This window comes from Muscardinus avellanarius (genome assembly GCF_963383645.1).
Source record: "Muscardinus avellanarius genome assembly, chromosome: 12".
Classification (NCBI taxonomy): domain Eukaryota; kingdom Metazoa; phylum Chordata; class Mammalia; order Rodentia; family Gliridae; genus Muscardinus; species Muscardinus avellanarius.
Window position 1 is genome coordinate 12677355 of NC_137798.1, and position 57169 is coordinate 12734523.

Below are 57169 nucleotides of genomic sequence, written 5' to 3' on the forward strand. Positions count from 1 at the left end.
AGGCAGAGCCGCTCCAGTCCCTCCCCAAGAGAGTCTAAGAGTCTCTGGTTAGCCTTGAGTCCCCAACCCAGTCCTCCTGGTTATCACTGGGTCTGTTTATTACTGAAAAAAGAGATACCTGAGCCTCACCCTTCATGGTCCGTCCCACTTAGTGGGGAGGGGGAACGGGGAAGGCCAGATATTCCTAGTTCTAACCAAGGGCCCACAGTCTGTCCCCAACAGCGGCTGGGAAGTGCTACAGCAGAACTAGCCCCCTCTCACTGCTGGAAAAGCCTAAAACTAAACACCCGTTAGTCTCATCTTGCCCATGGCTCTTCAGTAAAAACATGGACACTCTGGGTCAGCGCTTCATCTGGAGCTTCTCGTCTCTGTCACCCTCCCTCGTTTATTCCCAGGCACTAAAGAGACTGCTGCGTGCCAGGCCTGTACCTGGGCTGGGAGCGCAGTGAGGAGGGTCACGCACACCCTGTAGAAATGCAGTGTCCCAACACCCTAGGGCTTCTGTGCAGCCCCTTCCTTAGGTCAGTGGAAACACCCATGTGGTCCAGGTACAGAGTAGAGATAGGGACAGGTGGTACAAAAAGGGTAAAAGGCAGGCAGCTGCCCTGCAGGTGCTAGAGATAAAGCCATTAGAGTCTCCTGGCCATCTTAAACCTCAGGCTACAAACACTTGTCTCCTCTGTGAACCAGTCTTCTGGTGGCTGAGGCAGGTGCAATCTCTAGGAATACAAAGGGTTTCTGGAGAGTGAACTGTTGAGAGGTAAACTTCTTTTCTTAAATCAAGATCTAGTCATCTTCCCAGGCACAGGAACACAAACCTGTAATTCCAGTATCTTGGGAGGCTGAGGCAGGAGGATCACTAGTTCAAGGCCAGCTTGGGTAACTTAGTAAGACCTTGCCTCAAAATAAGAGTAAACGAGGCTATGATCCAGTCATCTCCACTCTCCTCCCCAAGGCCTAGAGTTGGAGACTACAACACCCAAGTTCAGACCCGAAACTCAGAAACTCCCAGACCCAGCCAGGTGTGGTGGCACACACTTGTAAGACAGGAGGACCGCGGTGCACAGGCAGCCTCAGCTACTGCTTAGTGAGGCCCTTTGCAACTCCACTAGACCGTTTCAAAATAAAGAATAAAAAATAGGGCTGGGGGTGTAGCTCGGAAGGTAGAAGGCTTCTGGACTCCATTCCCAGTACCGCAAAAACAAACAACTCCCAGACCCAAATGGGATGTGGCTGCCAATAGCCAAAACTCAAGGGAGGAACAGTTTCTACTTAATTTGGACCCTGATGCCAAGACCCGTGTGTGTGTGTGTGAGGGGGGGGAAATCCCAATTCTTTCTGGCCCATGACTCTGTAAAGTCATGATTTGTGGATGCAGATTTTATTTATTTATTTATTTATTTATTTTTGTGGTACCGGGGATGGAACCCAGGGGCATTCTACTTCTGAGCTACACCCCCAGCTCTACTTTCTTAGTCCTTTTATTTTCTGAAACAGGTTCTCACTGAGTTGCAAAGGGCCTCGCTAAGTAGCTGAGAACGTCAGCGAACCGCGATCCTCAGGTCTCTGCCTCCCCAATGCTGGGATTATACGCCTGCACAGAAACAGTTTGCAGATTTTTTTATTCCCAGAGAAAACTCAGGACAGCCACAAGAGGGGGTAAGAGAGGGACAAACTGCGTCTGGAGCTGGCCACAGAGGACTCCACTCCACTTCCCTCAGGCTTACCAACCCATATCCTGGCACAATCCCTCAGTCATCAGGAGCTGCAAGAGAGGCACTGGGTTCTGCTGCGTGGCCTGTAGGGGAAGGCCATCTCAGCGACCTCGAGCTCTGGGCTGGAGGACTCTGTGTGCCACAAACGTTCCTCTCTGTGCTGTCACCCACCGGCCCCGGGCCTCACTCGCTCTACTAGACGGCACATGGACATGTTCAGAAATGTTATTCTAATATTTTCTCATTTAGTACTTGGCTTCTCCTTTCCTTTTCTTAGCTAATGACTGTCCTAGCTGGGTGTGGTGGTGCGTGCCTGTGACCCCAGGACTTGGGAGGCTTAGATGGGAGGATTTTAAGTTTGAGGACAGCCTCAGCAAGTAACGAGACTCCCATCAACTTAGCAAGACCCTGTTTCAAAATAAAGAATAAAGGGTGCAGCTCGGAAGTAGAATGTCCCTGCGTCCTCCCCCCAGCATCACACACACAGGCACGCACACACACACACGCAGGCACGCACATTATCCTTTTCAAAGTTCAGAAAGGGGGGAAAAAAAGAGACCCACACAGGCCTGGACGCTTGCTTGAGTTTACTATGAGGAGCAGTTACGGATTCTGCATCAGCCACCGCAGAGCTGTCATCCGCAGCCTCCTCCACACTCCCGGGCGAGGAGAAGCCAGGAAGGAGGAATGGAGCTGGGAAGATGGGGCGGCGTAGGGAGAGCCGGTGGGAAGAAAACACTATCCTATTGCTTCCAACAGTCCACGAGATGGAAGACGCAACAGAGCTGGCCAGGGAGGCAGGCTCGCGCGCAGGCAGGCTCTGTGCGGATCTCCGCCGCTGAGGAGGCCACCGGGCGGCGCAGACGGGCTGGACGGCGCTGCGCTGTGGGCGGCCGAGGCCGAGACTTGGCTCTTCTCCTGCGCTGCTCCACGGGGCTCCCTGTGCAGGCCTGAGCGGAGTCTCCCCTGTCTGAACGGTGCCGACAGGTGCACTGGGCCCTTCAGAGCCCCCACAGGGCGCATGCTCACGAGGAGCCCAGTCTACGTACAAGTCACCAGCAGCCCCGAAGAGTACTGTGCTAAGTCACGGACTGGCAGGCCACCGAAAGAGTCAGCACCCTCCAAGACACGGGCAGCAAGACGGCAAGCCCTCACAGTGGACAGGTGCAGGGCCGCTTACACCCATGCAGCCTGCGGTGCTAGAATCCCCACCCCTGCGCCTCCGCAGGGTCCCCCTGTGCTCCACAGAGCTGATGTGATCGTTTAAATCCTGTGCTCCCGTCTCCACCTCCTGCACCTCTCTGCTGTTCCCAAACGCCTCATCAGCTTCAGTTCTGATCTGTTCCCAGCATGTGGCCAGGACCTCCCTCCCCCCCAACACAATCCTCCAATCCCCGCAAAGCAAACAAGGGACGGTGGGCGGGACCTGTCTGGGAGGGAGAAAGGGCTCCACACATGGAGAACTGTTCCAAAGCTAAACCAGCCCACCCCACGAGCAGGCAGGGGCGAGTGGGCAGGAGCGGTGTGTCTGTGGGGACACCTGCCTGGGCATGCAGCCAGAGGACCACGTACAACAGGCCGGAGATGCACTATCAGTGTGCTCCTAGGGGTCCCACAATTCTTCTTGCCCCTCGTTTTACCTCGTTTAAATATTAGCATTCCCAGTGTCCAGAGAGGGAGCTAGCCTGGACGGCACAGTGAGGGGAGAGATAAAGGAGAAAAATAAATAGGAATAAAAGGAGACTGAAAACTAGAGAGAAGAAGGGAGAGGGCCGGGGGCAACAGGGCAGCGCTTCCGTGGAGATCACTGGGTGGCATACACAGCATGTGCGGTCCACGCCGCGTGGCTGTAGTATCTCTCTCCCACGAGACTCCGCAGGCAGCCAGCGTGAAGGGTCCCCGTGAAGCTGCACACTTAACAGCAAAGTTTTCAATAAACAACCCCGTGGGTACAAACACTTGAGATAGGTCTCCTTATCCAGGTGACTGGTATGCCAGGGCAACACAGTGCATCTCCTCCTGTCCAAGCAGGTGTTAAATTCTCTGCAATTGCCCACAACACAGTGGTGTAAGGTATAACTAACCTCTTTTTCTATTAAAAAGCTGGTAACGCCAGACCAGGAGTCTAATTAATTCAGAGATGTTCCAGGGCACAGAATGGCCAGGAGTGTCCAAATGGGGAGACACCAGGTGATTCCCAAGGCCAGCTGCTCCTTGACCTTGTGGGAGAGCCAAGCTGTCCATGCTGCAGCCCTGGGTGCTGGGCTCAGGTGTCGGCCGGGTTTACCTCTTTGGAACAGAAGTAGTGCACGACCACTCCATTGGGGTATCTCGCAAATGCGCTGCAGGAAGAGAATGCTCAGGAGTGAGGGCTGTCTGCAGTATCCGCAAGAGGGACCTTCCCTGGAAGCCACCCCAAAGGCTGCCCACCCCAACGCCAACAGCCTGCCCCGGGGGTCTCTGGATTTCTGTAGCTACCATCGGTGTCCAATAACCAAAGAGGAATGAGTTGCGTGACGTTCAAGTAGATGGGGCCATTTCTCTCTCTTTTTATTTTTTATTTTTGGTACTACTGAGGATCCAACTAGGATCCTCTACCACTGAGCTACATCCCTGGCCTACTCTTAAATTAATTAATTGCTGGGTATGGTGGTACACTCTTGTAATCCCAGTACTTGAGAGGCTGAGACAGGAGGATTGCAGTTTCATGGCCAGCCTCAGCAACTTAGTGAGGCCCTCCACAACTTAGTGAGACCCTGTTTCAAAATAAAGAATAAAAAAATAGGGCTGGGGGCATAGCTCGTAGGTAGTTCGCCCTTGGGGTTCAATCCCCAGTTCTGCAATAAATAAATAAATAAATAAATAAATAAATAAGCTTATTTATTTATTTATTATGGTACTGAGGGGTTGAAACTGGGGGGTTGAACCTAGGGGCATTCTACTTCCGAACTACATCCTAAGCCCTTTTTATTTAAAAAAAATTTTTTTTGTGGCACTGGGAATTGAATCCAAGGACATTCTAGTTCTGAACTACACCCCCAGCCATATTTTATTTTTTATTTGGAAACAAGGTTGTTACTAAGTTGCAGAGGGCCTCACTAAGTTGCTGAGGCTGGCCATGAAACTGCAATCCTCCTGTCTCAGCTTCCCAAGTACTGGGATTACAGGCATGTGTTACCACACTTGGCTCCTATTTTATTTTTTATTTAGAAGATGATCTCACTAGGTTGCTGAGTCTAACTATGTTGCTAAGGCTATCCTTGAATCTTTAATCCTTCTGTTTCAACTTTCCAAGTACTAGGATTACAGGTAGGTGCCTGGCATTTATTTATTTTAATTTTGAGACAAGGTCTCATTAAGTTGCTGAAGCTGGCCTCAAATCTGCAATCCTGCCTTGGCCTCCCAAGTACCTGGGATTACAGGTATGTACCAACTTGTCTAGCTTGAGAGACCTTTTTTTTCCCTTCAAAGGCTCATTCTTAAAAAACAAAGACTTTTTACGCCGGGTGTGGTGGCGCACGCTTGTAATCCCCGCTCTTGGGAGGCTGAGACAGGTGGATCACACGGGTTCGAAGCCAGCCTCAGCTACTGAGTGAGGCTCTCAGCAACTTAGTGAGACCCTGTTTCCAAATAAAATATAAAAAAGGTCTGCGAGTAGAGCCTGGAGGTAGAAAGCTTCTGGGTTCCACCCCCAGTACCACCAAAAAAAAAAAAAAAAAAAAAAAAAAGACTTTTTGCCCAATCTCTCTCTCACACACGTTGCCTGCTCTATTACTTTTAGCTGCCAGGGGGGAAGAACTTTCATGGCAATAGTTCAACAGCCCACGTATTTCCGGTGTTTAAGTTCTCAAAGCCCACCTCAACAGACAGCACAGCCTGCTCTCCCAGTACTAAAGAACTACACGCAGTTAGGACAGCCAGCGCCCAAGGTTTTTTCTAATTTTGGTACTGGGGATTGAACCCAGAGGCCTTCTACCTCTGAGCCACACCCCCAGCCCTTTTATTTTTTTATTTTGAAACAGCCTGGCTAAGTGGCAGAGGGTCTCACTAAGTTACTGAGGCTGGCCTTGAACCTGTGATCCTCCTGTCTCAAGTCCTAGGATTGCAGGTGTTCACCACCATGCCTGGCTTCCTGCTTGTTTAAAGGGCAGAAATCCCTCCTGGGCATCCCCACACCAAGCAGTCCCCGCCTGAGCCCAGAGGCTGCTCGGAGGGGAGGAGCCTTACCTGTTTCCGATTTTTTTCTTACACACCATGCACACCTTCTCCTCTGTGATGATGCACTTCACTTGCTGATGTAAAATCCGCTCTTCCTGGACCTGGAAGAGAGTTTGGGGGAGAAGTTCCACACCCGGCGTGAGGAAACAGAAGGCAGAGGCTGGAAGGGCTTCGTCTCTTAGCTCTCACACATTCTCCTTGTTCAAACACTTGCAACCAAGCGTCCAGTGGCTGCTGGGTCAGCTTGAGTGACCCAGGGTCACAGGCTCTGCTTTGATGGGAACACACCACGGAGAAACTGTTCTCTACTAAAAGCCAAAGCCCTCTGGAGTCTGGGAGGCCCATACCCTCAAGAACTCAGCGTGGAGAAGGTTCTTGAGAACCTGATTGAACCGTTTCTTTTGTGCATTTTCTTCTAAGACCTTTTCCAGAAAGATGCGAATGTCATTGATCAGAGTGTTCGCCGGCAGAAGGTTGATGGCCTGGAGACAGGAGCAGAGGTGGGAGGCGCTGAGACAGCAGGAGTGGGGCTCGGCCAACACCTGAGAGCTCACAGGCCAGTCCTTCCCCAGGCCCTTGCCATCCCCGCTCCTGGAGGGCCTCTGACCTTGGTGGTGTCCAGCTTGCTGTGGTGCTGCTCGAGGACCTGCAGGGCGGCCTGGAGGTTGGCTTGTGGCTCCAGCAGCTCCAGCTTGATTGGCCCCAGGCAGTGAATGCTGGGAGGGGACAGGTACATCCGAAGCAGGGACAGATACACCTGTCTCAAATAGATTCAGGTCATGCACATTAGGCTGGTAGCAACCCTCCCTGAACCCCTCCGCCCCCGGCACTGCGCAGGCCTAGGGATCAGAAGGGCTGGTCTACAGCAACTGTTGCTATGAAGCATTTGGAACTCATCGTTTTCAACTGTTTTACTTATTTATTTTTTTGTGGTACTGGGGATTGAACCCAGGGCCTTGCACACGCTACCAATGAGCTATATCCCTTTTGGAGGCAGGACCTTGCTGGGTTGCCCACGGAACTGGCAATTTTCCTACCTTAGCCTCTAGAGTACATGGAATTACAGGCATGTGCCACCTCATCTGGCCATTGTTTTCACCTTTTAAAATTTAGGCAAAGACAGCCAGGCGTGGTGGCTTTACAGCTGTAATCCAAGCACTTGGGAAGCTGAGGCAGGGGGTTTGCAGGTTTGACACCAGCCTCAGGAGCTTACTGAAGCCCTCAGCAACTTAGCGAGACGGTTTCAAAATACGACAGAGCTGAGGGTGTAGCGTGGAGGCAGAATGCCCCTGGCTTTAATCCCTAGTCCCTCCACCCCACAAACACAAAATGTAGGCCAAGTCAAACAGCGATATGAGAATGCTAAAGAATGTAAAGAATGCTTTTAACCTCAAGAGAAAAAACTCAAATGCCTTGTATTTGTCTAACTTTATACCATTAAAACATGCTAACACTGCAAAATAACTTCCAAAAGTGCTCATCATCTTTGGCTTTGAGAGCTCTGACCCTAGCTGCTTCCTGGCAGACGAGATTAACCTAAGACAGGATGCCACGCTGCCTGCTGGTCCCAGTACTAGAGCCACAGGGCGCCTCCCCCTCCGCACTCTCAGTACTCCGTCAGGGTACTCTTTTGGCTGAGGCTGTCCTATGCATCCTCTAATAGCATCTCTGGCCTCTACCCCTGGATCCCAGCAGCACCCAGCCCGACTCATGACGATCTCAAATGTCTGCAGACACTGACAAGTCCACGTGTATTTTCGATGTTCCTTCTCAACAGGCTGACCACAGAATCTATTACATAAATCAAGAGTCTTCTGGTATGAGGATTGAGCCTAGGGACATCTACCTATACACTACACCCTCACCCCTTTTTATTTTATTTTTTCACTTTGAAAAAGGGTCACGCTAAGTTGCTGTGGGACTCAGCTAGCTTGCTGAGGCTGGCATCAAACCCGATATCCTCTTGTCTCAGCCTCCTAAGTACTGGGTTTACAGGGGTGTGCCACCACACCTGCTCAAATCATGGCTCTCTAAAGGGACAGGGCACTATTAAAATGTTATTATAATAGCCATACGAACAAATAAGCCAAAATTATCCCAAGCAAACTAGGACAAGCAATCACTTTGCCTCTTCCTCAGTACACACATGCAAAAACCATCAGTGCACCGATGCACGCCCCGTGGCACTAGGCAATTCACCCAGGGCACCATGGTCACACCAGACGCTGAGGTCTGCTGCAGGCAGGAGATGCTACTTACATCCTTGTTGCCGTCTTTGCTTTGGTCGTAGTGCTTGTGGCAGTACCTGCAGGGAAAAGTGGGGAAGGGACTGCACTGAGTTGGGGTCCAGCCACAGGACCTGCCTGCACGGCCGGGTGGGTGGGAGGTGATCTGCACTCCCGCAGCAGAGTGGGAGCGGGCCCAGCCTCTGCGCCGCTCCTCTGGGGATGTGCTCGCCAGCTCCCCGGGAGGAGGGACGATGGCGCTGACTTACTCCTCGGCCATCCTTGTCTCCTTCAGCACGTGGACATAGATGAAGAGAGCTTGCTCATGCTTCCCCATGCGCCCCAGCAAGAGGGCTCGTTCTTCTAAGAGACCTACGAGGAAAAGGGACAGAAGGAACTGTGACCGCCATCGCGCAGGCGCAAGGTCAGGGACTAAGCTACTGGATGAATGAGGACTGGCAACCGAAACTGAAGAAAGGTCTGGGCGTGTGGCCCAGTGTACAGCATGCGCTTAGCCGAGCAGGGCCCTGGGCGCAACCCCCAAAATACAAATACAGTAAGTGGAAGAAAATGCTAGTTTATTACTTGGGCTTTTTCCCCCCCAGGAAGAAGTATAAATCTTTTGAAGGTAGAAGGAGCTACTTTAGGAGGCACTGTGTCCCGCCTTTTTATAATCACTTATGAATGGTAACAACACCCGGTTAGCAGCCCAATATTTCTAATATCTGCAGCACGCAGGGCACTTCGGGGAAGGTAAGAAAACCCTTGTTCTCAGTGCTCACAGAGCTCATGGATCAGACAATTGTGCCCTCTTGGATTAAGTCAGATTTACAAACTACTGGAAAATGAGTTGGCTAATAACATGTCCGGAAGCAACCAACAGGTCACCTGTTAAAAGACTAGACTTCTCTCGGGCACAGTACAAAAGTGAATCTTCAGAGGGGACACACAGGAGCACTGGCCCCAGATCAAGTTTCCCCAGACCCACCTTTGTGGAAGGCTGGGGAAAGTAAAAGGAGAGAGGCTGGCTTGCGCGTTATCTTCAGCTGAACTGGCTTCTGGTCCTAAGCCAGACACTCACCATCAAAGGGAAAATCACAGATGAGCTGGCCTGGGTCATAGTAGCTGGAAATCTCCAAGAACATGAGTAACTTTTGCCGGTATTCTCCCAGTTCACCCTCTTCCTCTCCAGCAGGGACTGGGGTTTTGCCTTTAACGGAAACAAGCTTGACATGAAAGGACGCTGCCAGGCAGCGACTTGGGGCCACCAAGGAAAACGAGGGCACGGGCTCAGTGATGTCCCTGCATGATCAGAGAGCACGCCACCGGCAGCATTCTTTTACTTCATGGTCTCTCTGGCCTCGAAACATCAGCTTAGGGTTCAAAACGCAAGCGAGAGAACCGGAAGGTCGACCTGTCGCTCACCAGCACTTACAGACAGAGCTGTCCTGTGCCCTCCTCCAGGGATGACTCCACAGATGCCCAGAGCCAGGCGAGGGCTCCAGAGTCCATGTGTGGGCCTGCGGACTGGCACACCTGGCTCCTCTAAGGGACCTCCCGCCAGCCAGGGCAGAAGACCCTGCTTTCCTGCCCACCACCACACACGGCCCCCAGCTCCGTCTTGCCCCCAAGGCCTGGGCCCGCCAGCTCCCAGGGAGAACTGACCTGCAGGGAAGGACAGGAGGTAGTCCTTCATCAGGGCCTGCACCTTCTCGCAGTACAGCTGGATCAGGCAGTTGTGGAAGCAGGGGCCCGTCTCCTCCCACACGTGGATGACGTGCTCCTGAGGCCAGAGGTCGGTCTGGCTGACTTCAGCCCCGCAGAACAAACCCAGGAAACCCAAACCTTTTCTCCATTTCTAGCCTAAATCCCCTTTAGTGATTTTGCCCCACAAGCCTTCAAATTCTTAGCGCCAGCATGATTAGGGCTAAACGCTTCCGTTCGGGTACTTATTTGTACACCCTTATCACAGCTGAATTTTGTTGTATAAATGTGACTTCTACATTTTTTACTAAAACAACATTCTTTCTTTTGTTTTTCTTTTGTGGTGCTGGGGATGGAATCCAGGGGCATTCTACCTTCAAGCTACACCCCCAGTCCAGGTTTTTATTCTTTATTTTTACTTTTTAAAATTTATTTGTTTTCTTTTTGTGTGTGTGTGGGTTTGGGGATGGAACCCAGGGGCATTTAACCATAGAGCTACACCCCCTGCCCTATTTCTTATTCTTTATTTTGAAAAAGGGTCTCACTAAGTTGCGGAGGGCCTCACTAAGTAGCTGAGGCTGTCCACAAACCATGATCCTCTGGCCTACCGAATGCTGGGATTACAAGTGTGCGCCGCCAGGCCTGGCTTATTCTTTATTTTTAAACAGGGTCTCACTATGTTGAGGAGGGCCCCACTAAATCGCCGAGGCTGGCTGTGAACCCTGATCCTCCTGTCTCAGCCTCCCAAGTACTGGGATTACAAGCCTGCACCACCATGCCCAGCTAACATTATTCTTTTATCCTTCTGTATGTTACCTAGATTTAGAAGGTGTCATAAAGAGAAGTGCTTGTAGCTTGGCCTCCTGGCATCTCTTCAGAGGAAGTTAAAATACCCCCGCCCCCTTTACATTTCCATCAAATCCCAAGTGACACAAACCCCAAACCTAAACTGCCTGGTGAGTAAAAACCACGTAGCCCTGGATCCTGGGCTTCAAGCTTTCCAGTGCAGACTGAAAAATGTCTTACCAGATAAGGAATAGCCAGACTCTTAAAGTTCTCTATTAAGAAGCTGAGCACTCGGTTCCGTGGCAGAGACTCCACCTCTGGGAGATCTTCAGTAAATATCTGTCAGAACAACAAGTTCTAGCAGCAGAACCGTAGCGCGGCAGTTCTGCCACACGCACACAAGCAGAGGAATCACAGTGAGATGTTCAGAGAGCAAGTGTGCGGGAGGCATCTGCAGCTGCTAGCAGGGGCAGACAGGGCGGTGGGGGTCGCTGCCGGGACAGGCTTCCTCCCACGCCCCAGTCTACCCCGAGAGACAGCGTGACCTGGCCCCATGTGTCCACTGCTGTGCTAGGTATGCTCAGGGCCAGCCGCGGCCGTGGTGAATCCCAGGAGCGTCGTTATCTACCTTCAGGCCATCGTCGGGGAAATCTCTCAGCACCCACACCGAGTAGGAAAAAATCAGATGCAGGTTGTCTGTGCCTGGAGGGAAAAGTCAGCCATGTCAGTTGTTGACAGAAGACAGACATGTCTGACTAGACTGGGAGGGCAGATATGCAGGTATACAGAGGGCAGCTCCGGAAATCATTTCACACAAGTTTAAGCTCCAGCCCCTCCTGTGTTGCTGCATGCCAAGGGGCACAGTTGAACTGCCGAGGGACTTTTTTTTTTTTTTTTGTAGTACTAGGGATGGAACCCAGGGGCATTCTACCTCTGAGCTACACCCCCCAGCCCTATTTTTTATTCTTTATTTTGAAACAGGGTCTAATTATGTTGTGGAAAGCTTCACTAAGTAGCTGAGGCTGGCCATAAACTGCGATCCTCCTGTCTCCACCTCCCAAATGCTGGGATTACAAGCATGTGCCACCGTGCCCAGCTGCCCACTGAGGGTCTTTTTCCGCCAAGAGGAGGACTGAAGTTGGGTGAATACAAGAAGGGGGTGACCGACCTCCCAGACTCAGAAATGGAGGGAGACCAGGCCCGTGTGAACAAGAACTATCTCCCAACATCTTAAAAAGCCAACTCACCCAGGTGCTGCAGGTACTGCACTGTCCGCTCGTGACCTTTCAGCGGGGAGTTTGCTTTCTTGGACTGGTCCACCAGCACCTGAAGAGCTGGCCACAAAGCCCAGGAGCACAACCATTAGCCTCTTTCTGTGGGTGGCACTGGGGGTTGAACCCAGGGGCTTTCCACCTCTGCGCTACATGCCCAGCTCTATTTTATTGAAACAGGGTCTCACTGAGTTGCAAAGGGCCTCACTAAGTGGCTGAGGCTGGCCACAGACCCAGATCCTCCTGTCTCAGCCTCCCGAGTACTGGGGTTTTATAAAGGGCGCGCCACCACACCCGGCCCATGAGCCTCTTCGTCATGGAGACGGTCATGCTTGGGTCCCACCGGCACACAGGCCTCCCCAGCCACGCAGCCGCTGTCACCTTTCTCGTGGAGCCCCTTCTTCTCGTAGAGGATTATCAGCTCGCTGTACTTGTGGGCCTTCTTCAGCACATGCTCGCTCTCCTCGATGTGGCAGTGATTGTTCTCCAGGCGCAGCAGAGGGGCCACCAGGGCCACATTCGTCTGCGGGAGAACACGACTTGAACGGACACTGCTTTCTGGGGAGCCCCTCTCGCCTAGCCTCGGCGTGCTCCCGGCTGAAAGGCCTGGGACGCAACATGAGCACAAGAGAGCGAGCGGTCCTTCTCTAGGAAGACAGGTAATGGCTTCTGGGACATTTATGTCCTAGGCATTCATGCACTTTCTGGTCAAAGCCAGGATCAAGTCTTCCACCCCGATGTTGTAGCGGGAGAAAAGGAGACACTTCTTTGAGGAACTATTGTACTTGTGTGTCAAGGCCCATCTTAGAACTCACACTGAGATGATCATCTTGCACCGGCTTAGTCTGAATACATGGCATTTGGCTGGGTGGGACTGTCCACAGGCTGGCAAATCTCAAGGGACCTGTTCCCCCAAGCCTGTCACACGCCTGCCTCGCTGGCCTTCTTTACTGTACTCGTGACAACTGTTGGCTTCTGTGTTTGATTAACTTTTATGACGCCTTGTGTAGTTTCTATAAAAATAAGGCCCTGGCTACAGAAGGCCAGGAGAATTGACATCTACATCCTCCCGACCCATTATTAAATATATTCTCCAAATTATACATCGGGCTTAGGTCACGGTCGTGTGAGCGCAGCGACCCTCCGAGGCAGGGCTAAGGCTGGAGCCCGCTGTAAGCGGTACTCCACTCGTGGGTTCAGCGAGGCTGAAGCCTTGAGTTTCCACGGAAACCTTGGAGTTTGGAGAGTCATGCGCACCCTTTAGCTGCCGAGGCTGACAGGCTTGGAAGGAGGGACGTTTTCCTTAGGTCAAGTAGCATGGGGAAGGATTTATCCCACAGACCACGTCAATGTAAATTGCTTTGCTGTTTGCTTAAGCTGGGGGTGGAGGTGGGGCTTCAGTCTAGCAGAGACTATAAAAAGTTATTAGTCTGGGTTGTACAAGCCTGCCCTGGGTTCCCCAAGGAGGGAATATTAGATCCCAAAGTGTGAGATGAGTAGGTCAAACTTTAAAACAATTATCAGTGCCAAGAACAAAAGGACTGGTAACCGTCTTTCATACTACTTGGAATCTCCTTAAAGCCTGTTCAGAACCTTCAGTGAGACCCGAGCTCCCCCTGTCATTAACAAGGAGTCCCCCCCACCCACCAAGGGAAAATGTGCCACGCTGCCGCCAGCCTTCAGCGCCTCCTGAGCCAGCTGCGGAGAAAAATAAGATTAAGGACAGCAGTATTTGTCTCCGCCGCCAGCTCAGCGGCCTGCCAATGATCCTTTTGTGGATGAGTTGAGCCTCTGCACTCCATTATACGTGGCTCTAGAAAAGGGGTTAAATGTAGGACCAGGTGACCGAGATCCTATTGTCCACAAAACTCATGTTCACCTGTCCTGTTATACAGAGTCCTGGTCCTAAGAATCCCCAGCAATTAGTAAGGGAACACCATCCCTTTGACGTCAAATCATTAAAAGTTCTTAGAGATGGTTGTAGAGAAAAGGGAATTCAAACCCTGTTTCCCTGGGAGTCTTAGATAGCTTTTGAGAAGCTAACTCCTCTGAACTGGCAGATGCTCACTCACTAAGGCTGCTCTTTCCAGAGGAGAGCTCTACAGTGGGAAACAGCCTGGGGTGACTTTTGTCAAGAAACAGCACAACGTAACTGTGAGTTACTCCTCCTGTTCGCACTGGTCTCGCCATGTTAGCTGGAACTGGAGCGTATGAAAGTTTAAAGCCCAAAGTGCTTGTCGCAACGAGCTTATGAACAAACCTCTCTGGCTCCCCGGAGAGCCTGGCGTCCTTGGCTGGGCCAGCTGAGGCACTCGGTCCTTTACTAGACTCACGCAAGGACCTCTGGGACCTTTTACAGACTTTCTAGATTGGCTAACTAGAGTAGCATAGGTTCCCCATGCTCAAGCCACAGACATTTCAAACAAATGGCTTATGAAGTGCAAATCAAGTTGTTTGTTAAGAGTGCCCTTTCCTCAGTGAAAGGCAAATCCTTATCTGAGTATGTAAGAGTACGTCAACCTGTTCCAACAGAGAAGCACAGACAATGTTTTTGTTGCAGCCTTGGGTAAAATATTAGAACCACTTGCTAGGCCTAAAGTTCAGTGTTCTAGATGCAAAAAAAATGAGGACATACACAAAACATTGTTCTCCTGTCGGTCCCGCCTTGACCCTGTCCTCGTGTAAACGGGAAAACACTGGGCCAGGCAGTGCCCTTCTCTGATAATCAAGGCAACCCTCTTTTGGAAGAACGGGGAGCTTTTCCAGGGAGCAAAGGCAGTCACGTCAGTTGCTTAAAGCACAGGATCAGATCTTCTAGTCAGAAGGGACATTACAGGCGGGCGTGGTGGTGCACGCTTCTAATCCCAGCATTTGGGAGGCTGAGACAGGAGGATGGCAGTCTGTGGACAGCCTCAGCTACTTGGTGAGGCCCTGTTTCAGAATAAAGGATAAAGACTTGGGCTGGGGTGTAGCTCGGAGGTAAAATGCCCCTGGGTTCCATTCCTAGTACCACAAAAAAAAAAAAAAAAAAGAAAGAAAGAAAAAGAAAAAAGAAAAGAAAAAAAGAAGAGACATTACTGTCACTCTAGACGTGGTCTTCAATGGTGCCAACTGGAGTGTCTGGCCCCGTCCCTCCAGGGACGAGAGGCCTCAGGATAGAGCAAAGTGGACCGACCACAAAGGGTGTCACTGTCTTCCCCGAGGTCACAGACTCCGATTACACTGGAGATAGCCAAGTTATGTTAAAAGCCAATGGATATGTAATAAAAAAGGGAGAATTTATTGCCCAACTTTTAATAATTCCTTGTATGCCTTCTGAAAAACAATCAGAAATAAAACACCTTCGAAGAGAACAAGGCTTTGAAAGCACCGATCACCAGGTTTTTTGGTCTCTAAGGGTAAAAAAATTTAAAAAAAAATTTTTTTTTTTTTGCTCACACTACTTGTAAATAATAAGACCTTTTCAGGATTAATCAATACAAGATCTGACGTGACAATTAATTCTTTATCTGACTGGCCTAAAAAATGGCCTAAGCAACACAGACATAAACGTACTGGACTTGGCAGTCCAGGCATGCCATATCAGAGCTCACAGGCGCTGCCTGGAGATCGTGAGGGAATGCAGGTCTGTCACGCCTCCTACCACTAAGATGCCTGTTAACATCTGGGGAAGGGATACCCTGACTCTGCTACATCTGCCCATTAGCACTCCATCTACTAAAACCAACTTCCCAAAGATTGGGAGAATCAGAACAAGGTGCTGACGAGGCAATTGATCTTAAAAGCAATGACATGTGCCATGGCTTACGTACCACCCTTTAGGGTCATGGTCACTGTCCGTCACAATCAGGTTAATAATCATGCTGGCCATAAAAAAGGTATCCCTGGAGTATATATGAGGCAAAAAACTTAAAAAACAAGGAAGAAAAAAAAAAACTAGTTCTGTTATCCAGCTTGGTTCTGATGTAAAGTAGAAAAATAAGGCTTATTCCAAAAAATCTAACTATTTGGGGTTTTCTCCTCAAAGAAATAAGCGGCAGTAATGTATGATGTACAGTCTTCCTCAATTCAACAAGTGACCACCTAAACCCCGTGGTTTATGTCACCCCTGACTGGTGGACTCGGCCTCAGACGTCCCCTCTGGAGACATTTTTGTAGTCTGTCGCTCACTGGCACAAAATAAATAGGCTGTGTTTTAATATCTAGAACTTTAAATCTGACATAATACTTACTACCCTGCCAGCAAAATAAACTATCTGAAAAATCAAAGCTAATATGATATTTGTTCTCTGTCTTTATGTGTGTTTTTATGTGTAGGCGTATTGTCTGTTCGTGGTAGCAAAAAATCAGTGTTCAAATAAATGAGTACTCATTAATTAAACATAATAACAACTAAAATAGATCCAAATACCTTCCAGTTCATGTGACTTAAATTCTTAAAAAGAAAGTTATTTTGCCGGGCATGGTGGCACATGCATGTAATCCCAACATTCAGGATGCGGAGACTGGAGAGGGTCGTAGTTCTTGGACTGCCTCAGCTACTTAGTGAGGCCCTTCGGTATTCGGTGAGACCCTGTTTCAAAAAAATAAAAAGACTAAAAAATTGGACCGGGGGTGGGAGGGGGGTGGTAGCTCGAAGGTGTAATGTCCCTGGGTTCCATCCCCAGTACTGCAAAATAAAAGTTATTTTAAATTTGTTGAAGCCGGGCGTGGTGGCACACACTTGTAATCCCCACGCTTGGGAGGCAGAGACAGGAGGATCGCACAGGTTCGAAGCCAGCCTCACTGGCCTAAGAGACCCTGTTTCCAAATTTAAAAATATGTAAAATAGGTCTGGGAGTGTAGCCTGGAGGTAGAAGGGTTTCCAGGAACCCAGTACCACCAAAAAAAAAAAAAAAAAAAAAAAAAATGTTGGTAAAAATAAGAGTAAAAGATATTATTAAAATTACTAACATGATTATTTTTCAGAATACTTGCCAATCAGGATTAGATCTATTTTTTATGTCTAAAGTATAATGACCATTTTTTTTTTAGTTTTTTCCTTTACAGGAAGAAAAGACTTAAAATACTGTTTCATATCTTGGTTTTCACAGATTATCTAAAATAGCTATTAAAACTGGTAAATTAGGTAAATATAAATGATTAAAATTACTAACATGATTATTTTTCAGAATACTTGCCAATCAGGATTAGATCTATTTTTTATGTCTAAAGTATAATGACCTTTTTTTTTTTTTTTAGTTTTTTCCTTTACAGGAAGAAAAGACTTAAAATACTGTTTCATATCTTGGTTTTCACAGATTATCTAAAATAGCTATTAAAACTGGTAAATTAGGTAAATATAAATGATATAAGCTTTCATAAATCTCTTTAAACATCTATATAATATAAACTAAAATGATACACATTAGTTGCTAAATAAAGTCTATCAAATATGTTCATCATATAGGCAAAACAGATTAAAATTGCCTTCTTTTGAACACTAAACAAATTATTGAGTTAAAAAATTTTTTCTGTATATAAAAGGCTAAAAAATTTTTAGGCTGTATTTTGATGAACAACTATTAAAAACAAACATATTATCTTAAAGGTAATTTATCCAAATTAAATGACTTTTATAGGGATTTTTTTTCAGTACTGTGGATGGGACCCAGGGGCATTCTACCTCTAAGCTATACTTCCAGCCCTATTTTTTATTCTTCATTTTAAAATAGGGTCTCACTGAGTTGCAAAGGGCCTCACTAAGTAGCTGAGGCTGTCCGCAAACCGCGATCCTCCTGTCTCAGCCTCCCGAATGCTGAGATTACAAGCATGTGCCACCACGTCCGGCAGGATTATTTTTAATATAAGAAACTCAATAGATAAAAGGCAATATTTATTGATATGAAGAGGTATTTTAGTAAGAGGGCTAAAGGAAAAAAGAGAATGCTTTCAGATGAAAAGGATCCACACGGCAGGATTTTGTTCTAAGTTACTGAGCTACTCCAACGGAGAGAGGAAGATGGGAATGACGTTCAAAAGACAAGCCGGTTGTAAAAGGCTTGAGGAAGCTAGAAACCAAGGCAAAAAATAAGACCTGACATTTGTGCACGTGTAAGAAGACTGGTTAAAACTAAAAAGAATTATTTAAAGGATTTTCTAAAAAAAAATCTCATTTAATGCTTTGATTCTACAGTTAAAACAATTAGGCTTTAAGATGTTGATCTGTTCATGGTAAAATTTTATAAAATACTAGCCTAAAACCAAAAATTTCTTTTTGTGTGTTTTACTAAGGCAGTTTCTTGTGTTTTCTTAGAATAATAGGGTTTCTTCTTATTCTAGGTCGGAATTTACTAAGGCCTAGCTTAAACAAAAATCTTACATCTTTATCAAGATAATCGCTTGGTCAAACCTCTGGTCACTGCATTTTAGTAAAATCGTAGTTTAAAGGTCTGTGTTTTATAGCTTGTTAAAACTTCCTGTTACAGGATGACAGCCTATCTGCTTGGTAAACATAACAAAAACCACAAATAAAATATACAAGAGATTTATAAACTGCCCTTTTCAAACATCTCTTTTAAAACGAGAGGGGGGAATATAGATTTATGCTTTCCCTAAGGATTTTTTATTACTCTTACAATTATTTTTGTTCAAATCGCTAATTCTCTCCCAGCATCTCAGAGACATGCAATGAAAACTCATTCACTGTGCTCCTCAGGTCTTCTAAAAGGACCCCTCGAACAGAAAATGGAAAGGTCTCTCTTGATAACTCTTGGCAGAGGATATGCTTGTGTAAAAAATAATGTGCTTAAATTCCAGGTAAAAATATCAGATCTTATCAAGCTGGAGACTCAGGAGGTGACCCAAGGAATCAAAGGCTAAGGTTTAGCCCTCAGGGAGCGGCGACACCAAGAACGACCTCCACTCACTGCTCACTCTCAGAGGCAGACGAGGCCCACCCAGAGGGCTGAATCAAAACTGAAGAGACGGCATCAATCACGAGCTAAAACTCCAGGAACCATTTACTTAAACAACACTGTGTACTTGCCAAACCCACTTCTTACCACAGGAGATAGTTCTCAAAATGGGTATAACTTCACAGAAAGATCTGGAGGGGTTCCTTTGTGTGTTTCATGGGAAATTATAGAAAGTTTTAGACCTGGAAGACAGACTCGGCTAGCCTGTGTACCTAGAAAGGAAAATCAAAAGGCACAACTAATTTTCTTACTGGTCTCGGTTCTGATGCCTGGCAGCAGGTTAATGCCACACAATTAACTACCTGGCCTTCGTGTGCCCAGAGGGAACTATGGGATCCATCGGACAAACTGTAAAAACGGTCAGAAAGTATAACAGCTCATCCTCGAAGGCTGGCAGAGCAGAGAAAAAGGTTATTAATTTGGGACACCATGGAAGAGCTTTTAGATGGTTTTAATCAAGTTGTAGGTCTAGATTGCTAAATGAAGTCAAAACAGTAATATACTCTATAATAATACGATTTGGGATCATGCAAACAGATTTCACTAATCTGTTACAGCATGAATACCAGTTATGCTTAGAAAACTGACAGGAGCTGCCATCAGCAGAAACTGTGATCACAAGGAAGGAAGAGAACAAAGAGCTTGATTCCTGGGCCGACTCTAGTGGAATGGAGTCCCGGCCTCCCGTGCAGCCGCCGTGGCTCCTCATCTTTCAACTCAAAACGCCAAATATTCACAGGACTTTCAAAAGAACTATACAAAAACTTGGCAGATTCAGATTCACATCAACCAAAAAAATCCTTAAAATAATTATAAGACTTCGAATGGTCACATTGTTTGTAAATGCCATTATACTATTGCTAAATATTGTAACATGTTAATTTACTAAATCCCTCTTATAATGTTCCATTAGATATATTAAAATTTCAGTCTAGCCATGGCTAATATCAAACTTCAATCTTTACAGATGCTAAATTCTGAGAAAGCTTGGCTGATGGTATTTCTGGTCTTAATTCTCTTAAGTAATTTTTTTGCTTATGTAAGAGGCTGCTTAATTTGGTTATATGGGTTGTAATACTGTTTTATTCTTTGTGTAGTCTTCAGAATCGATGAAAGCAATTGATGTTTCAAAAACAGAAAGTCCTAAAGATAATTTCACTGGGCTTTTCTAAAACTAAAGGGAAGAGATGTCGAGGGCTATCTTAGAACGCACACAGAGATTATCATCTTGGACGGCTCAGTCTGAATACGTGGTCTTTGGCTGGGTGGGATTTGTCCACAGGTAGACAAATCCCAAGGGACCTGGTCTTCCTCCAAGCCTGTCACATGCCTGACTCACTGACGTTCTTATCGTAACTCGTGACAACTGTTGGCTTCTGTGTTTGATTAACTTTTATGATACCTTATCTAGTTTCTATAAAAATAAGGCCCTGGCTACAGAAGGCCAGGAGACTTGTCATCTATCTACTCCCCGACCCCCCCGTTATTAAATATATTCTCCAAATTATTATATCAGGCTTCGTGTCATTACTGTACAAGATAAGACTAGTGTCAGGGAGCAGCGACCTTCCATGGGAGGAACCACGGAACAATTTTCAGGAAGCTGCTCCTAACAGCGACCCTCCATGGCAGGACTTCAGAGCAAGCAGCATCCACCAGAGCCCGCCACACCTGCCGACCCTGTAACACTAACTTCAGTCTTAGTAGAAAAGAACGGCCCACTGGAAGATTATGAATCAATTATCTTATCATCTTAATTTTGAGAAACTCACAGGCATCAGGCAGAGACTAAGTGATTCCTGTCATCAACGACTCCGTGCTGACATGTGGCAGGTCCCTGCAGGGTAGAGCTGCCTTCTATACCCAGGGTTCAGGACAGGGGACCCGAGTGCGACTCACATGGAGGTAGCACTTGAGCAAGGTGGTGTCGATGATCTGCAGCAGCTTCTTCTTGGACTTGATGGTGGGAGTGCCTTCCATGAGTGGGGAAGTGCTAGACTGGTGATCAGAGTCATTCAGCTTCTTTACCAACTGACTTCGTTTCTGCAAAGGCCAAAAACGTGGGTCAAGGCCAGGATTAAGCCTTCTTTCCTCATCTGAGTAACTCCAAATACCTAAGATCAGCTCATGCCTACCAACCCTGATCTCACATTAGCCTTTAGTTATATAGGGATTAAAATGGATGAGTGCCAAATTACTACAGATATAATTATTTTTCTTGTTTTTGGTACTGGAGATTAAACTCAGGAAAATTTTACCTGAAAGCTACACCCGTTCTTTTTATTTTTATTCTGAACAGGGTCTTGCTAAGTTGCTGAGGCTGTCCTCAAACCTGCAATCTTCCTGTCTCAGACTCCCAAGTACTGGGATTATGGGCATGCACCACCACACCTGAAAAGTCTATTTGTTTTTTAGATTAGTTTTTGCCTGTTATAAGACTTCCCATAAATGGAATCACTCAGTTTATATTCTTCCGTGTCTAGCAAAGCCCACGGTCTTGTATGCTTTACTATCTGTATGGCTTATTACTGGTGGTTGTTTAATTTCTTGCATTCCCAGTGTCTGTGGAGGGCAGGGAAGGAGACCCTGGCAGCAAAGGGCCTTCTGTAGCACCACAGGCTCTGGGAAACCCCTCTGCACAGAGCTGTGCAGGGCGCACGGGGAGGCGCGTGTGTGCTCCAGGCAGGTGCCCAGCAGCCTGCAGGCGCTCCACTCACCAAGGCCGGGAGCACAAGGCAGCGGGATGATTTTTTCTAGCAATACTTCTCAGTGTTGGGAGACCTCCTTTCAAAGGTCTGCAGAACACTTAAGAGGAAAAAAACATTATAAGGTCTCTACTACTGAATGAGCGCATAGGAAATGAGCAATGGCTTTCTGTGACGAAACTGTTACTAAGAAGCTTTAGTGGAGCTGGGTGTGGTGACGCAGGATGGTAATCCCAGCATTCAGGAGGCTGAGACAGGAGGACTGCGGTTCGAGGACAGCCTCAGCTAATACTTAATGAGGCCCTTTCCAACTTAGTGAGACCCTGTTTCAAAATAAGAAATAAAAAATAAGGCTGGGGGTGTAGCTCAGAGGTAGAATCCCCCTCGGTTTTTTGCCCGGTACTGGGGGGGGAAAAAAAAAGCAGCAGCAGCAGCTTTAGTGGAAATGTTCATTTTAATGCCAACAAAATTTTAATCTAAATATCTCCAAAAAAAAATGTTATAGAAGAATATTTATTGACAAGGACGAATTTTCCCAATATATGGCTAACTTTTTTTTAACTGAGGATTAAACCCAGAGGACTTCTACCTCCAAGCTACATCCCCAGCCCTATTTTATTTCTTATTTGTAAACAGGGTCTCATTAGGTTGCTGAGAGCCTAGCTAAGTTGAAGAGGTTGGCTTTGAACCTGCAACCCTCCTATCTCAGCCTCTCAGTACTGGGATTACAAGCATGTGCCAACATGCCCCACTTTAAATTTTTAAAAGATATAAAACAGATTTGTAATTTATTGATTTGCAATAAATAAAACAATAGAAAAGTAAAAGATAGCCCAGAGCACATATAATAGCCTAACAGTATAGCCAAGCTGTAAGTTACTTATCTCCAGTGGTAGATTTACGGGTGATTTGTATTTCTTCTTTGGACTTTTCTCTATTTCCCGAGTCTCTGCATAGAGCAGGCACTTTCCCCATAATTATGAATGACATGAAAGTTTGTTTTAAAAAGCAATTCTCTCAGCCGGGCGTGGTGGTGCACGCTTGTACTCCCAGTACCTGGGAGGCTGAGAAAGAGGATCGCAGGTTCTTGCCCAGCCTCAGCTACTTAGTGAGGCCCTCTGCAACTTAGTGAGACCCTGTTTCAAAAGAAAGAATAAAAAATAGGGCTGGGGTGTAGGAGGTAGAATGGCCCTGGGTTCAATCACCAGTACTGAAAAAAGAAAAAAAGCAGTTCTCTTTTATCAATTAAAATTTTCCCTTTTTAGTTCTAATAACAGCTTACTGGTATTATTACGAGCTGTATTTCCTGGTATTAGAATTTGGCAAAAAAAAAAAAAAAAAAAAAAAGGAGCAAATGGTATTAAGTTGGGAGAAGCAGCAGAACCAATGGTGTCCCGGGCGGATTTCAGCAGCATTCATCTGTGGAATGCCTATGGCTTGATCAAAGGCCCAAGTCCATGCCATGGAAAAATACGTACTGGAACTTGCAGGTGTAGCTCCCAGACAGCCCGTTACACCTACCTGCGTCAGGTAGTCAATGAGAGCCAAGTGAGCCTTCTCCAGCTCGGCGCCGGAGAGCACCGGCAATGGGTTGGGGTACTGGAGCTGCTTCCGGTAGTCTGTGGGCAGCAGGTCCGGGTACAGGCCCATCACATGGGTGGGATCTACAACAGAGATACACAGGACTTCTCCAGAAGGAAGTCCAACGATTTAAAGATAAACTATAATAAAATTAGTTCTAGACTAATTTGTTAAAAGGAACGACTCTAAGTTCAGAAAAACTCAATGAGCTTTATACTTATGAATTGAGATTTTATATATATATATATATATATATATATATATATATATAATGTATTTTTTACTAAAATTTTACAAAAATGGTATGAATCTGTCACAGAATTAGGACTGAATATTTATCAAAGTCCAGAAAAACTTCATGAACTTAACACTTACAAATTCAGATATCTCGTAAATGTTACAAAAATGGTATGAATCTATCTTCAAGACATAAATACAGAATTAGAATGAAATATTTATCAATTTTCTACAAATAGAGAATAAAAAGCTTTCAAGAAAAAACTGATGTTTAAGTGAAAATAATAAATAAGTAATAAATAAATGATAAAAACTTTATGTGTCAAGAGAAGAGTATTCGTTTAAATAAAATGCCAACACAAAATGCCGGGGAATAGATTTGTAATTTATATGGCAAGAGGCTAGTATGTTGGTTATATAAAATCAATTCACACAAATTGGTAATAAAATGTAAGATTTCATTAGATAAATGCACACGAGAACAGAAAAATAAGTGCGAAAATGTTTTGCTGCAGTAAGACTCTAACCCCAAAGAGGTGACTTTCTTTTTTATTCCTTAGAATTTGCTGTAATCTCACAGATGCTCACATCTGTAACAGTACGATGCTGCGGGCGGCCCATGCGTCCTCTGCTGGCCGCGTGTCTTCCATTGGCTAAATCATTTGTGGTACATCAACACTTCTTTCTATGCTCCTTCCCGCAAACAAATGCTAGACAGCTGAAAACTACTTTTCTCAAACTCCCTTGCAGTTAGGGTTCTGAATGAAAATCTTGTTCGTCAATGAAGCACCGTGTATGCGATTTGGAAACTGGGAGTGGGGTGGGGCCCCCTCCTGCACACTGGGCTGCTGGTGCATTGGTGTTTGCAGCTGGACTTGGCACATTCCACTGCCTGGCTGTCTGCTTTGGCATCAGCCAGATGCACCGGCTCTGTGGGAACAGAGGCATTTGTGGGGCTCGGGCAATGAAAGAAGCAGCTATCAGCTGAGCTCCGGATCATAGGACACGCCCAGGAAAGCAATGTCCACTAGTGCACACCTGTCCTCTGCTTCTTCAACTCATCCAATAATGTGTGTGTCAAAAGATACACAGTAGGTGCAGTGCCGCATGCCTGGAATCCCAGTGTTTGAGAGGCTGAGACAGGAGGATCGCAGATTTGGGACCAGCCTCAAAAACTTAAGACTCTCAGCAACCTAGGGAAACTTCATTTCAAAACAAAAATAAAAGCTGGGCGTGGAGGCACACACCTGTAATTAATCCCCACACTTGGGAGGCTGAGACAGGAGGATCGCGCAGGTTCGAAGCCAGCCTCAGCTACTTAGTGAGGCCCTCCGCAACTTAGTGAGACCCTGTTTCAAAATAAAGAATAAAAACTAGGGCATGGGGTGTAGCTCGGAGGTCAAATGCCTCTGTGTTCCATCCCCAGACCCGCAAAAAAAAAAAAAAAAAAAAAAATACACACACACACACACACACACACACACACACACACACACGTGCAGAAAAAGTTTAGATGAGGAGGGGACAAAATGAGAGTCAAGATTACATCTAACTTTCTTAAAAGTTTTTCCTCCTACTCTTACAAGCTTTTTGCTTGTAAGAAAAGAAAGAAGACTGTGGCAGTGCCAACCCAATGGGGGCGGAAGCAAACCTGGGAACCCGGGCCAGGCCGCCTGCACGGGAGGGAGGGAGGGAGGGAGGGAGGGAGGGAGGGAGGGAGGGAGACGCGCTTGGTAGATCTGCAGCGCGCCGCCCACTGGCGTGGATGAACCGTCTACACGTGAGTTCCTTTTTTCCCAATCTGGTGCTCACGAAGGCGTCACTGATGTGGCATCCCAGACGTCCCCAGCTCTGCTACTCCCCGAGGCTTATAAATGTGAATTCGTTCATATGCAGCTGGTAAGTGGAGGCTGATGTGAGAATCAGCAGCAGTGCACTGGTTGGTGTGCAATCTTCCCCAGGTTATTAGTGTTTTGAAGTGACTAAGGGAGAGTCCTGACGACTAAAGAAGTCCTAACTACATGTGAAGATCTCAAGTGTGGACACGTCCTACAGAGATGCACGACTCTAGTGCAAGTAGTGGCTGTTCAGTAGCTTCAGGAACTGCTACGCTTCCTATTAAGTTAAACACAAATGTCTCCCAGATATTATCCTTTCCTCCCTCCCTCATACGTTTGTTGTTGTTTTTATTTTTTGTGACACTGGGGATTAAACCTAGTACCTCTGAGCTACATCCCCAGCCCCATTTTATTTTTTATTTTGAAACAGGATCTTGCTAAGTTGTGGAGGGCCTTCCTAAGTGGCTGGAGCTAGTCAAATCTGCAATCCTCCTTTCTCAGCCTCCCACTTGGATTTTGTGTGTGTGTGTGTGGGTCTGGGGATGGAACCCAAGGGCATTTGACCTCTGAGCTACACCCCCTGCCCTAGTTTTTATTCTTTATTTTGAAACCGGGTCTCACTGAGTTGCAGAGGGCCTCACTAAGTAACTGAGGCTGTCCGCGAACCGTGATCCTCCAGGTCTCAGCCTCCCGAATGCTGGGATTACAAGCGTGCGCCACCACGCCCGGCTCTCCCACTTGGATTATAAGCTTGTACTATCATGCCCAGCTCCTTATATTAATTTTTTATTTCATTAGGTCTATACTCAGAGTCAGATTTTTTTATTCTGATGAAGCTGGTTTTTATGAAAAGCAATGTCTTTAATATCTCTATGTTAAAGGAGAAAGCACAGGCCTAGAGTTTAAGACTATACAGGACCATCAAGATGGGTATAGACACCGGTGGAATTAAGGTTCGTAGGAACCCTGTTGCTTTACATGTGTTTTACTTACAAAGTCTCACAGGCTTTGAGTGGTCTGCTCCAACCTTATATTTCCCATAAGCCCTGCTTTTTTCATTAGCATTTGTTAAAGAATGTGAGATTTTGAAGAATCACATATGAAGATTATAGCAAAAATGCCTGTACTGTATGTATTATATATAAAAGGGAATATCATGTGCAGATAATCCAGTCACTAGGAAGAGCTCTAGCCTTCCGCCCGGAAACACACAAAAGGATCTTCATGTGATTTTGGTCGGGGCCAGCCTGTCACCAGGGGTTGGATGATGCCAGCATCCTCAGAATGTCCACTTCTGGACCTGCTGACCAGATGTTAACAGCCAGCTGCCCCAGACAGCACTGCGACCAGCACGCACCTCCCGCAGCGGCTGCTGCTGCTGCTGCTGCTGCTGCTGCTGCTGCTGCTGCTGCTGCCGCCGCTGCCAGGGCCCGCTGTGCTTCGCCCTCCCGCTAGACTACTCTCTGAAAGCAGTCTTTGTCCGATTACTGTTGCTTGGGCCCAGCACAGGTCACGCCACTAAATTGCTCAGTATATATGCAGGGACTAAATCAGTTAAAAGGCAGTAGCTTTAACAGCACCCACTTTAAAGCTTTAGGACACTGAGATGCAACTATTATTGGCACATGGAGAAAGGACCAAATGGCTGACGTCCTATCTTTCTACGCTGGTGTTTCCACGCAGGTGGTGGTGCCCCGAAATGAAGCCCTAGTTACGTTCACTCGCAGGAAGCACGGTGGGCATTCCTCAACTTCCGGCCACCCAGCATCCATCGCCCCTCTTAACAGCAACCTACTTCCTTTTAGCAAGCTCCCTTTTCCATACTGTGGAGTCTTGGACAGTCTGAGCCTTCAGAAGCTGAGGGGCCACACCTCCTCCTGCAGCCTGGGGAGTACGGGGGGGACCGTGACTCAGTCCAGACAGTGACCAGGACGGGCAGAACGGCACCGCCAAGGCACATTCCGCCTCCATCGCGAGGGGACCCGTGCTCCCTTGCCTTGAACACAGAAGGACCCTTGTAAATCAACCCAGGGGAAAGAAAGACAGTGACAAAGGCACTGAGGTCCCTCCTGCACCTCTCCCTCTGGGAAGAGCCGGCTGCTGCGCCTGAGGGTGCTCGAGCAGCTCTGGAGAGACCCACTTGGAGAACTGAGGCCCGGCCCCAGCCAGCATCAGCTTGTCTCTGGGAGAGTGGGCCAGCCTAGGTGTGGACCCTCCTTATCTATTAGATAGCTAAAGCATTGATTAAGAACCGATTTTTATTGAGGCTGCATCAACAGGGGAGGTGGTCGTGACAGTAACTAAGGAAGAAGCCATGCCAAAGCAGGACTGTCCACTACAAGACTGAACCCAGGGCCTTCTACCTCCAAGCTATACCTCCAGCCCTATTTTATTTTGAAACAGGCTCTTGCTAGGTTGCGGAGGCTGTCCTCGAACCTGCAATCCTCCTGTCTCAGCCTCCCAAGTACTGGGATTACAGGCATTACAGGCATGTACTGTGTCTAGCTGTTTCTGGCTATTCTTAAGCCTAGTCTCCTGTCAATTTCATGGGCCCCTCCAACTGCCAACCCCTTAATATTCCAATAAATCCTGCTGTTTAATTTATCAGATCCTGCTAAAATCATTCAGACTTGATTTCTACTGTTCAAAACCAAAAATGTGAACTTACACAGGGAGTTACCACAAGGCATTACTGGCTAGGGCTGGGGGATGGGGAATAAAAGATAAAACAAAAGAGAGGGAAAAATATGATACATAAAACATATATATATACACACACACACACACACACACGCACACACATATATACACACACATAAATTAAACAAAAATGGAATATGCAGAAATGAAAAGTTTAATAATAACAGACACATGGCTCAGTTCCACACACTGTTCAATGCGCTTTATATAAGCTTCACAACAACACACCAAGGTAGGCCTTACCATTACCTGTCACTGCAGAGAACACTGAAGCAGAGAGGTCCAGTAGCTCTGCCCGCGCTCAGGCAGGCTGACTCCTAGACACCTGCCCCTCACCACCTAACATCTAGAGGCTTAGCATTAGGGATACTAAGAAAAGAGATGGTTTCATGGCACTGCCCTGTGCTGGCTCTCAAAAATGAACCACTGTAGCCGTGCGTGGTGGCGCACGCTTGTAATCCCCGCGCTTGGGAGGCGGAGACAGGAGGATCGCGCAGATTCGAAGCCAGCCGCTGAACAAGAGACCCTGTTTCCAAAAATAAAAAAATAGGTCTGGGAGTGTAGCCCAGAGGTAGAAGGGCTTCCAGGAACCCCAGTACCACACACACACAAAAAAAAGAACCACTGTAGCTATGCGTAGCAGCACATGCTTGTAATCCCAGCACTTGGGAGGCTGAGACAGGAGGATCACACAGGTTCTTGGCCAGCCTCAGCTACTTAGTGAGGCCCTCTGCAACTTATGGAGACCCTGTTTAAAAATAAACAATAGAAAATTGGGGCTGGGGGTGTAGCTCAGAGGTAGAGGGCCCCTGGGTTCAATCCCAGGAACTCCAATAGAAAAAAACCCTGTTTAATCATTGAATGAACACTAGCATATCAAATACACATTTGTTTAACTGCTTGACTTTTGTCACCTTTCTGTAAAGGTGAGGGCAATCTTCCTGAAAACCTGTTTGTTTGTATTTATAGACGAGACCAGATTCGTGAGATTAAGACTATAGATATGTAACCACTGTGGCCACCTGCAGCATCTTGCTACACGTGGAAATCAATTTCAGTAACTGCACACTTCCCCTCTTATCGGAAGCCTGGCATCATTTCTCCCCATCCCTCCCCGTCTCCCCCAGCGCTACCTGTGCCAAGCTTAGCAAAGACCTGCATGGACTCGTCGAAGCGCTTCTGGCAGAAGAGGTTGAAGGCATACAGGTTCTTGATGTGATGGATTTGTTGCTGCTTTTCACTGTCAGAGTCGTCTTTCATCTCCTAAAAAGAGAGCAGAGAAAGGAAGAGCTACATCACTCAAACATTTATTTTTATCCTAGCAACCACAGAGCCGAAGCACACAGGACAGCAAGTTGGTGACTGCCCTTGTGGACTACCCTGACCATCCAGCTCTAAAAACTACAATTAAAATACATCAGGGTTTCGCCAAAATGCCTGACCAACATTCTAAAAGCTGTCAGGTGGTGAAGAACAAAGAAAGATGAAGAAACGTCATAGGCCAGAGGACACCAAGGGTAAAATATAATTAAATGCTAAGTGATTTTCAGATTTGGTTTTAGAACAGAAAAAAAGACAATAGTAAAAAAAAAAAAAAAAAAAAGGCCATTAGTTAAATAATAAAAAGCAAACAAAATGAGGAGCCATGCATGGTGGTGCATAGTAGGTGTAATCCCAGTACCTGGGAGGCTGAGAGAAGGATCACAGGTTCGAGGTCAGCCTCAGCAACTTAGCAAAGACCTCAAAAACTGAGTTAAGATCCTGTTTAGAAATAAAAATAAAATAGAGCTGGGGTGTAGCTTAGAGGCAGAACTCCCCTGGATTCAATCCTCAATGCCAACAAAGCAAAGCAGGATGGGAAAATAAAACAAAGCAAGGGGCAGAAGCAAGCGGGAGGGCGCTCAGTGCAGTCGGTGTCCACGACGGATTCTGAGAGGGGTCTCAACTGGGAGGGGAGGCTTGAGCGGGAGCTGGACGAGCACAGCTGGCAAGGCGGCAGAGGAGGGCGGGGGAGTGTGTGTCCTGGCAAAGGGAAGAGCCAAGTACAGAGGCCTAAGCTGATGGCGAGAAGGCTGTGTTCAAAGAATGAAAGCCATCTGGTACGCCTGGCACACCCGGGAATGGCCCTACTCACAACAGCAGCGCTACTGGCTCCTGTCAACAAAGACACCTTAGCTGTCATTCTCCTGACAACTCTTTCCCGCATGTCCCTCTAATCCAACCTTTACCAAGTTTCATTTCTTCCTTCAAAGTGTCCCCCAGGTTCTTTTTAACCTCGGTTCCCCTCCTCCTTCCCCACTGCCTCCTGAGTCCACCACTGTCCGTGCGCAGCTGCTCTGGTCCAGGCTTCCTCGCTCCACTCAATACAGGCTCCAGATGGTCTAAAAATGCACCGGCCTTGTTTCACTTTTTTTTTTTTTAACTGTACTGAAAATTGAACCCAGGGGCGCTCCACCTCCTAGTTACACCTCTAGGCCTTTTGATTTTAGTTTTGAAGCAGGGTCTCACTAGGTTACTCAGGCTGGTCCTGAGTCTTGATCCTACTCTCTCCACCTCACCAATACCGCGATCACAGGCCTGCGCCACCACCCGCATTGTGATCCTAATCCTAACTATACTTCAACAGGCATCCAGCTGCAGTGCCTTTCCCCGCCCACAGTGAAGTGCCCCTTTCTAACACTCCACTCCTCACTTTGTCAGTACCAAAGTTTAGCAATGTGATCACCTCTGAAGTTTCAGATGGTCTTTTTATTTGTGTGTGTGTGTGTGTGTGTAGTACTTGGGATGGAGCCCAGAGGCATTCTACTTCTGAAGTAAACTCCCAGCTCTATTTTGTCTTTTTTATTTTGAAACAGGGGCTATGTTGTGGAGGGCCTGGTTAATTGTGGAGCCTGGCTGCAAACCTGCGATTCTGCTGCCTCAGCTTCCCGAGTACTGGGATCACAGACTTGTGCCACCAGGTCTGGTGTCGCCCATTAGTTCTGTAGAATACTACAGTGACTGGCATTCACTCTACATTTGAACATAGAAAGTGAAAAAGTCAAGTCACTTACGACAATATTTTTAGGTAGAGTCAGATTCTGAACTGGAAAGCCCCTTACTTTCAGCTCTGTGCTTATTCTACTAAACTAAACGCGAACATCTACACAGAATCCCCCTCTGTCATAAACAGTGGGGAAGGCAGGCTCACACCCTAACCTCAAGAACGAGACTTACTGCGAGCTGCAGGGCCAATTCAAACTGCTTGTCCTGGAGGAGCTGCTGGATCTGGGTTGCCATGGGAACAGGAATGAGTCTCCACACAAAATGATTGCTGGCCACGTAGATGATGTTCGATCTGGAAGCAGGAGTAGGGATACTGGTAAGAGCGCAGGCTTGGGATGGCACAGGTGGCCTAAAGGCCTTGGGTAACTTGGCAGCCACAGTAAAGTCTTCTTACCCCCCTGAGGTAATGAATCGGGGCCTCTGCAGCTCAATGCTCTGGACCAGAAGCCTCGGCTCAAACGTGCGGATCTCCACATATCGAGGCAACACCGCGATGATGTAGGGAGGCTGATGCTCTGTACGAGAGAGAACATGTTGAGCTGCGGTTCTGGGCTTATAAAGCGTTTCAGTTCCCCTTGCTAAGCTGCTTTTAAATGGCTCTTCAAAACGGTCCACTAAGCCGGGCGTGGTGGCACAAGCTTGTAATCCCAGCATTCGGGAGGCTGAGACAGGAGGATCGCAGTTCACAGCCTCGGCTACTTGGTGAGGCTCTTTGCAACTCAGTGAGACCCTGCTTCAAAATAAAAAATAAAAAATAGGGCTGGGGGTGTCGCTCAGAGGTAGAATGCCCCTATGTTCCATCCCCAGTACCCAAAAAAAAAAAAAAAGTCCACTAGTCAAATATCCAGCCAGGATCCTACGCTGTGATACAGAAAGGCAAAAAACACTGCTTTGCCTGGGTGATGACAAGAGAAATCTCCTGCGTGAAACAGATGCAATCACTTTTGCTGACAGGGACCTGATCCCATTCTTACTATTTCCCCACCAGATTAAAGCTTCAAGTGACCCCTTTCCTTTTCTTTTTTTTTTTTTTTTTTTTGGGGGGGGGGTACTGAGGATGGAACCCAGGGGCATTCTACCTCCAAGCTACACCCCAGCCCTATTTTTTATTCTTTATTTTGAAACCGGGTCTCACTGAGTTGCAGAGGGCCTCACTAAGTAGCTGGGGCTGTCAGCGAACCGCAACCCTCCTGTCTCAGCCTCCCAAATGCTGGGATTACAAGTGTGCACCACCATGCCCAGCTAAGTGGCCCTTTTTCATCAATCACAAAGCTGACCCAGGCGAAAGCTTGGATGCAGCTGCCCAAAATAACGCATCAGTGGGAAAACAATTCTCAGACCACTTTTTTTGCTCTCTTAGGAAGGGCAAGGTAGCACATGCCTTTAATCCTAGTACTTGGAAGGCTGAGACAGGAGGATTGCTGGTTAGAGGGCAGCCTCGGCAACTTAGCAAGACCCTGTCTCAAAATAAAAAGGGCTGAGGGTATAAGTGGAAGGTAGAATGCCCTTGAGTTCAATCCCCAGTACGAATAAATAGAAATAAAAAACTAAAAGTAAAGGTTAGAATGATATATTTTGTTGTCTTGCCATATTTGAAAGTAAAAATTGTTGGGCATGGTGGTACATGCTTGTAATACCGATACTTGGGAGACTAAGACAAGAGGATCGCAGGTTTGTGAACAGCCTTAGCTACTCGGTGAGGCCTTCTGCAATTTAGTAAGACCCTGTTTCAAAATAAAAATAAGAATGGGGGTATAGCTCACAGATAGAATGCCCCTGGGTTCAAGCTCCAGTGCCACCAAAAAAAAAAAAAAAGTTAAAAATTTTAAAGAGTAAGAAACCACGAGATGGCATAATTATACAGAAATTTAACCTGAAAAAAAATACATAATGCTAAAAGTCGTTTCTTGGTGTGAATTTATATTCTATGAATTTATATTGTGTGTGCACGTGCGTAGTACTGGGGATTGAATTCAGGGGCGTAGCTACCTCTGAGCTATACCTTCCAGCCTATTTTCTTTTTCAAAAGGGTCTTGCTAAATTCAAAACCATATTGTATCGCATTTCTTCTTTTCTTTTTATGCTGGCCTCTTTTTGAAAAGTATTAATTTTCTTTAGTGCTGACTTCCATAAGCATATGCAAAATTTCTTTCTCCTTTAAAAATCTGGCCCACCAACATCAGATAGATGAGCAGAGACTCCAGGGGAATGACTGGAATTGAGGGGAATTAGGGAAGGGGGGATGAAGCCATGAAGAATGCTATGAGTGTATACAGAATTATCCACTCAATCTCAAAGACTGGCGGGGCGACCCAGTGGGGAGGGCAACAAGAGTCGCGTGCGTGTCTTTTTCTGACACTCTGTACCCCAATATGATGCAAAATTACAATGCACCCAGTAAAAACTGAAAATAAAAATCTGGCCCACTTGTATAAGGTAATTTATAATCCAACCCCTTCTGGTGGTCCTATCTTACTTGTTCAGTTTCCCCAACTTTTTGACAACAGAGATTATCTGGATCTATTTTTTTTCTTCCAAACTTGCCAGAGTGGCTGTGTGGGGTAGCTAGGTAATGAACGAATCTGCTAACGGTTTACTCATTCGGCGAGCATTTCCTACGAGGCGCTGACATTCAGGCGCTATGCAGTGAGGATTCAGAGGATCGGGACACAAGTCTAGATCTTTCTAGATCTTCCAGAGTCCCTGCGAGAGCAGGAGACAGGCCACTCACTGCAGCCAGCGGACAGGGCACCACGGCTCAGGATTTTAAGGCATGGAAACATCTTTGAGAAACTGTGTGTGGAAGGGAGCGGGCACTAAAAAAGGTTTAAAACAGGAGCTCTGGGGCTGGGGAATCAGAAATGCACTTTAAGAACATTGTGTGACTCTTCACCTCAACTACCAAGCTTCCTCTCCTGCAGGGAGAAGGTTCCATAAAACATCGGGAAGCCTCCTAGCAAGCTTGCAGCCTCCCAAACTTATTAATACAGACATCTTGGGGCTCTAAAACACAGACCTTTTGACTTACCTTCCTTCTGTTATCTGCATCTCTAGTCACCACCAGGATGGCAACATTCTACCACGAGGAATCTGACCTTGCAGGCCTCTACGTGGAAGTCACAACTAGCCCTCCTATTCCTCTACGCTCCAGAGCACCCGTGTCAGGTCAGTTTGTAATGGTTTCTCACAAATCGGCATGTCTTCTACATTTTCACACTAGTCTTCTTTTTTTCTGGTACGAGTGATTGATCCCAGAAATGTTCCACCTCTGAGCTACACCCAAACTCTATTTTATAGTTTGAAACAGTGTCCCACTAAGTTGCAGAAGGCCTTAGGAAATTGCTGAGGCTAGCTTCGAACCTGCGATCCTCCTGTCTCATCCTTCCAAGTGCTGGGATTATGAGAGTGTGCCTCCATGCCTCACTTTACACTATTCTTTCTGCCTGGAATGAAAGGAAATTTTTCTTCAAGCCAGATCCCAAACAGCCTGCTTCGCCGAGCCCACTCTTACCTCTGCAGTGAAACTTCTTCCTGACCAATGGAATAATGAACTTCCCTCTCTGTGAACTACTGATTTTTAATGCACCCAAATTAAGCAATGCCTTGTTTTGTCTCTTTATCCAGGATGTAATCCTTGTCTCTTGGACTGGCGTGCCTAGAGACAGAGCCATGTCTGCACGCCCGGCTCCACGGCAGTGACTAACTCACAGTGCTCGTGCCTCTCACCACAGAGCAACTGCCGTAAGAGTGGCCACTGTGCTTCCAAGCAAGGTCACTGTAAAGAACTGGGAGCCTGAGGCAGGCGGGGCAACAGAAATTGACGCCTAAATGCAATCTGTGCCTCTAAGCTACAAAGAAAAAGGCAACCGTGATCATCCCATCGAAAGCCCTTCCGTGGAGAGTTATAAACTGGGAGTGGTAGCACCTGCCTGTAAATCCCAGTACTTGGGAGGCTGGGATAGGAGGACTACAGGATTAAGGCCAGCCCCAGCAATTTAGCAAGTCTCTCAGCAACTTAGACCTTGTTTCCAAATAAAAAATAAAATGGGCCAGTTGTGGCGGCTTACGTCTGTAATTCCAGTACTTGGGAAGCTTAGACAGGAGGATCTCAGGTTCAGGATCAGCCTCAGCAACTTGGCAAGACACTCAACAAATTTGTGAGACCCTGTTTGAGAAATGAAGAACAAAATGGGGCTGGGATTATAGGTCAGAGGCAGAATGCCTCTGGGTTCAATCCCCAACCACACACACACACACACACACTCCCCTTCCCGTTCAATTCCTAGCACCATAATATAAACAGTTACACATATCATAGGTATATATAAGAAATTTCCAAATGTAGACTATTTAGCAGAAGATCAGAAGAAAAGGAACTAAGAAATAAAAATAGTAGTGGACATGATTTCCTGAAATGTATACTTCTGCTTACAATTTTCCCTTCTAGAATAAAACTCAGGTTCTAGCAAAAACGAGACTCTCATTTTAATGGGCTAAAACACGATTATTATTGATTGGAAACAAAATGTCCTCCGGAATTTTCAGAGGTGAAATAATTAAATGAGGATTCTAATCTCATCAGTGGTTGGATTAACTGGTAGATTAATAATTTGAATGGATTTACTGGGTGGTAACTGCGGGCAGGTGGGGCCTGGCTAGAGGAGGAAGACTCTGGAGTTGTGGCCCCGGGATCAGGTCTATCCCTGAGAACAAAAAAAAGGAAAGAGAGAGAGAGAGAGAGAGAGAGAAGAGAAGAGAAGAGAAGGTGGGCTCTCTTTTCTTTATTTGTTTATTATTTATTTCGGTGGCACTGGGGGATTGAACCCAGGGGCATTCAATCTCTGAGACACACCCCCAGCCTGGTTTTCTTTGGAAGCAGGGTCTCACTAGGTCGCGGAGTCCCACTGCTTGCCGAGGCTGTCCTCCAGCCTGGGATCCCCCCGTCTCAGCCTCCCACGTACTGGGATCTCAAGCCTGAGACACGGCGGCTCCTCCTCGCCCCCCCCCCTCTGCTTCCCAGCTGAGGAGCAGCCCCTGCCGCGCCACCACAGTTCTGCCTCGGAGCCAGATGACCAGGGACTGAAACTCTCGAACTGTGAGAGCAATCTTTCCTTCTTGACGTTGTTCTTCCTGGGCATTTTAGCCACAGCCATGGAAAAGCTAACTAAACAACCTTACTCAGAAAAGGGGAAGTAGGAATAAATGACACAGTGTGAGCCAGTCCACTAAAGCTACAACGGGCCTCCGTTTCACAGGGCGACACATCGCCCCAGCCCGCAGCAGGAAACCACAGCCCCAGCTGCTCTCACCCATGGCCACCGGGATGTCTGTCCAGTTCAGGGCACATTTCTGTGTGCAGATCCCCTCTTCATTGAGCACCACGGTGAGGTCGTCCTGGCCCACGGCCACTTTTCCGTCTGCCAGAGGCGCGACTAAGGGTTCCAGCTGCTTCCCTGTTGGAAAGAGCTCTTTGATGGACCCCTTTCCATCCACCTACAGGAAGACAAAGTCAGTCACCCAACATTGCCCGGCCACAGGCACGAACATGGCCTGGAGAAATCCAGACAAGACCCAAATCGAGAGAAGCCCATAATATTCCTTATTTGACATGAGTATCGTAGTGTTCACTTTGGCCATCTTTACATCACAATGTAAAACTACTTCTGGAACATAGAGAAAAGTAGCTGCCGATGCCAGATGCTCCAAGAATGCAGAGATCTGGAGTTCTCGCCCCTGCTGTGCCAATACAGAAACAGTACAGCCACTCTGTTTGCTGGTTTCTTATGAGTTACCATATGATCCAGCAGCCCTATCCCTAGGCATCTGCCCAAGGGACATGAAGTACATGTTTATACAAACACCCGAATGTAACTGTTTTCATAACTGCTAAAAATTGGAAACAACCTTAGGCTTCTACTGTCAAATGGATAAACTGCAGTACATCCATAACACAGAATACTGCTGGGCCCTAAAATGAACACAACAACATAGATGTATCTCAAATGTATTATATTAAGTGAAAAAAGCCAGATTCAAAAGGCTGTGTGACATTCTGGAAAAGCCAAACCATAAGAGACTAAGAACTGATCGCTGGTGACCAGAGGTCTGGGAGCCAGATGAGGGGCTGACCCCATCAGCCCCTGACCAAATGGGGCAGTTTGAGGAAATTTTTAGGATAATGAAAATTGTTCTGACTTTGGACTGTGGTATTAGTTATACAACTCTAGGAATCTGTCAAAACCCAGAATTATATAGCAAAAACATTAAATTTTACTATGGCAATGAATAAATAACTCTGGAATAGCCTAGGGTCAGCCAGGCGTGGTGGCGCACGCTTGTAATCCCAGCATTTGGGAGACTGAGACAGGAGGATCACAGTTCGTGGACAGCCTCAGCTACTTAGTGAGGCCCTTTGCAACTCGGTGAGACCCTGTTTCAAAATAAAGAATAAAAAATAGGGCTGGGGTGTAGCTCAGAGGTAGAATGTCCCTGGGTTCTATCCCCAGTACTGAAAAAAAAAAAAAAAAAGAAGAAAGAAAGAAAGAAAAAAAGAAAAGAAAAGAAAACTGTATCCTCAAGAATGTAGGGAGGCTGGAGATATAGCTCAGCGGTAGAGCGCTTGCCTAGCATGCCACAGTAATCAGAAAACTGACAGGCCCAATCCAATTTCACTTGTCCTTCCCACTCCCTGCACACTTTTCTCAGCACTTACATGCCCAGTTGTTATTTAGTGAGCTGCAAAGCAGTGATTCCCTAGGAGTTTGCAACCCCGGTGCTGATAAAATTAAAATATTCCAAAACTGAATATATGGCACAAAGATATCAATAAGATATTGGTCAGCTTCAGCTACTTTAGTGAGGCCCTCCGCAACTTAATGAGAACCTGTTTCAAAATAAAGAATAAAAAGTAGAGCTGAGGTGTAGCTCGGAGATAGAATGCCCCTGGGTTCCATCCCCAGTACCGAAAAAAAAAAAAAAAAAAAAAACATTAGTATCTAGTAGCAAGATTGTTTAATGAGAAGCTCACACAGTGAGGCGTAGGGAGAAAGGCTCCTAGAATTGTCAAGTCTGGATTATTAAGAAGGTATGAAACTAAGGGATTTAAATTATTCTATGAAATGAATGGTGTATCATTTACGTACATATTAGAGGGAAAAAAACAATGTTGTGAATATATACCACTCGTATTAATAGAGAAAGTTATAAAACAATGCATATAACATTTTTGTAAACAAGGTGGAAGCTGATATACCAAAAGGTTAACAGTGATTATTTCTTTTTCTTTCTTTCTTTTTTTTTTTTTTTTTTTTTTGTGTGTGTGTGTGTGGGTGTGCAAGGGCCTTCCACATGCTAGGCAAGTGCTCTACCACAGCATTTATTCCCCAGTAATGATTTCTGAATGGAAGAGGAGGATTCTGGATGACTTGCTCTTCCTCTATTTCCTTATCTATATTTTCTTATTTTGTATAATATACACATGTAGCTTTTGAAATTCAAAAACAGTGAAAAAATTTTTTTGATACTAGGGATTGAACCCAGGAGCACTCTATCTCTGAACAACACCTTCATACACATTCTGTTTTTATTTTGAAACATGAAGTGGCTCAGACTCTCGCTAAGCTGCGAAAGCTGGCCTCAAACCTGCAAGCTTCCTGACTCTGCCTCCCAAGTACTGGCATTACCGGAGTGCACCATGGTGTTCAGCCTGAAAGTAATTGTAAAAACAAGTAAACTAAGAGATTTGGGGTGGTGGGAGACGCAAAGTCTTAAAAACACTTGTTAGTACTAAGATTAGTGTATAATTCTTGAGCACTGAAGCCTTAGGATCTTAGGAGAGAAGTCCATGACAACACTGTTGGACAAGCACAGAAAGCCCTAATTTTCATTCCTGACAATTAGATACAAACTGTGGCTAATCATTAGGTAGAGAATTGAGAAGTGACTCTGCTTGGCCTAAGTTACACAGATGTCGTATTTGTGGAAAATGCTGAAGGTATAAAAAATAAACACAGGACCAAACACAAAGCCTGCTATGCCCAAAACCTTCCTGGAGGTGTCCCCTGACCTGCTCTTCAGCACTTCATCCCCTCCCCAAAGTAAACTCGGCATCATCTTGTCAAGATGAACTGATGACACTTGTAAAAGCTCACGGTTTACCCTTATCAGGTAGTAGTCTCTCTTGAAACCCACACAGATAGAGCTTTCACACCACGCCATGGACTTGGGCACATCTGGTACACTGAAGTCCCCCTGAAGAAAGACCAAGAGTTCAATTAAAAAGACGCTACATGAAAAAAACTCACGACCCTCCCGTTACTACACTCCATTCTAAGAAATAACCCTCGCCCTCATCTGAGCTCAGTGCTTCCAGCACAAGACTAGGGAATTACCCTTAAAAAAAAACGGAAGTTAAGAAGGAACTGGACAGTGGGCATTTGGAAAAAGTGAAACTCACTTTGGAATAAGTCAATCTGTAGAAATATTGTAGGATTATATAATAAGTGGGCACAAAGGAGCTCTCAGGTGCTTTATACGGAGTATTCAGCTGGGAAGAACAAGTCTGGGGCCTGATCGCCACGAGCCAGCCGTGGGCCGACGACAGCAGCTCCCCCAGCCTGGGCCCGGTAACCACGAACTTTACCTGCAACTCATGAAACTCTCTGTCCTTCCAGAAGTAGAGCTGCAACTTCTTCTTCACGGCCACACACATGCGCAGCGCCTCCTCCCCGGTCTCTGTGTGCTAGGGAGAGACGCTCAGAGGAAATGAGGCGGCAGCGGTAAGGACTCCACAGTGGAGTGACAAAGTAGTGACAGAGACCTTCTACCTTGAGATGCCTGCTGTCCCAAATCCCCTGTAGCATAAAGTCATGTCATCAGAGGAGCTGGGAAGAACACCACTAAGGTGTACTCAGAAACACGTGACTAAGGAACACTTCCTCGCCAAGGCCCGCCAATCAAGGCCCGGGACCACTCAGGCATTCACCACTCAGAGGGAAATCCCGGCGTAGGCCTTCCCCTACATAACTGCTCTCCCCTCCACCTTTTATTTCCCCTTAAGTTTTTAAAATCATGGCTGTCGTGAGCTGGGTCGGGGATCACCATGTGCCAGTGACAGCAGACCCATGTTCAATTCTTTAAAGAAGCAGGAAAAAAAATCCTAAGCGTAAAAAATGTGGTATCTGCCGGGCGTGGTGGCACACGCTTGTAATCCCCGCGCTTGGGAGGCGGAGACAGGAGGATCGCGCAGGTTGAAAGCTAGCTGCGTTGGCTTAAGACACCCTGTTTCCAAATAAAAAGTATAAAATAGGTCTGGGAGTGTAGCCCTAGCCCAGAGGTAGAAGGGCTTCCAAGAACCCCAGTACCACCAAAAAAAAAAAAAAAAAAGCAGTATCATAGTAGACCATAAACTAAAAAGTGATCAGAGTTGGGTACAGGGGGAAGGCAGATTCTGAAGAATGTAAGGATGATGGATTGGCAAAAATAAGGAGAGATGTCTTTTTTGAACAATGATCTGTTTAGAACAAATCAACTGAACATCATGAATAATTTTGCTTATAATACTGTTACAGTCTTGACTTCTCCCACTCATGATCTGTCCCTGACAAGTGCTGTTATCCTTGGTTAGGTGCCTCTTGACATACAGATGCCTGGCATTCTAATTAGCAGACACAGGGCAAATAAACTAATATAGAAACAAACACAAACCCTGTTATGCTTGAGGTATCTCAACTTTCATATCACATATTATGGGAGAAATTTCTTCAATATAATCCCAAATAAAGTAGTCTCTTTGGAGTTGGGGGATGAACGTCACTCTTCCCACAGAACAGCAGGAAGGTGCGAAAGGCTGGGCTGACTGCAGTACAAAGACGGAGCTCACTAGCACAGCATACCTGGAGGTCACATGTGAACAGCGAGGCTCCCTTTGCCTTCGAAACTGTAGTGATTTGTTGAAATGTCAATAGGTCATGGACATAAATGTTGTTTTCTGCTTGGAAAGAGGTAAAAATTCACTGTTATTACCATTCTTTTTTATGGCGACTTTCAGGATGAAAAGATTAACTGTGTAACATCTAGAAAAACCAAATGGCAGATGTTGACCGGGATGCAGCTTCTCTTTCACAAACAATGACTTGTTCTGGGCCATTACCAGCACAAGTAGTACTGATCTTCTGAACTTCAATATTTTTTTCCTTGAAAATTTACTCTAACTTGAGTAAATAATTGCTTACTCCCAAAGTTCTTACACCTGTTCTTCTCAAATCTGGAAATTTGTCATGTAATATGTGTACAAGAAATGGCTTTCAAAGCTGTTTATATTAGGAGGTTCTAATTAGATCAAGGAAATCTGTGGATTTTATACAAAGCCACAGCAAGGACTTTTGTTCAAACAAAGGTAGAAAAAAATATATTGAGTTGGGCGAGGTGGCACACACACACTTGCGCGCGCGCGCGCGCGCACACACACACACACACACACACACACCTGTAATCCCAGTACTGGGAGGCTGAGACTGGAGGATCGCGAGCTTGCAGCCAGCCTCAGCTACTTACTGAGGCCCTCTGCAACTTAGTGAGACCAGTTTCAAAATATAAAGAATAAAAATTAGGGCTGGGGGTAGAATGCCCTGGGTTCAATCCCTAGTATGCACCCCCCAAAAAAAACATATATACAGTAGTCCCCCCCCTGAGACTTAATTCCAAGACCCCTAGTAGATGCCTTGTTCAAGGGAGTACCAAACCTTACACATACTCTGATTTCCCTATTCATTACACACTTATGTATGATAAAGTATATACATACTTACTAATTTACAAAGTAGATGCAGCAAAAGCTTAAAAACAACAAAATAGAACAATTACAACACACTGCTAACATAAAAACTTCAGTGAATATAGGCTCCCTCAACATACGCTATACTCTATATGCTACACTCTATACGCTATACTCCTATATGCTATACTCCTATACGCTATACTCCTATACACTATACTCCTCTATACTCTATACTCGCTGCTCTTCTTTGGGAAACCACAGGAGGTGAAACAGCAAGGGGAGAATGCCATCCTACCTTGGCTTCGCATCTGTTTGTAGGCATGAAGACTTAGTTGCCTTAAATGTTTATCTGTGGGCCTAGTAGCTAATTTACAATGGTTCTGCTCTTTGGGATCTGGGTTGAACAGTACCAGGCAAGTTTCTGGTACTTGGCTTATCAAAAAAAAGTCCTCACTAGTTGCTTTCCATGAAGCCACAGTCTTTTTTTTTTTTTTTTTTTTGGTGGTACTGGGGCTCCTGAAAACCCTTCTACCTCCAGGCTACACTCCCAGACACCTATTATTTATATTTTTATTTGGAAACAGGATCTCTTAAGCCAGCAAGGCTGGCTTGGCACCTGCGGGATCCTCCTGTCTCAACCTCCCAAGTGCAGGGATTACAAGGGTGCGCCACCCACCACACCCGGCAAGCCACAGCTTTTCAAAGAAGGTCCTTCACGTCTCTCACTGGAAGCTTCTTAATACAAAAAATAAGTCAGAGGGTTAATTAGGTCACAGCTTTAGTTTTTTAAGACATAAAATACAAATGCAACCCCTTTTCTTACCTAACAAGCTGACCAGAATCTTAAACTGGGAAACCACGTGGATCTGGAAAAGAGCAAACCATGAGACCCAATTAAGCACTTCCGGCAGGTTTAGCAGATGTTCACTTAGTGACAACCCTACAGAGGGACTGAGGAGCCTATCCCTATCGGTTAGAGGGATCTGACTCAATTTACCTGCAAACACAGTTTCTGCTTGGAAAGCAGATCTTCCGCACATGACATACAGGCAGATAGCCATCCACAGATGGGAAGGACAGAGAAAAGGACTCAGAGTCAATAAATAACATTATCAAAGTTCTGGCTTTGGTGGGCACTATGGTCCGGATATTGTTTGAGGGTGTCCTCTGAGGGCTCATGTGCTGGAAGCCTGTTCCTGGACATGGTGGTATAAGAGGTGGGGCCTGGCGGGAGGGCTTCGGTCACTGGGGGCATGCCCTCAGAAAGGCTTGGGGCAGTTCTCACGGGATCCTTGCATTAGTTCTCAAGAGACAGCTGCTGTTAAAGAGTAAGTCTCTTCCTGAATCATCCACTGGCATCTTGCTCAGTGATAAGACCTCTTCCTCTGGCATGGGCTCCCACCATGAGGCCAGAGCTGGATGGCCTGGACCTCCAGAACTGTGTGCTAAATGAATCTCCCCTCTACAAGGTAATCTGCATCAGACACATCATTATAATAATGAAAACAGACTAATACAGCAGGTCTTATATAAGTCAAATACTTTTAGAGTGACCGTCATCACTGCCTACCTGCTGAATCTTTTTGGAGAAATTCTTATTGGATTTCTCTAGTGTCACTTCAAACCTGTTGCAACCTATGGGAAAGAGAAACATTCCAAGTTCCAAAACAGGATATATATTTTTAAAACCCCAACACAAATGCTGCTTCATACTGCTCTCCTACACACATCTTCAAAAATTCCTAAAAGGCCGGGCGTGGTGGCGCACGCTTGTAATCCCCACACTTGGGAGGAGGAGACAGGAAGATCGCGCAGGTTCGAAGCCAGCTGTACTGGCTTAAGAGACCCTGTTTCTAAATAAAAATATAAAATAGATCTGGGAGTGTAGCCCGGAAGTAGAAGGGCTTCCAGGAACCCCAGTACCACCAAAAAAAAAATAAAAATCCTAAAAGACTAGATGTCAGAGATCTAAAATAGCCATCAGTCTTTACTGGGCATAGCAAGTTGCTTTTGACTCCAATTTTATTTTATTTTGTGGTACCAGGAATGGAACCCAAGGGCATTCTACCTCTCAGCTACATTCCCAGCCATTTGTTTTTATTGTTGTTGTTTAAATAGAGTCTCATTAAGTTGCGGAGGGCCTCACTAAGTAGCTGAGGCTGGCTGAGAACTTATGATCCTCCTGTTTCAGTCTCCTAAGTACTGGGATTACAAGTGTGTGCCACCATGCCCAGGTTAAGTTCAATTTTAGAATAGAAGGTCCCATGCCCCTTTGGCATCAACAGAAAGGATCACACAAAGTTTGCTCAAGCTGCAAAGTACCTGTGAGTCTGAAGATCTTATACCTCATTATTAAGTATCCTAGCAAAGTGTTTCATGAGAAGGTGTAAAAAGTTAATAGTCAAGTATACGAGCCCAAGCAATGCAACCCAGCCCAAAGCACCTTTATATCTAGACCAACTACATTCCCAGCAGCGTCTTCTGTTCCATATCACGGGAACAGAGCAAACACTCCACACCATTGCCAGAACAATTTAATGTATCTACACTTACTGCCACTTTCAGATGATGCTACATCTGCTGGCACTGTTGCAAAAAAGGGGAAGAAAGTTATGTATCATAAAAATCATGTGAACTTAGTTATGTTGGGGATGACAAAAATACTAAGCCACAAAAGAGTCAAACAGAGAGTAACCATCATAATAGTAACAACATCTAGCATTTAGCAATAACTAGGTACCAAGATCTGAGGTTAAAAATGCATACATATTTCCTGTAACCTCATAATCCCCAAGTAACCCCCAAGAAGTAGGTATTCCAAGTTCAAGTCCATACTTGAGAGGTCTGCTGGGTCAAGTGGTTAGGGAGCAGCAGTGAGAGAGGGCGCCTAGGAACAACTCGGGGCTCACCCCGAGCCTATGCTGGCCACCCGGCGCCGCCTCCGTCTCTCCACGAGGGAATGCACACGTCGCTGGCCCGGCCGCTCCCCGCAGCCCTGTGCTCCTGCCCACAAGCTGCTAGACACCACAGGGGCAGCCATGTGGACCCACGCCACCAATGCCGGCCTACCTTCCTTTACAGCCCTTAGCAGAAGACGAAGATGGGCCCGAAAGTTGCAGGAAGATGGAACCTGGTATTCTGCCACCACATTTCATTAAAAAACAAACAAAAGCCGGCTCGGCCACTTCCTTTTGATAACAAGTCCTGTATTTGGAAGGGGTTACTCCCTAGGACAGAGAGTCTCAAACTTTTCTTTGCCGTATTATTCCTTTGTAATTAATCTTAAAAATTACTGAGGACCCCAAAGAAACTTTCTGTGGGTTTCTATCTTATGAATGCTTGCCGTATTAAAAATTAAAATAGAGCTGGGTGTGGTGGCGCACGCTTGTAATCCCCACGCTTGGGAAGCGGAGACAGGAGGATCGCGCGGGTTTGAAGCCAGCAAACCCTGTTTCCAAATACAATATAAAATAGGTCTGGGAGTATAGCCTGGAGATAGAAGGGTTTCATCCCCAGTACCACAAAAAATAAAATAAAATAAAAGAGAAATATTTAAAATATGTATTTATTAACTCATATTTAAAATATATACTTATTAACTCACTAACTCAAAACAATAGTAACAAATCCATTATATGTCAGCATAAATATTTTAATGAAGGGCAACTATTTTCTATTTTTCCAAAACAAAAAAATGAATTGATACATTGATTTACATTTTTTCTTTTTTTTTCTTTTTTTTTTTCTGTGGTACTGGGGTTCCTGGAAACCTTTCTCCAGGCCACACTCCCAGAGCTATTTTATACTTTATTTGGAAACAGGGTCTAAGTTGCTGAGAGCCTCACTAAGTAGCTGAGGCTGGCTTCGAACCTGTGTGATCCTCCTGTCTCCGCCTCCTAAGCACAGGGATTACAAGTGTGCGCCACCACTTTTTATAAGTATCTCTTTCGCCAGGCGTGGTGGCGCACGCTTGTAATCCCCGCGCTTGGGAGGCGGAGACAGGAGGATCACGCAGGTTCGAAGCCAGCCGCGCGCGCTGGCTTAGGAGACCCTGTTTCTAAATAAAAATATAAAAATAGGTCTGGGAGTGTAGCCCAGAGGTAGAAGGGCTTCCAGGAACCCCAGTACCACCAAAAAAAAAAAAAAAAAGTATCTCTTTCGTTCTTTCCTTCCCTTTTCTTTCCTTTTTTGGCATGGTGCTGGGGATCATTAGCATGTACTCTACCACTGAGCTACCTATATCCTCAGGCTTTTGGTAAACCTTTTTAATGTCTGACTTAATAGAAACAGCTGCATTCTCATATCAGCTTTCTGCATTTAATCTGTTGCTTTTGTTTTACAGTATTGGGGATTGGAGCCAGGAGCCTTCTACTTCTAAGCTACACTTCCAGCTCTTTTAATTTTCTTTTTATTTTGAACAGGGTCTCAGCCTAGTGTGGTGGTGCACGTCTATAATTCCAGTACTTGGTAGGCTTAGACAGGAGGACTGCAGATTCAAGACATCCTCGGCAACCTAGCAAGACTCTGTTTCAAAACAAAAACAAGGGTGTATTCATTTCGAGTCACTCCCTCATGCCATTTTGGCATGGGGCTGTATTTCTATTTTCTGTATTTCTATCTTTCTAATAAACTTCTTTAAATCTTGGTAGGAAAAGGAGAGAGAGGGAGGAAGAAAGGGAAGATAAGATAAAATAAGAAGTGGGGAGGAGAGGGGAGCAGAGGAGAAGAGAAGAGAAGGACTCTAAATTGCAGAAGCTGGCTTTGAACCTGCAATCTTCCTGCCTCAGCCTCCCACATACTGGGATTACATATGTGCACCACCCGGCCTGTCAGTCATTCTTTCCAGCAAAGATGATGCTCTATGAAAACAGTGAACAGATTAGCTTGTAACTCACTCTACTGCACAAGTACTCTTCCCCAAGGCAGCCATCAGCCTGTGTACGGCACTCCCCAGAAGAGTCTTATGCAAACTTCCCATTATATCACAACTGATTAGGAAAAAAACCCAGCCAGGCGTGGTGGTGCACGCCGTAATCCCAGCATTTAGGAGGCTGAGACAGGAGGACTGCGCAGGTTCGAAACCAGCCTTAGCCTACTTAGTGAGGCCCTTTGCAACTCAGTGAGACCGTTTCAAAATAAAGAATTAAAAATAGGGTTGGAGATGTAGCTTAAAGGTAGAATGCCCCTGGGTTCCATCCCCAGCACTACAAAAAAACAAACAAACGAAAAACCCTGTATCACCAAAGGTAAAACTACAACAAAATTAATAATTTTTACAATCACACCAAGAACAGTCTGAAGTGAAACTAACTTAAAAAATAAATAAACTCCCACTCTGAATGAATGCATGGTAGAGAGCAACAGAGTGACCGTGAGTACAGTCTGCCTCAGGAGCCGCAGTCTTATTTGTTTTCTTGGGTGTCACTGAGTTGCTGCAGGTCTCTGGCCTTGACCCTACGCGTTCAGCCCCCAAGGACCAGGACTGCAGGGTGCACCACTGAGCCCAGCTCAGTCAGCAGTCGCACTTACTACCACTTTGGGATCATCGCTGTGAGTGTCAGTGTAGTAAGAACAACACCACTTTGGTGCGACTGAGAACTTAGTTTTGACTTTGTGGGATCTACGAAAGGATCCTAGGAACGCCTGGGGCTTTAGAAACCACATTTTAAGAACTGTTGCTCTAAGGTGACAGCAATACGCAAATGTAGAGTTGGTAAGGCCTTAGATGTGAGCCAATATAACCCCTCTATTCAAGAGCAGAATGAAACTTAGGCATTGTTTTTGCGCTCAAGGGAGATGGCATAATTTAGATCAGAATCCAGGCCCTGTAACTCCAGTCTTTCCCTGACACTCATTCCCCTTCCCTTTCCTTGGAAAGAGTGTCTAGATTTGAATATCTCAAACACAGAAATCAAACTGACCCTAGGACTTATTCAGAGAGGTCCAGGTCTACTTCTGGTCCATACCAGGCCAGAGGGGGGCCAGGACTAAACTGTTCTCTAACAATACAGGAAAAAAGAACTCTTATTTGAGTTTCAAATTAGAGTTTGGTTTCCTAAGGTAGGTCAATACTGCTATTTAAGTTACTTATGAGCCAGGCATGCTGGTGCACGCTTGTAATCCCAGTACTTGGAAAACTGAGACAGGAAAATCATAGGTTCAAGGCCAGGCTCAGCAACTTAGTGAGGCTCTCTGCAACTCAGGGAGACCCTGTTTCAAAATAAAAAATAAAACTGGGCTTGGGGTATAGCTCAGAGGTAGACTGCCCTGGGTTATATCCCCAGTAACACACACACACACACACACACACACACACACACACACACATTTACTTATGGAGAAATTGAGACCTAGGAATATTAACTTGTCAAAGGCCACATGGTGAACTGATTTCAGGGCAAGAAACTCCTTCCTTTAGCCAGGATTCCAAGTCAGAGTGACACCGACATTATCAGTTTTGAGTCTATGTTATGTTGAAAGATTCTTTTTCTTCTTTTGTTTTTAGTTATACAGGGGATTGAACCCAGGGGTAATCTATCTCCCAGCACCCCCTTTTTTTTCTTTTGTTGTGAAACAGGGTCTTGCTAGGCTGCGGAGTCTCGCTGCTTGCTGAGGCTGTCCTTGAGCCTGTGTTCCCTCGTCTCAACTCCCAAGTAACAGGATTGCAGGGTGCACTACAATACTGGCCTCAAAGGTTCATTTTTAGTCTAGCTTTCTACACTTGATCTTACCAAACAGCTGAAGAGCACTCATAACTGAATGTTCAGTTCCATACCACTTATATCAGAGCCCATGGTATGTGATCAAAAATAAACTGTTAAACGCTCAATAAAATCCTAGGCAAGCTTAATTTGTAAATTCCTGACCAGGCCGGGTGTGGTGGGCATGCTTGTGACCCCAGCATTGGGAGGCTGAAACAGGAGGATTGCGGTTCGAGGACAGCCTCAGCTACTTAGTGAGGCCCTTTGCAACTCAGTGAGACCCTGTTTCAATATAAAGAATAAAAAATAGGGCTGGGGGTGTAGCTCTGAGGTAGAATGTCCCTGGGTTCCCTCCCCTGTAGCGAAAAAATAAAAGGAAAAATTACTGATCAGATAGATGTCTCAGACTGCAAATATTCTAGCTCTCAGACCTAGAGTTTTATTGGAACACGGTCCCACCCACTTATTTACATATTATTTAGGGCTGCGTTCTTGCTACAATGGCAGAGTAGAATAGCATAACAGATCTTACGCTCCACAAAACCTAAAATATTTATTATTTAGACCTTTTGAGAACAAGTTTGCTGACACCTCCTCCTCTTCTTCCTCTTCCTCCTCCTCCTCCTCCTCCTCCTCCTCCTTCTTCTTCTGCTTACTCAATAAACTATCTTGGTTTTGGAAAGTTTGTCACTTACCAACATCCTTCCGAATCCTATAGAGAAGAAGATGTCCTTGTTTGGTTCCAACAAGAAGCCATTCCTCTGCAAAAAGAAAAGAGCCATCAAGAAGGTCAATTCATTTTAGTAAAACCCTATTTCATTAGCTGGAGCTTGTAATGAATAATCAAAAGGTCAAGTAAAGGAGTTGCTTTTAACAGCAGGTGTTTTGCAAAGCTAAGGAATTTTCTATTGAAGAAACATCTGAGAGGGTTGGGAGTGTAGCTCAGTGGTAGAGCACCTGCCTCGTATGCAAAGCTCTGGGCTTGATCCCCAGAACTGGGGAAGGAAGGGCCTGAGAGAAGGAACCATTAACAAATATTTACTGAACAATTACTAGGCTAGGAATATTAGAGGATAAAAAACATCCGTGGCTTCACTGTTTCAAAATTAAATTGATCAAAAAATATAAGGACTGTTTATTTTAATTAAAAAGATTTTTTAGTGTGTGTGTGTGTGTGTGTGTGTGTATCCCCCCCCCAGGTCTGGGAATGGAACCCAGGGGAATTCGACTTCTGAACTACACCCCCAGTCCTGTTTTTTATTCTTTATTTTGAAACCAGGTCTCACTGAGTTGCAGAAGGCCAGCTGAGGCTGGCCACGAACCGTGATCCTCCTGTCTCAGCCTCCTGAGTGCTGGGATTACAAACATGCATCACCACGACCAGCTTGTATATTTCTTATTGATTTTTATTTTAGTAAAATATATATATACATACACACACACACACACACACACACACACACACACACACACATACACACATATGTCTTTTAGTTCTGATAAAAAATGTAATGAAATGGTCAGTATAAACATAAAATTTGGTATCCAACTTCAGAAATAACAGCCAAAAGGCTCCTCTGGAGGTTTAATGACTTCATTTCAGGGAAAATAAGAGTTGTAGTATAATCAGTTTACAGAATTCATTATCTCAGAAGATGATCTAGCAGATGTTAATAACAAGTGTTGACAAAAATATGAGGAAATTAGAGCCCTTCCACATGGCTGGCAGGAATATAAAGTGGGTGACTACTGTGGAAAGCACTCGCCGGGAGCCCTGTGAGCCAGCACTTCCACACCTAGGTATTTATCCAAGAAAACGAAAAACACGCGCAGAGCCAAGTCTGAGACAGAAGGACCACAGGTCTGCAGCCAGTCTTAGCAACTCAGTGAGGCCTCCACAACTTAATGAGACCCTGTTTCAAAATAAAATATAAAATAGGGCTGGGGGTATAGCTTGGAGGCAGAACTCCTGTGAGTCCAAGCCCCAGTACCACGTACACACTCACAAAAATGTTCACCCAAAAAATCATACACATCTGTTCAGAGCAGCATTACTGATAATAGCTGTAAGGTGGATACAACCCAAATGTCAACAAAATGTGGCATATCCACACACGGGAATGTTGGCCAGCTATGAAAAGGAAAGAAATACCGATGCTCGCTGCACCGTAAGTGATACTGAAAATATTACGCTAAATTAAGGAAGCTAGACACAAAAGGCCACATGATTCTAGCCTGGCGTGGTGGCACACGCTTCTAATCCCTGTGCACTGGGAGGCTGAGACAGGAGGGTTGCTGGTTTGAGGACAGCCTCAGCAAGCAGTAAAATTCTCATCAACCCAGGGAGACCTTGTTTCAAAATAAAACTAAAATAGGGCTAAAGGTGTAGCTCGGAGACAGAATGCCCGAGTTCAGTCCCACGGAAGGAAGAAAGGAACCAGCAACAAAGACAGAAAGATTAACTGTGGACAAGAGCTGTGGGGCTTGCAAAGAAATAGAGAGTAAAAGTTAATGAATACTATTTCTTTTGAGGATGATAAAAATGTTCTAAAACTGATTGTGATGAAACCTGAGCAACTCTGTGACTATATTATAAACCACAGAATTGTACACTTTAAGTGGGTATTGTATGGTTTGTGAACCACCTTGACACTGGAGCCTAAATTTCAGTGCACGTCAAAATTATTTTGGCTTCTGTCGAAATAAGGATTTCTGGTCCTTACTCCCAGACTTTCTTTTCTTTTTCCTTCTTTCTTTTTTTTTTTTTTATTTTTTTATTTTTTTGCAGTACTAGGGCTTGAATCCAGGGGTATTTTACCTCCAAGATACACTCTCAGTCCTATTTTTATTCTTTACTTTGAAACAGGGTCTCACTAAGTTGCAGAGGGCCTTACTAAGGAGCTGAGGCTGGCCCCAAACCTGCCATCCTCCTGACTCAGCCTCCCAGGTACTGGGATTACAAGGGTGCGCCACCACACCTGGCTGGCTCCCAGAGTTTCTGATTTTAGTAGGTCCAGAAAATTTCCTTTCTTGCAGGTGACGCTGCTGATGTTGGTTCAAGGATACATTCTGGGGAAAATTCAGAATGGAATTTAAGTAATTAAGTAATTACTCTGTCAGGCCGGGCGTGGTGGCGCACGCTTGTAATCCCCGCGCTTGGGAGGCAGAGACAGGAGGATCGCGCAGGTTCGAAGCTAGCCGCGCGCTGGCTTAGGAGACCCTGTTTCCAAATAAAAATGCGAAAATAGGTCTGGGAGTGTAGCCCGGAGGTAGAAGGGCTTCCAGGAACCCCAGTACCACCAAAAAAAAAAACAAAAAAGTAATTACTCTGTCAGACCTATATTATATCCTGCAGGGAAGTTAAGAATGTAAAGATATTTACTCAGTTTTTTGAAGTTGTAACATAAAGGTCACTCATTCCTTTCCCCTTGATACTCTACAAAACAGACTGCTATCATGTGTGCTCAATGATAATGATGGGGACATGGTCTGAGAAATGTGTCATCAGATGATTATGTCATGCAAACTACACAGCCTGTACTTATACAAACTTAAATGGGATAGCCTACTACACACCTAAACTATACTATATACACCACTGTATACATGGTCTGTCCTTTATCCCTCACCAAAGGATTGCTATGTGGCACACAACTATGCTGATTGATGGTAGAAACAGATTACCTGTATTGCACATGTTCTAGGAAATAAATAAGTATCACATGTTATTTCATTAATACTCACAGTACCCTTCGAAGTAGGTCCTTTCTTTTATTTTTTTTGGGGGGGGCACTAGGAATGGAACCCAAGAGCATTCTACCTCCAAGTGACACCCCCAGCCCCATTTTTTATTCTTTATTTTGAAACAGGGTCTCACTGAGTTGCAGAGGGCCTCACTAAGTAGCTGAGGCTGTCTGCCAACCGCGATCCTCCTGTCTCAGCCTCCCAAATGCTGGGATTTCAAGTGTGCACCACCACGCCTGGCTAGTCCTTTCTTTTACATTCCCATTTTATAGATGAGGAAGCTGAGGCCGAGGGGATGCGTAACTTGTCTAGTCACGGAGGTAAGAGATGACAGGCTTGGGATTCCAATCCCAGCCTGCCTGTCCTGACCACGTGCTGTGATCACTCACTAAGGCATCCTGCATCAAAGAATGGATGTTGGCTGGAGGCTGTATGAAAGGAAGGACTTATAAAAACTGGTCAGGCTCCACATTAGGAAATTCTCCAGCCTGGTGCCCCTAGTTGTCTGAAACACCAGAGTGATTCTGTTTGATCTTTTATTTTTTGCGTGTCTGGAGATGGGGCACAGGATTCGACCTCCGAGCTACACTCCATGCTCTATTTTTTATTCTTTATTTTGAGACAGGGTCTCACTAAGTTGCAGAGGGCCTTACTAAGTAGCTGAGGCTGTCCGTGAACTGCGATCTTCCAGTCTCAGCCTCCCAAATGCTGGGATTACAAGCGTGCGCCACCATGCCTGGCTTTTATCTTTTATTTTTTATTTTTTTTTATTTTTTGGTGGTACTGGAGGTGGAACCCAGAGGCTTTCTACCTCCGGGCTATACTCCCAGACCTATTTTATATTTTATTTAGAAACAGGGTCTCGCTCAGTTGCTGAGAGCCTCACTAAGTAGCTGAGGCTGGCTTTGAACTTGTGCAATCCTCCTGTCTCAGCCTCCCAAGCACAGGGATTACAAGCGTGCGCCACCACGCCCAGCTTTTATCTTTTATTTTAAAGAAAAGGCAGAACACAGAATGTAAGATACTGGCACTCTTAATGGCATATATTGAAATCAGAAATATAATGAAATGCTGGAGCAGAACATAAAGGAAAAACAATTCACAGTGTCTGCTTTGTAAAAAGATACGTTTAAAATTCTACTTCAAGATATAGTATTTAGCAATTTTTGCAACACTAAAGTCAGTTTTTAGGATAACCACTAAAAACAGAAGAATGAGGAACAGTGGAAATGAAGATAAATGATTGGATTCTGGATTTGTTCTGGAAATAGAAAAGACCAAGGTTTGCAGATGGACTAGATGCAGTATAAAAGAGAATGAGAAAAGTCAAGAATGACTCCAAAGTTTTTGGCCTTAGCAAAAAAAGTAAATAGAAATGCTATTTGCAGAGATGTGGACACAGGACAGGGATGCTTTGGGGGAACAAAACCAAGAGCAGGTTTGGCCATTAGCAGACATCAGAAAGAAAAGGCAGCTAGATTCTACAACTGGACCCTACGGAGTCACCACTGGTGTCCTCCTTATTCCACTTCCCAAGAGATGGATAATGCTATCACCACGACCTTCCAACCCAAATTCTGTCTGGCTCCACGTAACCTGACACCCAGAGGATCCTGGACAAACTTTCCATGGAAGTCAATGTAGAGAAAAGGGGGCTGTTAACAGAAACAGCAATAATTACTGCTGCTAGTCTGGAAATTCAAGGCAGGAGGAAGTAGATGGCCTTCTGTAACCCAGTATCTACCACAGCAGCCTAGGAGACAAAGTGCATTTCTCCTGTTTGGTGAATAAGAAAGGCGGGCCTCTCATTTAAAACCGTGATCTTGAAAATCACAGGTAGAGAGAATCTTCACTGTGACAAAGTGGAGTCAGTGGCAGAGTCTAAGGAAGAGATAGATAAACACACACACACACACACACACACACACACACACACACACTCTAATGGCCCCATAGGGAATCAGAGTCAATGATTCTGATAAGCGAAACCAAATGAAGCAAGCAGCTGCATCCATCCTAATCAGAAGCACGTTTTAGGCTGATCTGGGTATCCTTCCTGCCTGTTGCAAATATGGGTGGCATGTGCCTCTAATATCACTTACTTTATATCATAATCTGCTCATATGTCTTTGCTCATCATGGTGTGTTCCAGGAAGAGAAGCACTGGATCTTATTCATCTCTGTATTCCTCACCCTAGCAGAGAGAAGGGCCTTGCAGGAGCTTAATACAAATTAGAAGAACTGATAAGCATTCTTCAAATTGTCTTTTGTTTTCTAAACTTCTTTTTCTCCTTCTCTCTCTCTCTCTTTTTTTTTTTTTTTTTTGTTTCTTTTTGTGTGTGTGTGATACTGAGAGGCTGAGACAGGAGGATTTCACAGGTTCTCCTCTTTTTTTAAACTGGGGGTTGAACCCAGAGGCATTCTATTTTCGAACTACACTCATGGCCCTTTTCATTTTGAAACAGGATCTTTCTAAGTTGCTGAGGCTGGCTGCAAACTTTGATTCTCCTGTCTCCCAAGCACTGGGATTACAGGTGCGTGCCACCACACCTCTGCTGATTGTTTTATTTATATATATATATATATATATATATATATATATATTTATTTTGCAGTACTGGGGATGGAACCCAGGGGCATTCTACCTCTGAGCTACACCCCTAGCCCTATTTTTTAGTCTTTATTTATTTATTTTTGTGGTACTGGGGTTCCTGGAAGCCCTTCTACCTCCGGGCTACACTCCCAGACCTATTTTTACATTTTCATTTGGAAACAGGGTCTCCTAAGCCAGCACGCGCGGCTGGCTCCGAACCTGCGCGATCCTCCTGTCTCCACCTCCCAAGCGCGGGAATTACAAGCGTGCGCCACCACACCCGGCTTTAGTCTTTATTTTGAAACAGGGTCTCACTGAGTTGCAAAGGACCTCACTAAGTAGCTGAGACTGTCCTCAAACTGTGATCCTACCGTCTCAGCCTCCCAAACGCTGAAATTACAAGTATTTGCCACCACGCCCGGCTTCTCTGTTGATTTTTGTCACTGAGAGCATAATCCTCCAGGAAATGGAGGTTTCTTAAGATGTCTGGAGGACATAAATTCTCTCCTTAATCCAAAGGACTAGGACAGCTTCTGAGGAGGTATGAGTTAAGAAAGGCTACTAAAAGAGGAAAACACACACTAACAGAGACTTGTAGTTAAGAAACCTACTGAAGAGACCACGTAGAACTCTCTAAGGGTGATGGGGTGGCACTGTCAGCAGGTGATGCCTAGGGTGCCAGCACCACCGAGTTCCACAGCATCCATCACTAGTATCTTGCTCAGCAGTGAGATCTTATTAGGGGTTTGTAGCTACCTCTTTACGCCCCTGATTTCTAAGACCTGAACTAAACAGTAAAGAGTGAAATTATTTCCACTTGGCTTTGGGGAACTTTTATCAGACACAGCCATTCATGAATAAGCACAGGTTTAGAGTTGAGAGCCAAGGTTCAGACTCCTAAAACTTGCATTCTGTATTCCAGAACGCACAAGAGATGCCTGACCCCGCCTTCTGTACTAGTCAAGCCCAAAAGGATTGGATTATACAAGGCGTTATGGGTTAGGTTTCAAGACAGTATGGTACGATGCTCTTTCACCTACAGAGTTAGGTAACTTGGGCACTTTGGATATAAAGCAACCAACCACTTGGCCAGATTAAAAGAGGAACTATGTCTGCTACCTACAGCAAGGACAAGTGAACTGTGAGCGAACGCTAAGGGGGAAAGGCATATAGTGTTACCCTGTTGGCAATGTCATATAAATGTCTTTTTCCTAGAAAACAACACAATCATCTAGACAAGTTCAAGCTCCTAGAAGACTAAGTTTCCACTGCTTTGCCCTCTACGCTCAAGATTTCTTGGAGATCGAAATGGGCTAGAGCTGGGCACAATTAATAAGGAAAGTTTAACCTCTAACTGTACCGAACGCAAGAGCAGGTGGAAGATCTCGAAAATGCTGGGTCCTTGGGATCGCCCAAGCAGTCCCCACAGACATCTCTGTCCACAGCCCTCCCTCATCGCAGACGGATCGGAGCCCGCACACGGCCGGCCGCCTCTGCACTTCAGCCCCGCGCCGCTCCCGCGGTGCCCGCCCGGCCCCTCGCCTCACCCCAGGCGGCCAGGCAGTCGATCTGCAGAGGCAGCTTTTCTAGGATCGGCACCGGCTCGAAAGCGTCGTGCATGGCGGCGAGGGGGGTCGCCCCGAGGGTGCCGGGCTGGGCTCGAGGCCGGGGTCAGGTTCCGGGAAAGCGCCCACCCGAACCCAGCCAGGAACTCCGGCTACGGGACCTGGGGGAGCACCACCATCGTCAACACCGGACTTCCCGCTGCAGCAAACCCGCCTCTTCCGCCTCAGAAAGCCCCGCCTCTTCCGCCGCCGAAGTCCCGCCTCTTCCGCTCTGGTTCCCAAGCTCTCCCAGGGAGCCACTGGTCCTTGGCTTTCTGTGTTCTTGGGTGCAGCTTCCGGGTCTGGAGGCATGAATAGACAGGGCATAAAAATAGGGGAAAAGATCCTAAATCTTAGAGCCCTCGTAGGCAATAGCGTGGTGGTTTAGAACTTGTGCTTTGACGCTAGTCAGATTTGGAATGAAGATCAGCCTTTTAAGAAATACTGTTTAGGACAACTCATCTTTTTAGGCCGAATCACATGCTAATCTGTAAAATGGTTTTAGTCTGCATACCTATAACCGACTGTCGTGAACGCCTAGCAACATCTGACATTCTCTAAGCAGTCATGGAGTAGGATCAGTATCGCCACTATATCCCACTAATTCGAGGAACTTAGCTTTCCTTTTGTATTTATTATTATTATTATTATTATTATTATTATTATTACTATTGTTGTTGTTATTTTGTGGTACTGGGGATGGAATCCTTTTACCTCCGGGCTACGCTCCCAGACCTATTTTATATTTTATTTGGAAACAGGGTCTCTT

The 57169-nt window shown here is 45.8% G+C and overlaps 1 protein-coding gene across 5 annotated transcripts; it reads right to left on the bottom strand.

Moving 5' to 3' along the window:
* Positions 1–3981: 3981 nt before the first annotated feature.
* On the bottom strand, positions 3982–56416 carry VPS39 (VPS39 subunit of HOPS complex; the record flags this gene model as incomplete). 5 transcript variants are annotated; one of them, XM_080707581.1, is made up of 26 exons in its annotated part: positions 3982–4057; positions 5943–6034; positions 6281–6415; positions 6541–6690; positions 8193–8238; positions 8428–8530; positions 9240–9368; positions 9824–9941; positions 10889–10987; positions 11277–11350; positions 11896–11982; positions 12301–12442; positions 20775–20918; positions 23102–23244; positions 29070–29199; positions 31153–31273; positions 31376–31496; positions 36291–36474; positions 39139–39231; positions 39623–39721; positions 40875–40969; positions 42582–42624; positions 43329–43393; positions 44312–44344; positions 49155–49220; positions 56344–56416. In XM_080707581.1, the coding sequence occupies 26 exons, from the start codon at positions 56414–56416 to the stop codon at positions 3982–3984; spliced, it is 2661 nt and encodes an 886-aa protein (XP_080563707.1). The 5 variants fall into 5 exon arrangements, with proteins under 5 accessions (XP_080563707.1, XP_080563706.1, XP_080563709.1 ...); XM_080707580.1 differs by having other exon boundaries at positions 56302–56416; XM_080707583.1 differs by lacking the exon at positions 44312–44344.
* Between the last annotated feature and the right edge of the window lie 753 nt (positions 56417–57169).